This window comes from Rhinoraja longicauda, chromosome 42, assembly GCF_053455715.1.
Source record: "Rhinoraja longicauda isolate Sanriku21f chromosome 42, sRhiLon1.1, whole genome shotgun sequence".
Lineage (NCBI taxonomy): Eukaryota > Metazoa > Chordata > Chondrichthyes > Rajiformes > Arhynchobatidae > Rhinoraja > Rhinoraja longicauda.
Genome location: NC_135994.1, coordinates 5,506,737 through 5,578,825, shown reverse-complemented (window position 1 = coordinate 5,578,825; position 72,089 = coordinate 5,506,737). Strand labels below are relative to the sequence as shown.

Genomic DNA, 72,089 nt, shown 5'->3' with positions numbered 1-72,089 from the left:
TTCTGTAAGATCCCCTCTCATCCTTCTAAATTCCAGTGAATACAAGCCCAGCCGACCCATTCTTTCATCATATGAGAGAGAGAGGGAGATAGAGAGAGAGAGAGAGAGAGAGAGAGAGAGAGAGAGAGAGAGAGAGAGAGAGAGAGAGAGAGAGAGAGAGAGAGAGAGAGAGAGAGAGAGAGTGTGCTCTCTCTCTCTCTCTAAGTGTAAGTAAATCACCGTGCTGTCCTGATTTAATAATAATAATAATAATAATGTATTTTATTTATATAGCACTTTTCATATACTCAAAGACGCTTACAGAGATTTAGAGAACATAGGGAAATTAATAAATAGATAAATAAGTAAATAAATAAACGAACAGAGAAAGGAGACAGAAGGTGAGGTGACCTTCAGTGGTTGAAGGCAGTACTGAACAGGTGAGACTTCAGTGATGTTTTGAATGTGGTGAGTGTGGAGGAGTCTCTAACGTTTTGGGGTAGTGAGTTCCATAGGGTGGGAGCAGCGATGGAGAAAGCCCTGTCCCCCCAGGATCTGAGTTTGGTCCGGATGTGGGGGATAGGAGATTGGCAGCAGCAGAGCGGAGGGTGCAGGTGGGAGTGTGCTAATTAATCAATTAATCAATTAGCAATCACCACGGGCGCTGTGCTGAATACCCAATACTTCATTGTCTGTTGCTCTAAGTTCACACCATCAAACATCCACAAGTTATAAAAGGACTGGACAAGCTAGATGCAGAAAAATGTTTCCAATGTTGGGGAGTCCAGAACCAGGGGCCACACACAGTCTAAGAATAAAGGGGAGGCCGTTTAAACCGAGGCGAGAAAAATCTTTTCCACCCATAGAGTTGTGAATTTGTGGAGTTCTCTGCCACAGAGGGCAGTGGAGCCAATTCACTGGATGAATTTAAAAGAGAGTTGGATAGAGCTCTGGGGGCTAGTGGTATCAGGGGGATATGGGGAGAAGGCAGGCACGGGGTTACTGATTGTGGATGATCAGCCACGATCACAATGAATGGCGGTGCGTACAGGCTCGAGAGGGCCGAATGGCCTCCTCCTGCACCTATTTTCTATGTTGCTAAGTTATTATTAATTGGCGGCAACTGTGGTGTAATCTCTGGTTTCACAGAGTGCTGGAGTAACTCAGCGGGTCAGGCAGCATCTGTGGAGAACATGGATAGGTGACGTTTCACAGAGTGCTGGAGTAACTCAGCGGGTCAGGCAGCATCTGTGGAGAACATGGATAGGTGACGTTTCACAGAGTGCTGGAGTAACTCAGCGGGTCAGGCAGCAATCTACGAGAGAGGGAATGGGTGACGTTTCGGGTCGAGACCCTTCGGTATATCTATGAGTAGATCAGTGCTGTTTGCCTTCGATTTAGTACAACAATGCAGTGGTGAGCTGGCATTTAAAGCTCATTTCCTATTTTAAGTTATCTGATTTATTAATAGTTACTCTCCTTTAATTTCCCAACGGACTCTGGCCATTTACACGCGTGTACAGAGATACAGTGAAAAGCTTTTGTGTGGGAAGGAACTGCAGATGCTGGTTTAAACCGAAGGTAGACACAAAACGCTGGAGTAACTCAGCGGGACAGGCAGCATCTCTGGAGAGAAGGAACGGGCGACGTTTTGGGTCGAGACCCTTCCGTCGATTCGGACGTTTCGGGTCAGAAGAAGGGTCTCGACCCGAAACGTCACCTATTCCTTTTCTCCACAGATGCTGCCTGACCCGCTGAGTTACTCCAGCACTCTGTGAAACGTCACCTATCCATGTTCTCCACAGATGCTGCCTGACCCGCTGAGTTACTCCAGCACTCTGTGAACGTCACCTATCCATGTTCTCCACAGATGCTGCCTGACCCCGCTGAGTTACTCCAGCACTCTGTGAAACGTCACCTATCCATGTTCTCTCCACAGATGCTGCTGACCGCTGAGTTACTCCAGCACTCTGTGAAACGTCACCATCCATGTTCTCCACAGATGCTGCCTGACCCGCTGAGTTACTCCAGCACTCTGTGAAACGTCACCTATCCATGTTCCCCACAGATGCTGCCTGACCCGCTGAGTTACTCCAGCACTCTGTGAAACGTCACCTATCCATGTTCTCCACAGATGCTGCCTGACCCGCTGAGTTACTCCAACTTTTTGTGTCGATCTTCAGTGAAAAGCTTTTGTTGCGTGCTAACCAGTCAGCGGAAAAGACAATAAATGATTACAATCGAGCCATTTACAGTGTGTAGATAAGGGAATAAGGTTTAGTGCATGGTAAAGCCGGCCAAGTCTGATCAAGGCTAGTCCGAGGGTTAACAATGAGGTAGATAGTAGTTCAGCAACTGCTCTCTTGGTTGAGATAAGATGGTTCAGTTGCCTGATAACAGCCGGGAAGAAACTGTCCCTGAATCTGGAGGTTGTGCATTTTCACACTTCTGTACCTCTTGCCCGATGGGAGAGGGGAGAAGAGGGAGTGGCCGGGGTGTGACTTCTCCGTGATTATGCTGCTGGCCTTGCCGAGGCATCGTGAGGTATCTTCAGAAGAAGGGTCTCGACCCGAAACGTCACCCATTCCTTCTCTCCCGAGATGCTGCCTGACCCGCTGAGTTACTCCAGCATTTTGTGTCTGCCTTCGACTTAAATCAGCATCTGCAGTTTTTTTCCCTACACATTTAAGAGTGTGGAAGGATTTAGAATATGGGATCGCAGTTCTGCTTCTGTGGCAAGCATGCAAATAATCGCCTGGGTTGGGCACTATTATGCATTAAATACAGTACATTGAAAATGAATCAAGCTGATGATATTTTCATGTGTTTCTAAGATACATTCGTGTACATTAAATATAATAACGAGCAGCTTTTTTGGATAAAGGAGGTTCCTTGTTGGTCCGATGATCACGAAGAAGGTATTATAAATAGCCTGGCCAAGATGTGCCTGGGTTTAACTGACTACACATGGAAAATATCATCTTTACCTTGTTTAATGCCTAGTGGCCCAGAGTTTTCTCATGGAATAATGATGAGTTCAAGACTCTTGTACTGCCGCCAACGTATTAACTGGCCCTGGTGTAGGAAAGATATAATGTGATTTGTGAAGTCACTCAGAGATTTGCACCACTCTGCATTGAGCCCCTCCAGTGAGAGGCCGACAATCGCCCTTGAACTGTTGTTGATGTGAAAGACAGACATAAAGTGCTGGAGTAACTCAGCGGGTCAGGCAGCATCTGTGGAGAACATGGATAGGTGACGTTTCACAGCGTGCTGGAGTAACTCAGCGGGTCAGGCAGCATCTGTGGAGAACATGGATAGGTGACGTTTCACAGAGTGCTGGAGTAACTCAGCGGGTCAGGCAGCATCTGTGGAGAACATGGATAGGTGACGTTTCACAGAGTGCTGGAGTAACTCAGCGGGTCAGGCAGCATCTGTGGAGAACATGGATAGGTGACGTTTCACAGAGTGCTGGAGTAACTCAGCGGGTCAGGCAGCATCTGTGGAGAACATGGATAGGTGACGTTTCACAGAGTGCTGGAGTAACTCAGCGGGTCAGGCAGCATCTGTGGAGAACATGGATAGGTGACGTTTCACAGAGTGCTGGAGTAACTCAGCGGGTCAGGCAGCATCTGTGGAGAACATGGATAGGTGACGTTTCACAGAGTGCTGGAGTCGGGACCCTTCTTCAGACTGAAAGTAGGGGCTGGTGGTTGGGGGGGGGGGGGGGGGGTGGTGAAGAGTTGGAGGCAAGAAAAGACCAGGACAAAACAGGGCCGGCCACAAATGACCTCAGGTCTGGTGGTCCACTGTTGGCGAGAGAAGGTGTGATCTCAAGACATGTACTGACAGGATAGCACACAACAGAAAGGTTTTCACTGTACCTCGGTACACGTGACAATAAACTAAAGTAAATTAAACTTTTGTACTCAATTGACAATGAATTAACTGGTTTTAACTCGTCCACAATTTTTCCTATATATATTTAATTGATATGTTACCATACGATACAACTTTATTTATCCCGGAGGGAAATTGGTCTGCCACCAGTCAAAAGATAGACACAAAAAGCTGGAGTAACTCAGCGGGACAGGGAGCATATCTTGAGAGAAGGAATAGTTCACTGAACATCTTCGCTCAGTCCGCCTGGACCTACGTGATCTCCCGGTTGCCAAACACTTTAATTCTCCTTCCTATTCCACACTAACCTTTCTGTCCTGGGCCTCCTCCATTGTCAGAGTGAGGCTAAACACAAATTGGAGGAACAGCATCTTATATTTCGCTTGGGCAGCTCACAGCCCCAGCGGTATGAATATTGATTTCTCCTACTTCAAGTAACCCCAGCATTCCTTCTCTCTCTATCCCTCTCCCACCCAAGTCGCACCAGCTTCTCGTTCTCACCCAGCAAACGGCTAACAAAGGCCTGTTTCCTTTACCATCGTTACTTTTTTGCAGATCATTCATTTTTCTTTATCTCTCCACATCATCGTCGATATCTCTCGTTTCCCTTTCGCCCGACTAATTTGAAGGAAGGGTCTCGACCAGAAACGTCACCCATTACTTTGCTCCAGAGACAATAGACAATAGACAATAGGTGCAGGAGTAGGCCATTCGGCCCTTCGAGATGCTGCCTGTCCTGCTGAGTTACTCCAGCTTTTTGTGTCTATCTTCAGTTTAAACCAGCATCTGCAGTTCCTTCCGGCACCAGTCAAAAAATACAGTTACAAGACATTAAAAGTGTCGCGTGCATGAGAATGATAATGAAATTGAAATTTTAAAAAAAAATCAAATTTGGCTTGAATTTATCTTTATTTCCATCTCCGCCATTTTCTGTTCCTTCCCCAATCCTCCAATCTCATTGGATGAAGATGCAGACTGGTGGACCAAGCTCCCAGAATGCCTCTCTGCCCTTGATCTCCCATCAGCATCTCAATCTCCATGGAAACCGAGGGGAAAATATTATCCAGTGATGCCCACTGGAAAACTGGGACAGCATTGATCATCGCAACAAGCCTTCATTTATGTACATTTTAATGCAATTAGAGTTAAGAGTTTAGTTTGTAGATGGAAGCAGGCCCTTCGGCCCACCGGGTCCACGCCGACCGGCGATCCCCCGCTCACGCACTAGTTCTACGTGACCTCACTTTCCCATCCACTCCCTACACACGAGGGGGCAATTTTACAAGAATCGGGGGTGGGGGGGGGGGGGGGGGGGGGTGGGAGGGGGGGCAGACGATGGGAATGTGGGGAGAATGAAACGGGCAGTGCGGTGGCGCAGCGGTAGAGTTGCTGCCTTGCAGCACCTGAGACCCGGGTTCCATCCTGACCACGGGTGCTGTCTGTACGAAGTTTGTGGGTTTTCTCCGAGATAGACAATAGACGATAGGTGCAGGAGGAGGCCATTCGGCCCTTCGAACCAGCATCGCCATTCACCGTGATCATGGCTGATCATTCTCAATCAGTACCCCGTTCCTGCCCTCCCCCCATACTCCCTGACTCCGCTATCCTTAAGAGCTCTATCCAGCTCTCTCTTGAATGCATTCAGAGAATTGGCCTCCACTGCCCTCTGAGGCAGAGAATTCCACAGATTCACAACTCTCTGACTGAAAAGGTTTTTCCTCATCTCCGTTCTAAATGGCCTACCCCTTATTCTTCGGTTTCCTCCCACACTCCAAAGACGTGCACGGTTGCAGGTTAATTGGCTTCGTAAAAGTGCAAATTTCTCCTAGTGTGTGCAGGATAGTGTTAGTACGCGGGGATCGCTGGTCGGCGCGGACTCGGTGGGCCGAAGGGCCTGTTTCCGCGCTGTATCTCTAAACTAAATTAAACTAAATACAATGGGATTCATGTGGGATAACTGCAAGCGTGTTGGTGATAGTCAGTGCGGACTTGATGGGCCAAAGGGCCTGTGTTAGTGCTCTGAAAATGTTGAAGCGTTTGCTGGAGGTTTGCTGTATGAATGCTGTATCATCTAAAACCACATAAACAAAGGACTTATCCTGAAGTGTGCAGAAGGGTCTCGACCCGAAACGTCGCCCATTCCTTCTCTCCAGAGATGCTGCCTGTCCCGCTGCGCTACTCCAGCGTTTTGTGTCTCAGTTCTATCTATTCTCGTCATGTCACCAATGCATTGTACACTGGTTGGTTCTCAGAAGAGTCACAGAGAGAACATGGATAGGTGACGTTTCACAGAGTGCTGGAGTAACTCAGCGGGTCAGGCAGCATCTCTGGGGAACATGGAGAGGTGACGTTTCACAGAGTGCTGGAGTAACTCAGCGGGTCAGGCAGCATCTGTGGAGAACATGGATAGGTGACGTTTCACAGAGTGCTGGAGTAACTCAGCGGGTCAGGCAGCATCTCTGGAGAACATGGATGGGTGACGTTTCACAGAGTGGAAAAAAGGCCCTTCGTCCCAGCTTGCCCGCACCGGCCCACTCTGCCCATAAGTGTGGTACATCCACAAAGATGATCGCTATGGTAAGCAATTCAATTTAATACAAGAAGAGTAAATCTTGGAAACACTTGGCAGGTCAGGTAGCATCTGCAGAGAGAGTCATTACGGGAAAAACTGGAAGCCAAACAGGTTTTTATTATACTGCAGAGATGGAAAGGGCGGCACGGTGGCGCAGCGGTAGAGTTGCCGCCTCACAGCGCCCGAGACCCGGGTTCCATCCTGACCACGGGTGCTGTTTGCGCGGAGTTTGCACGTTCTCCCCGTGACCCGCGTGGGTTTTCTCCGGGCGCTCCGGTTTCCTCCCGCACTCCAAAGACGTGGGGGTTTGTACGTTAGTTGGCTTTGGTAAAAACTGTAAATTGCCCCCAGTGGGTGTAGGATAGAGTTAATGTGCGGGGATCGCTGGTCGGCGCGGACTCGGTGGGCCGAAGGGCCTGTTTCTGCGCTATATCTCTAAACTAAACAGTCTGAAGAAGGGTCTCGACCCGAAACGTCGCCCATTCTTGCTATTGAGGGCGTGCAGCGTAGGTTTACTAGGTTAATTCCCGGAATGGCGGGACTTTCATATGTTGAAAGACTGGAGCGACTAGGCTTGTATACACTGGAATTTAGAAGGATGAGAGGGGATCTTATCGAAACGTATAAGATTATTAAGGGGTTGGACACGTTAGAGGCATGAAACATGTTCCCAATGTTGGGGGAGTCCAGAACAAGGGGCCACAGTTTAAGAATAAGGGGTAGGCCATTTAGAACTGAGATGAGGAAAAACTTTTTCAGTCAGAGAGTTGTGAATCTGTGGAATTCTCTGCCTCAGAAGGCAGTGGAGGCGAATTCTCTGAATGCATTCAAGAGAGAGCTGGATAGAGCTCTTAAGGATAGCGGAGTCAGGGGGTATGGGGAGAAGGCAGGAACGGGGTACTGATTGAGAATGATCAGCCATGATCACATTGAATGGCGGTGCTGGCTCGAAGGGCCGAATGGCCTCCTCCTGCACCTATTGTCTATTGTCTATTCCTTCTCTCCAGAGATGCTGCCTGTACCGCTGAGTTACTCCACCATTTTGTGTCTATAAACAAAGTTAAATGATGCTAAACTAAACTAAATTTGAACTCTGTGATGGACTGGGCAACGTCTACAACTCTCTACGATTTCCTTTGGTGTTCATGGGGTATTCAAGGCAGAGAGCCATTTTAGCATAAGGTTGCCAGGGTTCGGTCTTATATCAGATGGGGCAGTGTGACCATCTGTGAATCGGCTGTACACTAGGAAGAAACAGGGGTGTCAATGGGGCGGCGCGGTGGCGCAGCGGTAGAGTTGCTGCCTTACAGTGCTTGAAGCGCCAGAGACCCGGGTTCGATCCCGACTACGGGTGCTGTCTGCACGGAGTTTGCACGTTCTCCCCGTGACCCGCGTGGGTTTTCTCCGGGTGCTCCGGTTTCCTCCCACGCTCCGAAGACGTGCAGGTTTGTAGGTTAATTGGCTTTGGTAGGTTGTAAATTGTCCCTGGTGTGTGAAGGATAGTGTTGGAAAATAACTGCAGATGCTGGTACAAATCAAAGGTATCACAAAATGCTGGAGTAACTCAGCGGGTCAGGCAGCATCTCTGGAGAGAAGGAATGGGTGACGTTTCGGGTCGAGACCCTTCTTCAGACTGATGTCAGGGGAGGGGGCGGGACAAAGAAAGGATATAGGTGGAGACAGGAAGACAGTGGGAGAACTGGAAGGGGGAGGGAAGAGAGGGACAGAGGAACTATCTAAAGTTGGAGAAGTCAATGTTCATACCATTGGGCTGCAAGCTGCCCAAGCGAAATATGAGGTGCTGTTCCTCCAATTTGCGCTGGGCCTCACTATGGCACTGGAGGAGGCCCGTGACAGAAAGGTCAGACTGGGAGTGGGAGGGGGAGTTGAAGTGCTCAGCCACCGGGAGATCAGGTTGGTTAAGGGTAATGTTAACATCTGGAAGTATGATGTTGTGGCGATCAGTGAAACATGGTTGCAGGAGGGTTGCGATTGGCAATTAAATATTCCAGGATTTCATTGTTTCAGATGTGATAGAATCGGAGGGGCAAGAGGTGGCGGTGTTGCATTGCTTGTCAGGGAGGATATCACAGCAGTGCTTTGGCAGGACAGACTAGAAGGCTCGATTAGGGAGGCTGTTTGGGTGGAACTCAGAAATGAGAAAGGTTTAGCAACACTTATAGGGGTGTATTATAGACCGCCAAATAGGGAACGAGAATTGGAAGAGCAAACATGTAAGGAGATAGCAGATATTAGTAGTAAGCACAGAGTAGTGATTGAGGGTGATTTCAATTTTCCGTATATAGACTGGGAATCACATTCTGTTAAAGGACTGGATGGTTTGGAGTTTGTAAAATGTGTGCAGGATAGTTTTTTGCAGCAATACGTAGAGGTACCTACCAGAGAAGGGGCAGTGTTGGACCTCCTGTTGGGAAATGAGACGGGTCAGGTGACGGAGGTATGTGTTGAGGAGCACTTTGGGTCTAGTGATCACAATGCCATTAGTTTCAATATAATTATGGAGAAGGTCAAATCTGGACCAAGGGTTGAGATTTTGGATTGGAGAAAGGTTAATTTTGAGGAGATGAGAAAGGATTTAAAAGGAGTGAAATGGAACTTTTTGTTTTATGAAAAGGATATAATAGAGAAATGGAGGATATTTAAAGGTGAAATTTTGAGAGTACAGAGTCTTTATGTCCCTGTTCGGTGGAAAGGAAAGAATAATAATTTGAAAGAGCCGTGGTTTTCCAGGCTCCAGAATACTCTTGTATTCACTGGAGTTTAGAAGGATGAAAGGGGATCTTATAGAAACATAAAAAATTAGAAAAGGACTGGACAAGCTAGATGCAGGAAAAATGTTTCCAATGTTTCCAGAATCAGGGGCCACAGTCTTAGAATAAAGGGGAGGCCATTTAAAACATAGGTGAGAAGGAACTTTTTCACCCAGAGAGTTGTGAATTTGTGGAATTCTCTGCCACAGAGGGCAGTGGAGGCCAAATCACTGGATGGATTTAAGAGAGAGTTAGATAGAGCTCCAGGGGCTAGTGGAATCAAGGGATATGGGGAGAAGGCAGGCACGAGTTATTGATTGTGGATGATCAGCCATGATCACAATGAATGGCGGTGCTGGCTCGAAGGGCCGAATGGCCTCCTCCTGCACCTATTTTCTATGTTCTATGTTCTATGAAATTGGACACTTGGTTCGGAAAAAGAGGGAGATATACAATAAATATAAGCGGCAGGGAGTAAATGAGGTTCTTGAGGAATATAAAGAATGTAAAAGGAATCTTAAGAAGGAAATTAGAAAAGCGAAAAAAAGATATGAGGCTGCTTTGGCAAGTAATGTAAAAGTAAACCCCAAGGGGTTCTACAGATATGTCAATAGCAAAAGGATAGTGAGGGATAAAATTGGTCCATTAGAGAGTCAGAGTGGACAGCTATGTGCTGAGCCGGAAGAAATGGGGGGTGATATTAAACAATTTCTTTTCTTCGGTATTCACCGAGGAGAAGGATATTGAATTATGTGAGGTAAGCGAAACAAGTAGAGTAATGATGGAAATTATGAGGATTAAAGAAGAGGAGGTACGGACACTTTTGAAAAATATAAAAGTGGATAAGTCTCCAGGTCCTGATAGGATATTCCCTAGGACATTGAGGGAAGTTAGTGCAGAAATAGCAGGGGCTATGAAGGAAATATTTCAAACATCATTAGAAACGGGGATGGTGCCGGAAGATTGGCGCATTGCGCATGTTGTGCCTTTGTTTAAAAAAGGTTCTAAAAGTAAACCTAGCAATTATAGACCTGTTAGTTTGACGTCTGTGGTGGGAAAATTAATGGAAAAGATACTTAGGGACAATATATATAATTATTTGGATAAACAAGGCCTGATTAGAAACAGTCAACATGGATTTGTGCCTGGAAGGTCATGTTTGACTAATCTTCTTGAATTTTTTGAAGAGGTTACCAGGGAAATTGACAAGGGCAAGGCTGTGGATGTTGTCTATATGGACTTCAGTAAGGCATTTGACAAGGTTCCACATGGAAGGGTTGATTAAGAAGGTTGGAGGCCAGTGTCTAGTGGAGTACCCCAAGGATCTGTGTTGGGTCCACTGTTGTTTGTCATTTACATTAATGATCTGGATGATGGTGTGGCAAATTGGATTAGTAAATATGCAGATGATACTAAGATAGGTGGTGTAGTTAGTAATGAAGTAGAGTTTCAAAGTCTACAGAGAGACTTGGGCCTTTTGGAAGGGTGGGCTGAAAGATGGCAGATGGAGTTTAATGCTGATAAGTGTGAGGTGCTGCATTTTGGTAGGACAAATCAAAATAGGACGTACAGGGTAAATGGTAGGGAATTGAGGAATGCAGTGGAACAGAGGGATCTGGGAATAACTGTGCATTGTTCCCTGAAGGTGGAATCTCATGTGGATAGGGTGGTGAAGAAGGCATTTGGTATGCTTGCCTTTATAAATCAAAGCATCGAGTATAGAAGTTGGGATGTAATGTTAAAATTGTACAGGGCATTGGTGAGGCCGAATCTGGAGTATGGTGTGCAGTTCTGGTCGCCAAATTATAGGAAGGATGTCGACAAAATGGAGAGGGTACAGAGGAAATTTACAAGAATGTTGCCTGGGTTTCAGCACTTAAGCTACAGAGAGAGGTTGAACAGGTTGGGTCTTTATTCTTTGGACGTAGAAGGTTGAGGGGGGACTTGATAGAGGTTTTTAAAACTTTAAGAAGGACGGACAGAGTTGACGTGGGTAGGCTTTTCCCCTTGAGAGTGGGGAAGATTCCAACAAGGGGACATAACTTTAGAATTGAGGGACAAAAGTTTAGGGGTAACATGAGGGGTAACTTCTTTACTCAGAGGGTGGTGGCTGTATGGAATGGGCTTCCGGTGGAAGTGGTGGAGGCAGGCTCGCTTTTATTATTTAAGAGTAAATTGGACAGGTATATGGATGAGAGGGGATTGGAGGGTTATGGTCTGAGAGCAGGTAGATGAGACTAGGTCAGAGAGAGTGGTCGGCGTGGACTGGTAGGGCCGAACGGGCCTGTTTCCGTGCTGTAGTTGTTATATGGTTATATGGTTATATGGTTAAATCGTTGGGTATTAATAGTGAGGTTGCAAGATGGATTCAACAATGGCTGAATGGGAGATACCAGAGGGTAATGGTTGACAATTGTATGTCAGGTTGGAGGCCAGTGTCTAGTGGAGTACCCCAAGGATCTGTGTTGGGTCCACTGTTGTTTGTCATTTACATTAATGATCTGGATGATGGTGTGCAAATTGGATTAGTAAATATGCAGATGATACTAAGATAGGTGGTGTAGTTAATAATGAAGTAGAGTTTCAAAGTCTACAGAGAGACTTGGGCCTTTTGGAAGGGTGGGCTGAAAGATGGCAGATGGAGTTTAATGCTGATAAGTGTGAGGTGCTGCATTTTGGTAGGACAAATCAAAATAGGACGTACAGGGTAAATGGTAGGGAATTGAGGAATGCAGTGGAACAGAGGGATCTGGGAATAACTGTGCATTGTTCCCTGAAGGTGGAATCTCATGTGGATAGGGTGGTGAAGAAGGCATTTGGTATGCTTGCCTTTATAAATCAGAGCATCGAATATAGAAGTTGGGATGTAATGTTAAAATTGTACAGGGCATTGGTGAGGCCGAATCTGGAGTATGGTGTGCAGTTCTGGTCGCCAAATTATAGGAAGGATGTCGACAAAATGGAGAGGGTACAGAGGAGATTTACTAGAATGTTGCCTGGGTTTCAGCACTTAAGCTACAGAGAGAGGTTGAACAGGTTGGGTCTTTATTCTTTGGAGCGTAGAAGGTTGAGGGGGGACTTGATAGAGGTTTTTAAAATTTTAAGAGGGACGGACAGAGTTGACGTGGGTAGGCTTTTCCCTTTGAGAGTGGGGAAGATTCCAATAAGGGGACATAGCTTCAGAATTGAGGGACAAAAGTTTAGGGGTAACATGAGGGGTAACTTCTTTACTCAGAGGGTGGTGGCTGTATGGAATGGGCTTCCGGTGGAAGTGGTGGAGGCTGGCTCGATTTTATTATTTAAGAGTAAATTGGATAGGTATATGGATGAGAGGGGATTGGAGGGTTATGGTCTGAGAGCAGGTAGATGAGACTAGGTCAGAGAGAGTGGTCGGCGTGGACTGGTAGGGCCGGACGGGCCTGTTTCCGTGCTGTAGTTGTTATATGGTTATATGGTTATATGGTTATATGGTTATATGGTTAGTGCGCGGGGATCGCTGGTCGGCGCGGACTCGGTGGGCCCGTTTCCGTGCTGTATCTCGAAACGACAAAAGACAACGCTGGAGCAGACAAAAGCTTTATTGGCACAACTCCAAGGTGACCCCACACTTAACACGTGTAGGAAAATAACTGCAGATGCTGGTACAAATCGAAGGTGTCACAAAATGCTGGAGTAACTCAGCGAGTCAGGCAGCATCTCAGGTGACGCCTTCTCGACCCGAAACGTCACCCATTCCTTCTCTCCTAGATACTGCCTGACCTGTTGAGTTGCTCCAGCATTTTGTGACACCACACTTAACATGTGCTCAGAACAGTTACGCATAAGGAGTGAAGTGCTCTCTGTGGAAGTGGACAGCTTTGCTTTTACATTGAGCGAGAAGAGACAATGGGAAATCACACCCGACCATTGAAAAATATTGGTTTAAAAATATATATTAATGATAGAAAAGTATATGCATTTGGCAACCACACTTTACATTGCAACACCTTAATAACATGGGCAGGTGGACTTGGACGGGGATGAGCTACAGAACCCCAAAGGGGAGCAGTTTGTGTTCTTTTTCCCCCAGGAGTTCCACTGTTTCCTTCCATCCAGATTATGGCCGCAATTACTCTCGACAAAATGCACCCGTTGCAGAGGCCAAACTGGGCCCCGAAGTGTGAGATTCACTGGGTACATGAGCTGATGGCGACCCAATAGCATAGAAACATAGAAACATAGAAAACAGGTGCAGGAGGAGGCCATTCGGCCCTTCGAGCCTGTACGCACCGCCATTCACTGTGATCATGGCTCATCGTCCACAATCAGTAACCCGTGCCTGCCTTCTCCCCATATCCCCTGATTCCACTAGCACCTAGAGCTCTACCTAACTCTCTCTTAAATCCACCCAGTGATTTGGCCTCCACTGCCCTCTGTGGCAGAGAATCCCACACATTCACAACTCTCTGGGTGAAAAAGTTCCTTCTCGCCTCAGTTTTAAATGGCCTCCCCTTTATTCTTAGACTGTGTGTGTGTGTGTGTGTGTGTGGCCCCTGGCTCTGGACTCGCCCAACATTGGGAACATGTTTCCTGCATCTAGCTTGTCCAGTCCTTTTAGAATTCTAAAGACCCCCTCTCACCCTTCGAAACCACAGTGAATACAAGCACGACGATAAGAAAAAGCACAAGGGCACAGGCATCTTCTGTTGCTGAGGCACTGTGAATATAGTGCCGGGGGTCTTGGAACCAATATAATACATACACATTTCCATCAGACACGTGGAGCACAACAGTCCTCACTGTCCGAGATCAAACCTTAATCCCACTCATAATGTTTTCTAAAGATCATAAAGTCAGATGATTATTCCCGGCCGCAACAGTGGCCCATATCCCTGTCATCCTTGCTCCCATATCACGTCCAACAGTCCCTACCGTGACCCATATGAGCCTTTCCTGCAATTCAGCAGTGACTTCACTGGGAGGGAGGATCTTTGGGGGGTGGGGGTTGTGAAAGACGCTGGAAAATGTACAAGGGGGTTGGTTTTGGTTTGGCCGTTCAACAGGAGGCGATGTTTGGTAGAAAACGCTCATCGCGCCTGGATATGTGGAACAGTCTTTCCCCTCCCCCCCCCCCCCCCCCCCCCCCCAACAGGATTGAGGATGTCCTGTTTCTGCGCCGTTTACGAGGATGTATGTGCGGAGGTTGGCATCAGTCACCATGCAGGTCAGACAGACCCAGGTCTCGAGAGCAAGGACAAGGAGGTTCAAGGTGACTGGAGAGCCCGTCCACACACTCGCCCACACTCTCTTATCCACATTCTCTTTCCCAGCCTCCCTCTCTCGGTAACCCGACCTCCTCCCTCCTTCCATCCCCTCTTCCCGCCGCACCTCCCTCCTAGGGGTTGCCAACTATCTCGCTCCCAAATACGGGACGAGGTGACGTCACCGCCCCGCGCCCCACGTGACCTCACCCAGCCAGCGGCCATGTGCTCCCGCTCCACCAATGGCGGTCGCCCTGGCCGGGAGGCGGTTGCTATGCAACCTCCGTTAGGCGGCACCCGGGCCTCTGGACCTACAGAGTCCGGGCCTACAGCGTCCGGGCCTACAGCGTCCGGGCCTACAACGTCCGGGCCTACAGCCTACGGGCCTACAGCGTCCGGGCCTACAGCGTCCGGGCCTACAGCGTCCGGGCCTACAACGTACGGGCCTACAGTGTCCGGGCCTACAGCGTACGGGCCTACAGCGGCCCCCCCCCAGGGCCGAATACGGGGCAAGGGCGGTCCCTCCTTCATTCAAACACTCCTTCATTCCCTGCTCCTCTCAGTCCTCAGTCCTCGTTCCCTTCGCTCAACATCTCACCCTTCACTGGCCCTCACCAATCTCCCCCCGAACCCAGCCCCCGGCTTCTGATCGCTCTCTTCATCCCTTCCTGACTGATTGGCGAATGTCCTTCCCCCCCTCGCCCCTCCCCTCCCCCCCACCAAGGAGCGGCCTCTACAGATGCGCCACACAGAGCATTTTATCGGGATGCATCCCTCCTTGCTTTGGGAACAGCTCCATCCAGGACGATGAGAAATTGCAGCGAATTGTGAATTATGGACGCGGCCCAGACCGTCACACAAACCAACCTCCCTTCCACTGACTCCATCTACACCTCACGCTGCCTCGGCAAGGCCAGCGGCCCAGACCATCACACAAACCAACCTCCCTTCCACTGACTCCATCTACACCTCACGCTGCCTCGGCAAGGCCAGCAGCCCAGACCATCACACAAACCAACCTCCCTTCCACTGACTCCATCTACACCTCACGCTGCCTCGGCAAGGCCAGCAGCCCAGACCATCACACAAACCGACCTCCCTTCCACTGACTCCATCTACACCTCACGCTGCCTCGGCAAGGCCAGCAGCCCAGACCATCACACAAACCAACCTCCCTTCCACCGACTCCATCTGCACCTCACGCTGCCTCGGCAAGGCCAGCAGCATCATCAAGGACCAGTCTCACCCCGGCCACTCCCTCTTCTCCCCTCTCCCATCGGGCAAGAGGTACAGAAGTGTGAAAACGCACACCTCCAGATTCAGGGACAGTTTCTTCCCGGCTGTTATCAGGGCAACTGAACCGTCCTACCACAACCAGAGAGCAGTGCTGGACTACTATCTACCTCATTGGAGACCCTCGGACTATCTTTAAATCAGACATTATCTTGCACTAAACGTTATTCCCTTATCATGTATCTGTACACTGTGGACGGCTCGATTGTAATCATGCGTTGTCTTTCCGCTGACCGGTTAGCACGCAACAAAAAGCTTTTCACTGTACCTCGGTACACGTGACAACAATAAACTCAACTGAACTGAGGTCCCTAAAAGTCTTGCCACCCGAAGCCTGCGGTCTAGGCCGAGGGTCTCCAGGAGACTCCACAGGGTCTCCAGCCAGTCGAAGCCACCAGGTCTCAGTGTCCTTCTGCTCCGCGTGTGAGCTGGGTGGGATAAGCAGTCGGCAAGAAGACCCCCTCTAAGGTACCCGACGGATTCTGTGGGCTGTGGAAAGACGCACCTTGGACCCCACTCCCCACAGCTCCGAACAATACTGCCTCACCTGCTCTCCTCCCCCCCCCCCCCCCCCCCCCCATCCCCACAATGTATCAGTGAGTTCAGCAGGTGCAATGGACTTTGCTCGACGCCACACGTGACTGCGAGACTGCGCCGTGAATTCAACTCGATCCACGTTCGATTACGGAGAGTTCGGAGTTTGTCGCAAGCCCGTGTTTCCCGGGGGTTTTGGCGCCCTCCGTCGCCAGGCCAGCACACTCGGGGACAACTCGTCTGGGATGTATTCGAGACTCGGCCTGTCGCCCTTGAGGCCGAGAGACACACAGAGCGCTGGGGGGTTACTCAGCGGGTCGGGCAGCATCTCGGGAGGAAAAAGGAACAGGCGCCGTTTCGGGTCAGAACCCCCCCCCCTTCAGACAAGCGTCCGCTGTTCCTTCCTGCACACTTCAGGCCGCCATGTTTAGGCAGTTCGGAGCCGCCATTTTGAAGGCCAGTCGGTCGCGGCGTTTTCGAATATCGTCCTTTGAAATTCCGCCCCGGGACAATATTTCGGCTTTGGTGACACTCGTGATGACCGGAGATTGTCTTCCCGCCTCTGGTACACAATTGCAAATGCAGAGCAGAAAGGGAGAGCATATTTACAATTCATTTTGGCAACTGGAATAAATGTAGCGTTGAACGCAGGCTTGAGAGAGAGAAAAGCTTGCCCCAATAACGATGCACATTCGGCCCGCGTCTCGATTGTAACAGGCGACGGGGGAGAATAACAGGACGGGTCGCGAACAAAAAATAAAAGTCACAGCGTAGGGGTTGTAGGCTGGAAACGAGGCGTGACAATGCTACAGTGCGTCTGACCAGCGGTGGTTTGCCGAACCTAAGAGCAGGCACGTGGTTAGACCGCTTTGCACGAAAGCTGCTTCACAGCAAAAAAGGGGACGTTCACTTCGACAACCGGTAAGCTGGTGGAAAAAATCAAAGCAGCGTTTTGGAAAAGCAGCAAACTCGAATAGCGACAGAGCACGCGTTGCCCAATCCCGTGCTGCCTCCACAGTTTTGAACTGGTTCCAGTGTTAGGTTCGGCCACCTGCTCGCCTCGCAAAGGCACGTCTTCGTCAGATCCGACGGCTGGGTCCAGTTCGAAAGTCCAACGGGGCTTCGGCGCTCGTCTCTAGAAGGGCAGCGTGTCCAAGAAGAGTTTGTCCACAATGGCGGGCGGGGCGACCAGATCCGCCAGCTTCAGGTAGAAAATGCGTTGCAGCCCCTGGGTGCACAGGGTACACAGTTCGGGTAACTTGCCCAGCAGCTTGGACAAGTAGTTTGGCCTCATCTGCTCGCCTGCGCTCGACGTGACGTGGTCTTTCAGGCAAGTTATGATCTTGGTCTGCAGGTCTTCCACTTGCTTGGGTTCCTTTAGGCCGTGCCGATCTGAAATGTCACAAGATCAGAACATGCGCCATCAATCCCCTTATCCGACATCCGTACACTTGTAATCATGTGTTGTCAGGGAGTCATAGAGTGATACAGTGTGGAAACAGGCCCTTCGGCCCAACTTGCCCACACCGGCCAACATGTCCCATCTACACTAGTCCCACCTGCCCGCGTTTGGCCCATATCCCTCCAAACCTGCCCTATCCATGTACCTGTCCAACTGTTTCTTAAACGTTGGGACAGTCCCAGCCTCAACTACCTCCTTTGGTACCATACACCCACCCAGGCTCGTTCCATACACCCACCACCCTCTGTGTGGAAAAGTTACCCCTCAGATTCCTATTAAATCTTTTCCCCTTCACCTTGAACCCATGTCCTCTGGTCCTCGATTCCCCTACTCTGGGCAAGAGACTCGGTGCATCTACCCGATCTATTCCTCTCATGATTTTCTACACCTCCATAAGATCACCCCTCATCCTCCTGCGCTCCAAGGAATAGAGTCCCAGCCTGCTCTACCTCTCCCTGTAGCTCAGGCCCTCTAGTCCTGGCAACATCCTCGTAAATCTTCTCTGAACCCTTTCCAGCTTGACAACATCTTTCCGCTGATGTTCCGTTGACTGGATAGCACGCAACAAAAGCTTTTAGACAATAGACAATAGACAATAGGTGCAGGTGGAGGCCATTCGGCCCTTCGAGCCAGCACCGCCATTCAATGTGATTATGGCTGATCATTCTCAATCAGTACCCCGTTCCTGCCTTCTCCCCATACCCCCTGACTCCGCTATCCTTAAGAGTTCTATCTAGCTCTCTCTTGAAAGCATTCAGAGAATTGGCCTCCACTGCCTTCTGAGGCAGAGAATTCCACAGATTCACAACTCTCTGACTGAAAAAGGTTTTTCCTCATCTCAGTTCTAAATGGCCTACCCCTTATTCTTAAACTGTGGCCCCTTGTTCTGGACTCCCCCAACATTGGGAACATGTTTCCTGCCTCTAACGTGTCCAACCCCTTAATAATATTATACGTTTCGATAAGATCTCCTCTCATCCTTCTAAATTCCAGTGTATACAAGCCTAGTCGCTCCAGTCTTTCAACATACGACAGTCCCGCCATTCCGGGAATTAACCTAGTAAACCTACGCTGCACGCCCTCAATAGCAAGAATATCCTTCCTCAAATTTGGAGACCAAAACTGCACACAGTACTCCAGGTGCGGTCTCACTCGGGCCCTGTACAACTGCAGAAGTACCTCTTTGCTCCTATGCTCAACTCCTCTTGTTATGACTCAGGTTCGATCCTGACTACGGGTGCTGCACTGTAAGGAGTTTGTACGTTCTCCCCGTGACCTGCGTGGGTTTTCTCCGAGATCTTCGGTTTCCTCCCACACTCCAAAGACGTACAGGTATGTCGGTTAATTGGCTGGGTAAATGTAAAAATTGTCCCTAGTGGGTGTAGGATAGTGTTAATGTACGGGGATCACTGGGCGGCACGGACTTGGTGGTCCGAAAAGGCCTGTTTCCGGCTGTATATATATGATATGATATGATATGAAAGCCAACATTCCATTGGCTTTCTTCACTGCCTGCTGTACCTGCATGCTTCCTTTCAGTGTACCTCGGTGCACGTGACAATAAACTAAACTGTAACTGTAGCTAGGATTAACAAACTCATCAAGGAGGCTGGCTCTGCCCTGGGGGCGGAGTTGGAGTTGGATTCACGGGAGGGGGTCTTGGAGGGGAGGAAGCTCCTCAAACTGTGGAGCATCCTGGACAATACAGCTCACCCCCTCCATGACACACCAGCCAACCTGAGGAGCACCTTCAGCAACAGACTGGTTTAGATTTTAGATTTAGAGATGCAGCGCGGAAACAGGCCCTTCGGCCCACCGAGTCCGCGCCGCCCAGCGATCCCCGCGCACTAACACTATCCTACACCCACTAGGGACAATTTTTACATCTGCCCAGCCAATTAACCTACATACCTGTACGTCTTTGGAGCGTGGGAGGAAACCGAAGATCTCGGAGAAAACCCACGCAGGTCACGGGGAGAACGTACAAACTCCGTACAGACGGCGCCCGTAGTTAGGATCGGACCTGAGTCTCCGGCGCTGCATTCGCTGTAAGGCGGCAACTCTACCGCTGCGCCACCAAGATGCGGCACAGAACGCCACAGGAGACCCTTCTTCCCTCTGGCTATCAAACTGTACTACTCCCCCCACCCTCCTTTCAAAAGGAATAGGTGACGTTTCGTGTCAAGACCCTTCTTCAGAAACGTCACCTATTCCTTTTCGCCTGAGTTACTCCAGCATTTTGTGTCGGTCTCCCGTTCTATGTTCCATGTTGGACCAGACGCAGAGTGGATGGGCAATGGGTTCATGGAAAAGTGGGGGCCGTGCTCACCTGTTATGACCACGAGAGTCGCAAGGCAGGAGAAGCTGGAAACGTCTATCTTCATACGTTGCAAGGTGCCCGAGAAGCTGACGATCGAGTCGATCCATTCGCCAAAGCCACGTACACACTGCTGCCGGTGAAGGACTATGCCGTTGCAGAAGATGAGCTTGCCCTCGTCAGGATTGGACCTACAACCAAATGACCCGTTGAGAGAGATGCCCTGGGTTCAAGGAAATCGCCCTTCCTCTCAGGCTCCGGTTGCATAGGAAGGCGGTCCATAGAAAATAGGTGCAGGAGGAGGCCATTCGGCCCTTCGAGCCTGTACGCACCGCCATTCATTGTGATCGTGACTGATCATCTACAATCAGTAACCCGTGCCTGCCTTCTCCCCATATCCCTTGATTCCGCTAGCCCCTAGAGCTCTATCTAACTCTCTCTTAAATTCATCCAGTGAATTGGCCTCCACTGCCCTCTGTGGCAGAGAATTCCACAGATTCACAACTCTCTGGGTGGAAAAGGTTCTTCCCACCTCAGTTTAAAATAGCCTCCCCTTTGTTCTTAGACTGTGTGTGGCCCCTGGTTCTGGGTGTGGAGGATGTGAATGAAGGGATGGGGCAGGACGACCAGGATGGGGGAGGGATGGAGAGAGAGGGGATGCAAGGGCTACTTGAAGTTGGAGAAGTCAACGTTCATACCGCTGGGGTGTGAGCTGCCCAGGCGGAATACGAGGTGCTGTTCCTCCAATTTGCGCTGGGCCTCACTCTGACAGTGGAGGAGGCCCAGGACAGAAAGGTCAGTGTGGGAATGGGGACGGGGAGTTAAAATGGTTGCCAGGGAAAGGCAAGACGTTGGTTAGCACTCAGAAGTAGGGGGAGTGTTATTGGAGGGAAGGTGGGCCTGCGACGCCATATCGAAGAAGGGTCTCGACACGAAACGTCAGCTGTTGTTCCCCTTCTCCAGAGATGCTACGCACACCTCCAGTTTCAGGGACAGTTTCTTCCCGGCTGTTATCAGGCAACTGAACCATCCTACCACAACCAGAGAGCAGTGCTGAACTACTATCTACCTCATTGGTGACCCTCGGCCTATCTTTGATCAGACTTTGCTGGCTTTACCTTGCACTAAACGTTATTCCCTTATCATGTATCTATCTGTACACTGTAAACTGCTGGATTGTAATCATGCGTTGCCTTGACTGGACAGCACGCAACAAACGTTTTTCACTGTACCTCGGTACACGTGACAATAAACTAGACTGCACTGAACTGAACTGACCCGCTGAGTTACCCGAGCATTTCGTGTCTACCCGCGCTGTACTCCATCTTAACGCATGACCTTCAGTAAGGAGGGGGCACGTTAGAGGCAGGAAACATGTTCCCAATGTTGGGGGGAGTCCAGAACCAGGGGCCACAGTTTAAGAATAAGGGGTAGGCCATTTCGAACGGAGATGAGGAAAATATTTTCCGTCAGAGAGTTGTGAATCTGTGGAATTCTCTGCCTCAGAAGGCAGTGGAGGCCAATTCTCTGAATGCATTCAAGAGAGAGCTAGATAGAGCTCTTAAGAATAGCGGAGTCAGGGGGTATGGGGAGAAGGCAGGAACGGGGTACTGATTGAGAATGATCAGCCATGATCACATTGAATGGCGGTGCTGGCTCGAAGGGCCGAATGGCCTCCTCCTGCAACTATCGTCTATTGTCTATTGTCTAAATGGAAGGCAATGGTCACAGAGTGATACAGCGTGGAAACGGGCCCTTCGGCCCAACTTGCCCACACAAGGCCCAACATGGCCCAGCTACACTGGTCCCACCTGCCCGCGTGTGGCCCACATCCCTTCAAACACCCGTCCCATCCACTGTTTCCCAAACGTTGGGATATTCCCTGCCTCAACGACCTCCTCCGGCAGCTGTTGGTGGTGGGTGTACGGACCCCCTGGAGTGGCCAGGTGCCTACCTGTAGGCCAGGAGTGACCAGGTGCCTACCTGTAGGCCAGGAGTGGCCAGGTGCCTACCTGTAGGCCAGGAGTGGCCAGATGCCTACTTGTAGGCCAGGTGTGGCCAGGTGCCTACCTGTAGGCCAGGAGTGGCCAGGTGCCTACCTGTAGGCCAGGTGTGGCCAGGTGCCTACCTGTAGGCCAGGAATGGCTAGATGCCTACCTGTAGGCCAGGTGTGGCCAGGTGCCTACCTGTAGGCCAGGTGTGGCCAGGTGCCTACCTGTAGGCCAGGAGTGGCCAGGTGCCTACCTGTAGGCCAGGTGTGGCCAGGTGCCTACCTGTAGGCCAGGTGTGGCCAGGTGCCTACCTGTAGGCCAGGTGTGGCCAGGTGCCTACCTGTAGGCCAGGAGTGGCCAGGTGCCTACCTGTAGGCCAGGAGTGGCCAGATGCCTACCTGTAGGCCAGGTGTGGCCAGGTGCCTACCTGTAGGCCAGAAGTGGCCAGGTGCCTACCTGTAGGCCAGGAGTGGCCAGATGCCTACCTGTAGGCCAGGAGCGGCCAGGTGCCTACCTGTAGGCCAGGAGTGGCCAGGTGCCAACCTGTAGGCCAGGAGTGGCCAGGTGCCTACCTGTAGGCCAGGAGTGGCTAGGTGTCTACCTGTAGGCCAGGAGTGGCCAGGTGCCTACCTGTAGGCCAGGAGTGGCCAGGTGCCTACCGGTAGGCCAGGAGTGGCCAGGTGCCAACCTGTAGGCCAGGTGTGGCCAGATGCCTACCTGTAGGCCATATGCCTACCTGTAGACCAGGAGTGGCCAGGTGCCTACCTGTAGGCCAGGAGTGGCCAGATGCCTACCTGTAGGCCAGGAGCAGCCAGATGCCTACCTGTAGGCCAGGAGCGGCCAGATGCCTACCTGTAGGCCAGATGCCTACCTGTAGGCCAGGAGCGGCCAGATGCCTACCTGTAGGCCAGCCTGAGGATGAAGAGCTCCAAGAAGGCCGACTCGAGCAGGAGGTCCTGATCTTCCTTGGGGAAAGCGCTGAACCCTGGGACCTTCTCCGCCCACTTGCGTATCATGTCCATCGACGCGGCCAACAGCTCGTAGAACTGCCGCACCTCGCCAGCCTCGTCCTCCTCCGACGGGTAGGCGCTGGATTCCTGAAACTGGACCAGAGGCAGGTGAAATCAAGAGGAGAACCACCGAACAGCCCTTGACATTTTTCTAAAAAAAATCAATAACAAAATCAAAGCAAAGCTCGGACCACCATAATTCATTCAATGCAGGTTGAGATCACTTTGCAAAGGTGTCTCATTAACAAGGCTTTGCAAACTGGTCGGAGTTTCACTTCATCCTGCAGTTCAAAATGCGAGGCTGCGTTGTGTTCGTACTTATTCCCGAACTGCGTGTGGGTGATCGCAAATCATGTCTGATGGCAAAATTGCACGCTTGCTGTTGTGACGTTGGCGCCATTGCAGTTTTTTTTGTTGCTTTCGCGCAGTGCTGCTGCGCAGTTGCTGCCCCTGCAGCGTGCACGCCAACTGGGCCTTGCCCAGGTGAATACTACGCCGCGCATTTGGCGCCGGTGGTCGCAGGGCATGCGGCAAGAGAGGTGCAGCCGCCCTCCGAGGTGTGAGGCAGGCAGGGTGGCATTGCCAGGCAGGGTGGCATTGCCCGCGGTAGGAAAGTGCGCGGAGCCAGTTTGCCGCCTTCCCCCCCCGCGCCCACCTTCACACTTGTCGGCGTTTCGGCAAAGAATATCAATGGTGAGAGCAATGGGATCGAAGAGGAAACTCTGTGTGTGACCGGTGTATGGGAGAAGGCAGGAGAATGGGGCCAAAGAAAGAAAGGTAGGTCAGCCATGACTGAATGGCAGAGGTGATGTGATGGGCCGAATGGCCTAATTCTGCGCCCATCCCTTACGAACCTACGAACTTATGACCTGCCTGGAAGCAGAAATTAGAAACTGTTCGTTAAAAAATGACCTTCTGGTGCCCTTGCCCAAATCCCCTTCTGGTCACCTCCGCCAACTTCAGTTCTCTGACAGTTGGCAGAGAGGCTTCTGTGCTGCCTGGCAGTGCCCACTGATGCCCCACATGCTTCAAGGTGCCCTGGACCTGACTGGTATCTCCAGCCTTACAGTTCTGCTGGAGCTGGTGGGCAGTAGCCTGACTGCAGTGGGCAGCAAATAAGCTAGAAGAGTTTCATTCGATTGCCAACTAGAAGTTACATATGTAGAACCAAGTTTTGCTTGCTTTCGTTGAGAGAGACAGCACGGAAACAGGCCCTTCGGCCCACGGAGCTCATGCCGACCATCCACCACCCTGTCACGCTAGTTCCATGCTATCCCACTTTCTCGTCCACTCCCTGCACACTAGGGGGCAATTTTGCAGATTGGCCTACAAACCCGCACGGGCGCGTCTTTGGGAGTGCGGGAGGAAACCGGAGCACCCGGAGAAAACCCATGAGGTCACGGGGAGAACGTGCAAACTCCACACGCACACGCACACGCACACATACACACACACACACACACACACACACACACACACACACACACACACACACACACACACACACACACACACACACACACACACACACACACCACCCGAGGTCGGGATGGAACCCGGGACCCTGGCGCCACCCTGGCGCCACCCACTGTTGGCATCGTTTATCGGGTTGGTATCTTGCCTCCTTCTCCCAAACACAAACATTTTTCTTTCCCCCCCCGTTTCAACCCGTCAGCTAAATGCATCCTTATATTTACCTTGGAATAATCTAGATTGGATATGACTGGGTTGGAATCAATGTGTGCCCTGACCAGAGCGGTGATGAGACTAACTGGAGCATTGGTAGATGTAGATTCTTGGGCGTTCTTTGGTTTGGATGGAAGGCGACCTCTACGACCTTTCAGGTTGTCCGTACGGACCACTGGGAAAAAAACACAGTTAGAAATTCTTTTAAGCCTCTTAGGCGAAGAAGTCCTCATCGATTGGAGTTCAGCTTAGTTTATTGTCGCGCGTACCGAGGTACAGCAAAAAGCTTCTTTCTTGCGTGCTAACCAGTCAGTGGACAGACAACACACGCGTACAATCGAGCCCTTTGCAGTGTGCAGACACGTGATAAGGGGAATAACGTTTAGTGCAAGGTAAAGCCAGCAAAGTCCGATCAAGGATAGTCCGAGGGTCATAGATAGATAGGTCAAGGGGTAGATAGTAGCTCAGCACTGCTCTCTGGTTGTGGTAGGACGGTTCAGTCGACTGATAACAGCTACTGGATGCACAGAGTGAGCGGTTTTGAGAGTCGCACGGTGTTTTTCCCACTTGCTGGGAATCTCGTGAGATTCCGTCGTCAGTTATACAGCAGTAATCTCCACAGGCCCAAGCTTGCAAGAGGCAAGCAATGAGGAACTTGGTTCATCACCACTCTACACTGACATTTAGCTTGGTTTATTTTAGATTTTAGATTTAGATTTAGAGATACAGCGCGGAAACAGGCCCTTCGGCCCACTGGGTCCGTGCCGCCCAGCGTTCCCCGCACACTAACACTATCCTACACACCTGTACGTCTTTGGAGTGTGGGAGGAAACCGAAGACCTCGGAGAAAACCCACGGGGAGAACGTACAAACTCCGTACAGGACGGCGCCCGTAGTCAGGATCGAACCTGAGTCTCCGGCGCTGCATTCGCTGTAAGGCAGCAACTCTACCGCTGCGCCACCGTGCCGCCGTTTTGGTGTGGTGTGAGGCAGAAGGCAGTGGAGACCAATTCTCTGAATGCATTCAAGAGAGAGCTAGATGGAGCTCTTAAGGATAGCGGAGTCAGGGGGTATGGGGAGAAGGCAGGAACGGGGTACTGATTGAGAATGATCAGCCATGATCACATTGCATGGCGGCGCTGGCTCGAAGGGCCGAATGGCCTCCTCCTGCACCTATTGTCTATTGTTTATTGTCACGTGTACCGAGGTACAGTGAAAAGCTTTTTTGTTGCGTGCTAACCAGTCAGTGGAAAGACTTGCACATGATCACACTCAAGGGTATAGATAAAGACTTTAGGCTTTAGAGTTTAGAGATACAGTGCGGAAACAGGCCCTTCAGCCCACCGGGTCCGTGCCGACCAGCGCTATCCTACACGCTGGGGACTATTTACAGCTTTTACCAAAGCCAAATTAACCTACAAACCCGTACGTCTTTGGAGTGTGGGAGGAGACCGGAGCACCCGGGGAAAACCCACGGGGTCACGGGGAGAACGTGCAAACTCCGTACAGACAGCATCCGTAGTCAGGATCGAACCCGGGTCTCTGGCGCTGTGAGGCAGCAACTCTACCGCTGAGCCACCGTGCCAGTGGGCAAAGGGATAAAGGGTACAAGTGCAAGATAATGTCCAGTAAAGTACGATTAAAGATAGTCTGAGGGTCTCCAATGAGGCAGATGGGAGGTCAGGTTGGTGAGAGGACGGTTCAGTTGCCTGATAACAGCCGGGAAGAAACTGTCCCTGAATCTGGAGGTGTGCGTTTTCACACTTCTGTACCTCTTGCCCGATGGGAGAGGGGAGAAGAGGGAGTGGCCGGGGTGAGACTGGTCCGTGATTATGCTGCTGGCCTTGCCGAGGCAGCGTGAGGTGTAGATGGAGTCGATGGAAGGGAGGTTGGTTTGTGTGATGGTCTGGGCTGCTGGCCTTGCCGAGGCAGCGTGAGGTGTAGATGGAGTCGGTGGGAGGGAGGTTGGTTTGTGTGATGGTCTGGGCTGCTGGCCTTGCCGAGGCAGCGTGAGGTGTAGATGGAGTCGGTGGAAGGGAGGTAGGTTTGTGTGATGGTCTGGGCTGCTGGCCTTGCCGAGGCAGCGTGAGGTGTAGATGGAGTCAGTAGAAGGGAGGTTGGTTTGTGTGACGGTCTGGGCCGATGGCCTTGCCGAGGCAGCGTGAGGTGTCGATGTAGGCGATGGAAGGGAGGTTGGTTTGAGTGACGGTCTGGGCTGCTGGCCACAGTTCTCTGCGATTTCTTGTGGTCTTGGATGGAGCTGTCTCGATTGACTTAACCCACACACAATGGCATCCCAGCACTGCAGCTCAGTATTGAACGCGGACACTGTCCAAGCCGAGGCAAGCCTATTGTCACGTGCACAAGCATGATGTGGTACAGGTGCAATGAAAATCTTGCTTGCAGCAGCATTACAGCAACGTACACTCAGACAGCACACACAAACATATATAAATTATACAGAGCCGAGGTATTGGTAATAGTTTATTATGTTCACATACAGTGAAAAACCTTGTCACATCATATTATACCTGAGTACAAGCTGGCCACATTCAAGTACAACAGGTGAAGCAAAGAGAAAAATACCAGACGGATGAGGTTCCATTGTCCAGACCCGGGTTCCATTGTCTCCACAGTGATGTGTTAGTAAACGGGGATCGCGGGTCGGCGCGGGCCTGGTGGGCCGAAGGGCCTGCTGTGCCACCAGCATTGGAGAAGGTAACGCATATCTCGTGCCCTATGTCAAGCCATGACGTGGCTTATTTCTGGTCTTGCCACCAATACCTGGCGACCTTTGCACTCAGCGGGCTGTTTCTAAGCATCATGTGTTATGCATTGTGGGGATTATACTGATGTCTGGGAATAATCTTTAGACTTTGGAGATACAGTGCGGAAACAGGCCCTTCTGCCCACCAAGCCCGCGCCGACCAGCGATCCCCGCACACACTAGCACAATCCAACACACTTGGGACAATTTACAATTTTGTACCGAAGCCAATTAACCCACAAACCGTCCCGAAATGTCGCCCGTTCCTTCTCTCCGGAGATGCTGCCTGTCCCGCTGAGTTACTCCAGCATTTTGGTCTCTATTCTCGGCTTAAACCAGCACCTGCAGTTCCTTCCTACACAAACTACATACCTGTACGCCTTTGGAGTGTGGGAGGAAACGCAGGCAGTCACGGGGAGAACGTACAAACAGCGCCCGTGGTCGGTTTCAATTCCCGGGCCTCTGGCGCTGTGAAGGCAGTGACTCTACCACTGCGCACATACTGATCCACGTGCAAGAAACATAATCTCACTGTACCTTGGCACGCGTGATAATAAATGAACTATTAAACCGTTAAACCATTCTGTGCCTTTATTTAAAAATTGATGATTAAAATTTTGCTCGCTGGCTGGGAACAAACTGTTGAAGTGGAAGCCAAAAATATATTTTGCCACATATGTTAGTACTACTCCAGAAGCTGGACATTAGATCAGCTAGGCCAATTAGCAAGTGTTGATTGCTATGTCCTCGTTTGCATGACTGTAACATTTATACAGGATGGGAATCAGGGCCAGGCATTTGTGATAATGTGGTCCCGTCTGTGAGCAAAGAGAAAGTGCTTGCAGTCGGTTTTGTAGTGAAGGACTGCAAAGCAGTCACGAGGAAACCAGTCTGAAGTTTTTAACTCCCACTGTGCAAGGGATAACTGTGTTCGATTATGAAATATACCTCACCTTTGATACATAGAAGAAACATAGAAAAATAGGTGCGGGAGTAGGCCGTTCGGCCCTTCGAGCCAGCACCGCCATTTTCTTTGGATTTTTTAGAAATACAGCGCAGAAACAGGCCCTTCGGCCCACCGGGTCCGCGCCGCCCAGCGATCCCCGCACACTAACACTATCCCACACCCACCAGGGACAATTTTTACATTTGCCCAGCCAATTAACCTACATACCTGTACGTCTTTGGAGTGTGGGAGGAAACCGAAGATCTCGGAGAAAACCCACGCAGGTCACGGGGAGAACGTACAAACTCCGTACAGGCGGCGCCCGTAGTCAGGATCGAACCTGAGTCTCCGGCGCTGCATTCGCTGTAAGGCAGCAACTCTACCGCTGCGCCACCGTGCCGCCCAATATGATCACGGCTGATCATCCACAATCAGTACCCCGTTCCTGCTTTCTCCCCATACCCCTTAATTCCGTTAGCCCCAAGAGCTAAATCTAACTCTCTCTTGAAAACATTCAGTGAATTGGCCTCCACTGCCTTCTGTGGCAGAGAATTCCACAGATTCACAACTCTCTGGGTGAAGAGTTTTTCCTCATCTCAGTCCTAAACGGCCGACCTCTTATTGTTAAACTGTGACCCCTGGTTCTGGACTCCCCCAACATCGGGAACAATTTCCTGCATCTAACCTGTCCAATCCTCTAAGAATTGTATATGCTTCTATAAGATCCCCTCTCATCCTTCTAAATTCTAGTGAATACAAGCCCAGTCGACCCATTCTTTCATCATATGTCAGTCCCGCCATCCCGGGAATTAACCTGGTGAACCTACGCTGCACTCCCTCAATAGCAATAATGTCCTTCCTCAGACTCCTCAAATGCAGTCTCACCAGGGCCCTGTACAACTGCAGTAGGACCTCCTTGCTCCTAAACTCAAATCCCCTCGCAATGAAGGCCAACATGCCATTAGCTTTCTTCACTGCCTGCTGTACCTGCACGCTTACTTTCAGTGGCTGATGTACAAGCACACCCAGGTCTCGATGCACCTCCCCTTCTCCTAACTTGACACCATTCAGCTAACAATCTGCCTTCCTGTTCCTGCCACCAAAGTGGATAACCTCACATTTATCCACATTATACTGCATCTGCCATGCATCTGCCCACTCATCCAACCTATCCAAGTCACCCTGCAGCCTTATAGCATCCTCATCGCAGCTCACATTGCCACCCAGCTTTGTGTCATCCACAAACTTGAAGATGTCACATTTAATTCCCTCGTCTAAATCGTTAATATATATTGTAAATAACTGGGGTCCCAGCACCGAGCCTTGTGGTACCCCACTAGTCACTGCCTGCCATACTGAAAAGGACCCGTTAATTCCTACTCTTTGCTTTCTGTCTGCCAACCAGTTCTCTATCCATGTCAATACCCTACCCCCAATACCATGTGCTTTAATTTTGCACACTAATCTCTTGTGTGGGACCTTGTCAAAGGCTTTTTGAAAGTCCAGCCACACCACGTACACTGGGTCTCCCGTATCCATTCTACTTGTTACATCCTCAAAAAATTCCAGAAGATTAGTCAAGCATGATTTCCCCTTCATAAATCCATGCTGACTTTGACCGATCCTGTCACTGCTTTCCAAATGCGCTGCTATAACATCTTTAATAATCGACTCCAGCATCTTCCCCTCTACCGATGTAAGGCTAACTGGTCCATAATTCCCCGTTTTCTCTCTCCCTCCTTTCTTAAAAAGTGGGGTTACATTGGCTACCCTCCAGTCCACAGGAACTGATCCAGTCGAGAGAACATTGGAAAATGATCCACAATTTCTAGGGTCAATTCCTTGAGTACTCTGGGATGCAGACCATCAGGCCCTGGGAAGTTATCTGCCTTCAGTCCCAACAGTTTACCTAATACCATTTTCTGACTAATGTGGATTCCCTTCAGTTCCTCCCTCCCACTAGATCCTCGGTCCCCTAGTATTTCCGGGAGATTGTTTGTGTCTTCCTCAGTGAAGACAGAACCAAAGTACTCGTTTAACTGTTCTGCCATTTCTTTGTTTCCCATTATAAATTCACCTGTCTCTGATTGTAAGGGACCTACATTTGTCTTCACTAATCTTTTCCTGTTTACATATCTAAAGAAGCTTTTAGGGTCAGTTTTTATATTCCCCGCAAGCTTTCTTTCATGCTCTTTTTCCCCCCCTCTAAATTAACTCCTTTGTCTTCCTCTGTTGAGTTCTAAATTTCTCCCAGTCCTCTGGTTTGCTGCTTCCTCCAGCCAATTTATATGCCTCTTCCTTGGATTGACTCCCTTTAGTTGAATCTCAGCTTCAAAGCGAGATTTGTCATTCGTCAACTTTTGCGCACTAGCCAAACGTACAAGTGCTCCACAGATTTTCCGAATACACTTTGCAGAAGCTGCTGTCCAGAATGTTTCCATTTCAGTTTAGTTTATTGTCACGTGTACCGAGGTACAGTGAAAAGCTTTTGTTGCGTGCTGACCAGTCAGCGGAAAGACAACACACGATTACAATCGAGCCGTCCACAGTGTACAGATACATGATAAGGGAGTAACGTTCGGTGCAAGGTAAAGCCAGCAAAGTCCGATCAAGGATAGTCCGAGGGTCACCAAAGAGGTGGATGGTAGTCCAGCACTGCTCTCTGGTTGTGGTAGGATGGTTCAGTTGCCTGATAACAGCCGGGAAGAAACTGTCCCTGAATCTGGAGGTGTGCGTTTTCACACTTCTGTACCTCTTGCCCCGATGGGAGAGGGGAGAAGAGGGAGTGGCCGGGGTGAGACTGGTCCTTGATTATGCTGCTGGCCTTGCCGAGGCAGCGTGACGTGTAGATGGAGTCGGTGGAAGGGAGGTTGGTTTGTGTGATGGTCTGGGCTGCGTCCACAACTCTCTGCAATTTCTTGCGGCCTTGGATGGAGCTGTTCCCAAAACACGCCGTGATGCATCGCGGTAAAATGCTTTCTCGGTGACTTCTGTGCCTTCTATGTTCCACCAGGCTCCAATTCCCAGCAGCGGCACCATGTTTTACGCATTGTTCCTGCACGATCCCTTATCGCATTGAGCAGTTTGTGCCAACGCTGCAAAATGTCCTTGTTGTTCTCTTTACCCAGCTGATTTATGACTCCAGCTTTGTCACACTCAGAGATTCTTAAAACCTAATTTAAAATCTCACATGTTCTGGGTGGGGTTTGAGTTTGCAGATCAATGATTCAAACCTATGGATTGTCAACTGAGAAAGTGGCTGCTGGTGTCAATATTTCGGGCTTATTAAACAGATCAACGTGACCAGCTTGACTGCGCTGACTTGCTAAAGCATGAGGATTGTCAGAGGTTTAGATTAGTTTAGTTTAGTTTGGAGATACAGCGCGGAAACAGGCCCTTCGGCCCATCGAGTCCGCGCCGACCAGCGATCCACGCACACTACGTTCTCCCCGTGACCTGCGTGGGTTTTGTCCGAGATCTTCGGTTTCCTCCCACACTCCAAAGACGTGCAGGTACGTAGGTTAATTGGCTGGGCAAATGTAAAAATTGTCCCTAGTGTGTGTAGGATAGTGTTAGTGTGCGGGGATCGCTGGTCGGCGCGGACCTGGTGGGCCGAAGGGCCTGTTTCCGCGCTGCATCTCTAAACCTAAAACAAAAATCTAACACTATCCCACACACACTGGGGACAATTTATAATTCTTACCGAAGCCAATTAACCTACAAACCTGCGCGTCTTTGGAGTGTGGGGGGAAACCGGAGCACCCGGAGAAAACCCACGCAGGTCACGGGGAGAACGTACAAACTCTGTTCGGGCAGCACCCGTAGTCAGGATGGAACACTGGATCTCTGGCGCCGTGAGGCGGCAACTCTACCGCTGCGCCACCGTGACCGCCCACGCTACAGCGGGTCTTTGAAACTGTGCGCCACCTCCTCGTCTCCCCGAGGGCTCTTGGCTTTCTCTCTGCGGTCATCTTCCTACACACTCTAACGCTGTGTGTAAACCAGATCACTGGTGTTGGCGGAAAGCCTGGTGCAATGAATGGGACTGATGGCCGACAACAGAACCTGTGCATTTGTATATAATCCAGAGTTGCTCAAACACTTACCTTCTTTCACCATGCCCACGACAAGGCATTTCTGAAAGCGGCAAAATTGGCATCGGTTACGCCGCCGTTTATCTACGGGACAGTCTTTGTTCGCAAGGCAAACGTACTTGGCATTTTTCTGAACGGTGCGCTACGGAAACAAGTGGAAACACACCCGTGAGGGCGAGCCCGTTGCCAAACGAATGCAACAGATGCACGCGTGCGCGCATAAATCCACCGACAAACCTCTCCGCACACATCCCCCCCCCCCCCCCCCCCCGCCACCCCTCTCGTACCGGTCCAGAGATTTGGGCCCCACATCTGAGGAAGGACGTGCTGGCACTGGAGAAGGTCCAGATGAGGTTTACAAAGACGGTCCCAGGAAAGGGTGGGTTAACGTACGACTAGTGTTTGGAATTCATTGCCGCGAGATCTGGGTGTCCTAGTGCACCAGTCACTGAAAGGAAGCATGCAGGTACAGCAGGCAGTGAAGAAAGCCAATGGAATGTTGGCCTTCATAACAAGAGGAGTTGAGTATAGGAGCAAAGAGGTCCTTCTGCAGTTGTACAGGGCCCTAGTGAGACTGCACCTGGAGTACTGTGTGCAGTTTTGGTCTCCAAATCTGAGGAAGGATATTCTTGCTATTGAGGGCGTGCAGCGTAGGTTTACCAGGTTAATTCCCGGAATGGCGGGACTGTCGTATGTTGAAAGGCTGGAGCGACTCGGCTTGTATACACTGGAATTTAGAAGGATGAGAGGGAATCTTATCGAAACGTATAAGATTATTAAGGGGTTGGACACGTTGGAGGCAGGAAACATGTTCCCAATGTTGGGGGAGTCCAGAACCAGGGGCCACAGTTTACGAATAAGGGGTAGGCCATTTAGAACGGAGATGAGGAAAAACTTTTTCAGTCAGAGAGTTGTGAATCTGTGGAATTCTCTGCCTCAGAAGGCAGTGGAGGCCAATTCTCTGAATGCATTCAAGAGAGAGCTGGATAGAGCTCTTAAGGATAGCGGAGTCAGGGGGTATGGGGAGAAGGCAGGAACGGGGTACTGATTGAGAGTGATCAGCCATGATCACATTGAATGGTGGTGCCGGCTCGAAGGGCTGAATGGCCTCCTCCTGCACCTATTGTCTATTGTTTATTGTCTATTGTCTATTGTCTATTGTCTATTGCCGCGGAAGGCCGTGGTGCCCGAGTCCAATTGACAGAGCGTGGTTTCAGGCCCATCGGCCCACCGGGTCCGCGTTGGCCAGCGATCGCTACCCCACACACACCAGGGCCAATTTACAATTCTTACCAAAGCCAATGAAACTACAAACCTGCATGTCTTTGCAGTGCGGGAGCAATCCAGAGCACTGCTCCACTAGTGTACGGATTGCCTCCGGGCGCTCCGGTTTCCTCCCACGCTCCAAAGACGTACAGGTTTGTCGGTGAATTGGCTTAGGTGAAAATTGTAAATTGTCTCTCGTGTGTGTGTGTGCGTGTGTGGGATAGTGCTAGTGTGCGTGGCAATCACTGCTCGGCCTGGACTCGGTGGGCCGAAGGGCCTGTTTCCGCGCTGTGTCTCTAAAGTAAACCTGCACTAAATCTAAACTACTATTTGACTTTTCCACCCTGGGCAAAAGATCATCGCTGGAGTAAATGCTGGAGTAACTCAGTGGCTGCTGAGCCACTGGGAGACCACTTCAACTCCCCCTCCCACTCCCACACTGACCTTTCTGTCCTGGGCCTCCTCCACTGTCAGAGTGAGGCCCAACGCAAACTGCAGGAACAGCATCTCATATTTCGCTTGGGAGCTCACACCCCCGCGGTACGAACATTGACTTCTCTAACTTCAGATAGTTCCTCTGCCCCTCCCCATCCCCAGTTCTCCCACTAGTCTTCCTGTCTCCGACTACATCCTATCTCTGTCCCGCCCCCTCCCCTGACATCAGTCTGAAGCAAAGCTACTAGAGGAGCAAGATAGACCACTCGACCCTAACAACCAAACATACTAGAGGAGCAAGATAGACCACACGACCCTAAAAACCGTAGTACGTCACGGCGGCCATTTTAGTAGGCAGAAACTTGCAGAAACATTTTAAAAGAAAAATAACAAAAATCTGTGAGTTGATAGATGAGATATATTCTGCATTTTAATGGTATCATCACACATACTGTTCCCCCAGAACACTGATTACACTGCGAGAGGCAGAGTGAACGGCGGGTTTTGCTTATTAAAATGGCGGCCGTTACGCTCCTTTGCGTGCTACACTTCAGTATAGGCGATTTCAACGGAGTGGTTCATCTTGCTCCTCTAGTATCTTTGGTCTGGCGAAGGGTCTCAACTAAACTAAACTTTCCTGCGGGAAAATAACTGCAGATGCCGGTACAAATCGAAGGTATCACAAAATGCTGGAGTAACTCAGCGGGTCAGGCACACCATCTGAAGAAGGGTCTCGACCCGAAACGTCACCCATTCCTTCACTCCAAGATGCTGCCTGACCCGCTGAGTTACTCCAGCATTTTGTGATGAACTTTCCTGCAAGCATTTTACCGTCAAATTTTTATCCGAGCCCCTTTAAAAAACCACAATGTAATCTGCCTCCACCACTATGTCTGGCAGTGCCTGGGGGATGAGTTTTGATCCAGTGATCAATGGAACGATGGCCATTATGTTAAAGCATTTATCCATTTTGAACTTAATAAATAGACAATAGACAATAGACAATAGGTGCAGGAGGAGGCCATTCGGCCCTTCGAGCCAGCACCGCCATTCAATGTGATCATGGCTGATCATTCTCAATCAGTACCCCGTTCCTGCCTTCTCCCCATACCCCCTGACTCCGCTATCCTTAAGAGCTCTATCCAGCTCTCTCTTGAATGCATTCAGAGAATTGGCCTCCACTGCCTTCTGAGGCAGAGAAATCCACAGATTCACAACTCTCTGACTGAAAAGGTTTTTCCTCATCTCAGTTCTAAATGGCCTACCCCTTATTCTTAAACTGTGGCCCCTTGTTCTGGACTCCCCCAACATCGGGAACATGTTTCCTGCCTCTAACGTGTCCAACCCCTTAATAATCTTATACGTTTCGATAAGATCTCCTCTCATCCTTCTAAATTCCAGTGTATACAAGCCTAGTCACTCCAGTCTTTCAACATATGATAGTCCCGCCATTCCGGGAATTAACCTAGTAAACCTACGCTGCTACGCTAAACAATCCTTGCACAAGGATAATGTGCCTGCCTGTCTAGTTGCCCAGCAAACGGCCCATTCGTACAAAGTCAGAACACTTGCTAGACAACTGCCTTGTGTCTCTGTGCCAACTCCTCCTTGCCCCGCTCAAGATACAATGTCACAGCTGTGCTGAATAGCTGTGTGGTCAATGTTACCTGATATTAAAAAAACGGATTTATTTAGTTCAGAGATACAGCGCGGAAACAGGCCCTTCGGCCCACCGTGTCCGCACCGACCTGCGATCCCCGCACACTGACACTATCCTACATATACTACACACTGGGGGCAATTTGCACACACACCAAGCCAATTAACCTACAAACCCGCACGTCTTTGGAGTGCGGGAGGACACCGAAGATCTCGGAGAAAACCCACGCAGGCCACGGGGAGAACGTACAAAACTCCGTACAGACGGCCCCCGTAGTCGGGATCGAACCGGGGTCTCTACCGCTGCGCCACCGTGCTTGTCCAGTTTATGTTTGAAAACATACCAGGAAAATCCAGCGTTTACACGGCATTGATATATGATCAATGAGCCAGTGGTTCACTGCTGGTCATATCTTTCACAGAAGGGCCACTCCAACAGCTTGCCACACACCTAGCTTAGTGTCGTTTACTTCGTTTATTGTCACGTGTACCGAGGTACAGTGAAAAGCTTTTCGTTGCACGTGCTAACCAGTCAGCGGAAAGACAACGCATGATTACAATCGAGCCGTCCACAGTGTACAGATACATGATAAAGGGAATAACGTTTAGTGCGAGGTAAAGCCAGCAAAGTCCGATCAAGGATAGTCTGGGGGTCACCAATGAGGTAGATAGTAGTTCAGCACTGCTCTCTGGTTGTGGTAGGATGGTTCAGTTGCCTGATAACAGCCGGGAAGAAACACTGTTTTCTCATTAAACGGCAGCATATAATTTAAATGCCATTCTCCCTCCAAGTGCTGGTATCTTGTGAAAATACGTTACAATGCTGATAAACAGGCGAACGAAAATACAAGATGATTGGAAATAGCTCGGTTAGTTTAAAAGTGAGTTGCCCGTCATCTAGGAGGTTCGGCATGTCCCCAACAACTCTCACCAACTTCTACAGATGCGCCGTAGAAAGAATTTTATCTTCCACTTCATCTGGGGGTCGGCGATGGACCGGGTGCGACGGGGCACAATGCACAAGTCGGCAGACAACGGGGGTAAAAGCGTGCCCAACGTCGCCCTCATCCTGATGGCCACCTTCGTGTGCGGCTGCATCAGGCGGAGCGTAGAGCCAAGGCACGTGGGCACCAAATGCCACTACCTGCTGAGGTTCTACCTGTCCCCGGTGTTGCGAAGGATGGGCCTGGCGCAGATGCCACGCAATGTACCAGTCAGCTGGACATTGCCGAACCATCTGTCGTTTGTGGACAGGTTCTTCCGGACCAACACCTTTGACCACAAGTCCATCGGGCAGTGGTCAGCACGGAACGTCCTGCAGGCACTGCAGGGGAATGACTCCATGGATCCTGTGGCGTGGTTCCCAGAGCAGACTGCCCAGCTTGTCTGGCAAAATGCCTCATCGCCAGTACTCACCAACAAGCACCAAGACCTGGCTTGGCTGGCGGTGAGGGGAGCCCTCCCAGTCAGATCCTTCCTGCACCGCCGGAACCTCACTACCGGCGCACGCTGCCTCCGGGACGGCTGCTACGGAGAGGAGACGGTGGCCCACCTCTTCACAGAGTGTGGATTTGCAAAGAGAGTCTGGAGAGGTCTGCGGGGGTCTCTGTCACGATTCATTCCGAGCAGCTCCGTCACAGAGGACTCTGTGATCTACGGGCTGTTCCCAGGGACGCATTCAGAGACCGACATCGAGTGCTGCTGGAAGGTCATCAACTCGGTGAAAGACGCTCTTTGGTCTGCCCGATCCTTGTTGGCCTCCCAGCGGAGCGAGCTGTCCGTCAAGGAATGTTGCTGACTGGGCCCGCTGCAGACTGCAGGAGTACGTGCTGAGGGACACACTGAAGCTCGGTGCAGCCAACACCAAGGCCCTGTGGGGGAGGACCACAGTCGAGGGTCCTTCCGCTGCTGGACATGGGGGGGGCAGGGTGTGGTGGAGAGAGACGCCCCTCCAAATAAGGGATACTGGGTTAATGTCTGTAAATGTAAGTAAATGTATGTAAATTTGGAAGTAAATGCCTGTATTGAATGTGTAACCTCCGGAAATGTCAGATGGGCTTGTTTAAAAAAGATGTTTTGTAAATGATATTTATTACTTGAATAAAGTATTTTTTGATATAAAAAAAGATATATATTTTATTTTATCAGGATGCATCACAGCCTGGTCTGGGAACAGATCCATCCAAGACTGCAAGAAATCGCAGAGAGTTATGGACACAGCCCAGACCATCACACCAACCAACCTCCCTTCCACCGACTCCATCTACACCTCACGCTGCCTCGGCAAGGCCAGCAGCCCAGACCATCACACCAACCAACCTCCCTTCCACCGACTCCATCTACACCTCACGCTGCCTCGGCAAGGCCAGCAGCCCAGACCATCACACAAACCAACCTCCCTTCCACTGACTCCATCTACACCTCACGCTGCCTCGGCAAGGCCAGCAGCCCAGACCATCACACAAACCAACCTCCCTTCCACCGACTCCATCTACACCTCACGCTGCCTCGGCAAGGCCAGCAGCATAATCAAGGACCAGTCTCACCCCGGCCACTCCCTCTTCTCCCCTCTCCCATCGGGCAAGAGGTACAGAAGTGTGAAAACGCACAGCTCCAGATTCAGGGACAGTTTCTTCCCGGCTGTTATCAGGCAACTGAACCGTCCTACCACAACCAGAGAGCAGTGCTGGACTACTATCCACCTCATTGGAGACCCTCGGACTATCAGGGGTTACGGGGAGAAGGCAGGAGAATGGGGCTGAGGGGGAGAGATAGATCAGCCGTGATTGAATGTTGGAGTGGACTTGATGGTCCGAAGCACCTAATTCTGCTCCGAGAATTGATGAACTCATGAAAATATAAGATGACTGGAAAGAGCTCGGTTAGTTCGAAACCAGGTTGGCCCATCTTGTAAAACACTTTCTGTGCGCTTGCCAATAACTGAATGGTGTCGTGTTGAGCTGGGTAACGGAGGCTGACGAGGGCCAGGCGTGGAGAGGGACGGGGGGGGGTCCGCAGAGAGGACGACTGCAATGGACCTTTGCGGCCGTAAAATGGCGCCAAAATGGCGCCTCTCGTATCTAGAGGCAGCGGGCTGTCCCTGACCATACAGTCTGCTCTGGCCGGGGTGATTGTGCTAATGTACGGGGGTAGTCTGGCTCAGCTGTAGGCAACAAGTGCATTCACTGCACCTCGTGCACGTGACAATGAAAAAACCATTGACCCATTGATTATGGACCTCTTGGCCTGTGCTCTCTTTGACAGTTAATCCAATCCTGTTTTGTCAGTGGGACCTCCATAAATGACCAGGGATAAATAAACAGAGAGTCATACAGTCGTGGAGTGATTCAGCGTGGAAACAGGCCCTTCGGCCCAACTAACCCATATCCCTCCAAACCTGCCCTATCCATGTACCTGTCTAACTGTTTCTTAAACGTTGGGATAGTCCCAGCCTCAACTACCTCCTCTGGCAGCTCGTTCCTTACACCCACCACCCTCTGTGTGAAGAAAATTACCCCTCAGATTCCTATTAAATATTTTCCCCCTCACCTTGAACCTATGTCCTCTGGTCCTCGATTCACCTACTCTGGGCAAGGCTGCATTCTCACCCTTCATCTCAAGCCTGTTAGAAACATAGAAAATAGGTGCAGGAGTAGGCCATTCGGCCCTTTGAGCCAGCACCGCCATTCAATGTGATCATGGCTGATCATCCACAATCAGTACCACGTTCCTGCTTTCTCCCCATAACCCTTGATTCCGTTAGCCCTAAGAGCCAAATCTAACTCTCTCTTGAAAACATCCAGTGAATTGGCCTCCACTGCCTTCTGTGGCAGAGAATTCCACAGATTCAAACCTCTCTGGGTGAAGAAGTTTTTCCTCGTCTCAGTCCTAAATGGCCGACCCCTTATTCTTAAACTGTGTGGTTTAACCCTGGTTCTGGACTCCCCCCAACATGGGGAACATTTTTCCTGCATCCAGCCTGTCCAATCCCTTAAGAGTTTTACATGTTGGAAAGCTCCAGATTCATCTGTGATGGTCTCCAACTTTAAATCCCTGTGCATGTCCTTGACTGACATGTCCTCCAAGTTCCAGACATCCAGCATAGTGTGACAGCTTCGCCAATCGACATGCCTGTGGTCTCTGTTTAGCTGTGGTCTTTTGTTAATCACGCCAAGTGGTTCTTCCACGCCCGGGGTGAGATTCAGTGAAAGCTCAGAAGTGTCTTTCACACAGCACAAGGACTTGCTGAGCTGGTGGCAGTGAAAGAGCCCCAGCTAATAGTGGGTAGAGTGGGCTCGAAGGGCCGAATGGCCTAACCCTGCACCTGTGTTCTATGTTTCCATGTTACAGCACAGTGGCATCGTCTATACCTGGGGACACAGACTGCTGGAGTAGTCCAGAACCAGGAGTCCAGAACCAGGGGCCACACACAGTTTGAGAATAAAGGGGAGGCCATTTAAAACTGAGGTGAGAAAAATAAACAGTTTCACCCAGAGAGTTGTGAATCTGTGGGATTCTCTGCCACAGTGGGCAGTGGAGGCCAATTCACTAGATGAATTTAAAAGAGAGTTAGATAGAGCTCTGGGGGCTAGTGGAATCAAGGGATATGGGGAGAAGGCAGGCACGGGTTACTGATTGTGGATGATCAGCCATGATCACAGTGAATGGCGGTGCTGGCTCGAAGGGCCAAATGGCCTCCTCCTGCACCTATTTTCTATGTTTCTATGTTTAGTAACTCAGCGGGGTCAGGCAGCATCTGTGGAGAACATGGATAGGTGACGTTTCACAGAGTGCTGGAGTAACTCAGCGGGTCAGGCAGCATCTGTGGAGAACATGGATAGGTGACGTTTCACAGAGTGCTGGAGTAACTCAGCGGGTCAGGCAGCATCTGTGGAGAACATGGATAGGTGACGTTTCACAGAGTGCTGGAGTAACTCAGCGGGTCAGGCAGCATCTGTGGGGAACATGGATAGGTGACGTTTCACAGAGTGCTGGAGTAACTCAGCGGGTCAGGCAGCATCTCTGGAGAACATGGATAGGTGACGTTTCACAGAGTGCTGGAGTAACTCAGCGGGTCAGGCAGCATCTGTGGAGAACATGGATAGGTGACGTTTCACAGAGTGCTGGAGTAACTCAGCGGGTCAGGCAGCATCTGTGGAGAACATGGATAGGTGACGTTTTACAGAGTGCTGGAGTAACTCAGCGGGTCAAGCAGCATCTGTGGGGAACATGGGTAGGTGACGATTCAGGTCGGGATCTTTTTTCAGGCTGACTGTAGTCGGGAGAGCGGGGGAAACACTGGAAGCAAAGAAAATAAAGAGGACAAATTGGGGCCGGTGACAGATGACCTCAGGCAACGTGGATAGACGACTTTTCACAGCAGGACCCTTTGGGTCTGGACTAAGTTAGGTATAGACTTATATTGTGTCATTTAAAGGAGATTGTAGGATGATCTAATTGAGCTGCTTAAAGGGACTAAAGACTTTGCCAGGGTAGCTGGAAGAAGACATTTTCTCTGGTGGTGGTCAAGGTCCAATCCCAACTACGGGCGCCGTCTGTACGGAGTTTGCACGTTCTCCCCGTGACCACGTGGGCTTTCTCCGGGTGCTCCGGTTTCCTCCCACACTCCAAAGACGCACAGGTTTGTAGGCCAATGGGGTTGGTATAAGTGTAAATTGTCCCCAGTGTGTGTGTAGGATAGTGTTAGTGTGCGGGGATCGCTGGTCGGCGCGGACCCGGTGGGCCGAAGGGCCTGTTTCCGCGCTGTATCTCTAAATCTAAACTTGCAGACTCTAAAATTTATGTGTGAGCAACTGATTGTGTAGGTGGGGGAATTCGGAAGATATTGGCTTTCAGTCAAAGCACGGGTTAGTCACGAGTGAGTCACGAGAAAGATATAAAAAAGGTCTCTCTTAGAAATCCAATCACCTTGGTATTCCCCCATATCCCGAGTTGTGTTGGCAGTTTCAACCACAAGCTGAGAAAGGGGATCTTCAGATGCCAAATATCAGTTTGGTTCAGTTTTAGAGGTACAGCGCAAAAAACAGGCCCTTCGGCCCACCGGGTCCGCGCCGCCCAGCGATCCCCGCACACTAACACTATCCTACACACACACTGGGGACAATTTACATTTATACCAAGCCAATTCATCTACAAATCTGTACAACATTGGAGGGTGGGAGGAAACCGAAGATCTTGGAGAAAACCCACGCGGGCCACGGGGAGAACGTACAAACTCCGTGCAGACAGCACACCGTAGTCGGGATCGAACCGGGATCTCTGGCGCCGAGAGGCAACAACTCTACCGCTGTGCCACCAGTTGCATAGATATTAAACACAAAGTTACCATTAACCGTTCAAACGTTATGTTTCAGCTTTGATATCATATCATATCATATCATATATATACAGCCGGAAACAGGCCTTTTCGGCCCACCAAGTCCGTGCCGCCCAGCGATCCCCGTACATTAACACTATCCTACACCCACTAGGGACAATTTTTACATTTACCCAGCCAATTAACTTACATACCTGTACGTCTTTGGAGTACAGAAGGATAGTTCAGAAGGGACAGCTTAACATCGTTTGTGTGGGAAAGAACTGCAGATGGTGGTTGAAATCGAAGGTAGACACAAAATGCTGGAGTAACTCAGCGGGACAGGCAGCATCTCGGGAGAGAAGGAATGGGTGACATTTCGGGTCGAGACCCTTCTTCAGACTGTTCCTTCTCCCCGTGATCGCGTGGGTTTTCTCCGGGCGCTCCGGTTTCCTCCCACACTCCGAAGACGTGCTGGTTTGGAGGTTAATTGGCTTCGGTAAAGAATGTAAATTGTCCCTGGTGTGTGTAGGATAGTGCTAGTGTGCGGGGATCGCTGGTCGGCACGGACTCGGTGGGCCGAAGGGCCTGTTTCTGTGCTGTGTTTCCAAACTAAACTAAGCTAAGGGCACGGGGAGAACGTATAAACTCCGTCTAGACAGCACCCATAGTCAGGATTGAACCCAGGTCTCTGGTGCTGTGAGGCTGCAACTCCACCGCTGAGCCACCGTTATGATTCAGAACTGACATGGCTGAAAGAAGGGTCCCGACTTTAAACGTCACCTATCCATGTTCTCCAGAGATGCTGCCTGACCCGCTGAGTTACTCCTGCACTCTGTGAAACGTCACCTATCCATGTTCTCCACAGATGCTGCCTGACCCGCTGAGTTACTCCAGCACTCTGTGAAACGTCACCTATCCATGTTCTCCACAGATGCTGCCTGACCCACTGAGTTACTCCAGTACTCTGTGAAACGTTACCTATCCATGTTCTCCACAGATGCTGCCTGACCCGCTGAGTTACTCCAGCACTCTGTGAAACGTCACATAGAAACATAGAAAATAGGTGCAGGAGTAGGCCATTCGGCCATCATGACTGATCATCCAACTCAGTATCCCGTACCTGCCTTCTCTCCATACCCCCTGATCCCTTTAGCCACAAGGGCCACATCTAACTCCCTCTTGAATATAGCCAATGAACTGGCCTCAACTACCTTCTGTGGCAGAGAATTCCACAGATTCACCACTCTCTGTGTGAAAAAAAACTTTCTCATCTCGGTCCTAAAAGACTTCCCCCTTATCCTTAAACTGTGACCCCTTGTTCTGGACTTCCCCAACATCGGGAACAATCTTCCTGCATCTAGCCTGTCCAACCCCTTAAGAATTTTGTAAGTTTCTATAAGATCCCCACCTTACTCCAGCACTCTGTGAAACGTCAACTATCCGTGTTCTCCACAGATGCTGCCTGACCCGCTGAGTTACTCCAGCACTCTGTGAAACGTCACCTATCCACGTTCCCCAGAGATGCTGCCTGACCCGCTGAGTTACTCCAGCACTCTGTGAAACGTCACCTATCCATGTTCTCCACAGATGCTGCCTGACCCGCTGAGTTACTCCAGCACTCTGTGAAACGTCACCTATCCATGTTCCCCAGAGATGCTGCCTGACCCGCTGAGTTACTCCAGCACTCTGTGAAACGTCACCTATCCACGTTCCCCAGAGATGCTGCCTGACCCGCTGAGTTACTCCAGCACTCTGTGAAACGTCACCTATCCACGTTCCCCAGAGATGCTGCCTGACCCGCTGAGTTACTCCAGCACTCTGTCTTCTGGCTGAAATATAACAACGCTCTGCATTGAAAATGGTAAAACATCTCAAGATGCTGGCGGTGCTGGCTCGAATGGCCTACTCCTGCACCTATTGTCTATTGTCTGAGATGCTTCACGAGTGTATGGTGTTTTACTGTCATCAGTGCCAGCTAGAACAATGAAATTCTTACGTGCAGCAGCATAACAGAATATGTAAACATAGTGCACTGTAAAGAATATAATGAACAAGAAAATAGTTAAACCAGACAAAATAAAACTGACAGCATATGGACATATTGGACTATCTTTGATCGGACTTTGCTGGATATCATCTTGCACTAAATGTTACTCACATTATCGCCTTTATCGTGTGTTTGTACACTGTGGATGGTTCAACTGTAATCATGTATATAATAAGTATATAATGTCATATCTCCGAGATCTTCGCTTTGTCCCCCACACTCCAAAGACGTGCAGGTTTGCAGATTAATTGGCTTGGTGCAAATGCGAAATTGCCCCTGGTGTGCGCAGGGTCGTGTTAATTTGTGGGGATCGTCGGCCTGTATTTCTAAACTAAACTAACTGGTGTGAGGTAAACACAAAATGCTGGAGTAACTCAGCGGGTCAGGCAGCGTCTCTGGAGAGAGAAATGGGTGACGTTTCGGGTCTCGAAGTCAATTCGACGTTTCGGGTTTCGGGTTAATTGGCTTGGTGTAAATGTGAAATGTCCCGAGTGTGTGCAGGACTAGTGTTAGTGTGCGGGGATCGCTGGTCAGTGCGGACTCGGTGGGCCGAAGGGCCTGTTTCCGCGCTGTATCTCTACAGACAATAGACAATAGGTGCAGGAGGAGGCCATTCGGCCCTTCGAGCCTGTACGCACCGCCATTCTAAAACTAAACAATGATCAGTCTGAAGAAGGGTCTCGACCCGAAACGTCACCCATTCCTTCTCTCTTCTCCCCTCTCTCTCTTCCCTCTCTCTCTCTCTCTCTCTTCTGACCCGCTGAGTTACTCCAGCATTTTGCGTCAATCTTCGGTGTAAGTTCCTTTCTACACACTGTAATCGGACTTGCAGGCCAATAGTACATTGCTTCCATTCACAGTTACATTTGGGAGGATATTTTTTTCACAACGTGCTTGACAATGCTAAATAATGAATACTCTGGGGGGAAAAAAAATACTGGTGCTGCAAACATCAGCCCTGGGATGGACTTTTGTTCAGCATCTTATCTGTTTTAACCCAGTTTTAACCCAGACTCGCAACCACAGCCACATCTGTACCAATTTTTTCGACATCCTATCTTTGTCCCGCCCCCTCCCTTGACATCAGTCTGAAGAAGGGTCTCGACCCGAAACGTCACCCATTCCTTCTCTCCCGAGATGCTGCCTGACCCGCTGAGTTACTCCAGCATTTTGTGTCCACCAGCATCTTATCTCACTGGTTCGTTCTCGTTCTCTCTCTCGTTCTCTCTCTCTCTTCTCCCCTCTCTCTCTCTCTCCTCCCCTCTCTCTCTCCTCCCCTCTCTCCTCTCCCCTCTCCTCTCCTCTCCCCTCTCTCTCTCTCTCCTCTCCTCTCCCCTCTCTCTCTCTTCTCCCCCTCTCTCTCCTCTCTCTCTCTCTCTCCTCTCCTCTCCCCTCTCTCTCCTCTCCCCTCTCCTCTCCTCTCCCCACCCTCTCTCTCTCTTCCTCTCTCTCTTCTCCCCTCTCTCTCTCTTCTCCCCCTCTCTCTCCTCTCCCCCTCTCCTCTCCTCTCTCCTCTCTCTCTCTCTTCTTCCCCTCTCTCTCTCTCTCCTCTCCCCTCTCCCTCTCCCCTCTCCTCTCCCCTCTCTCTCTCTCTTCTCCCCTCTCTCTCTCTTCTCTCTCTCTCCTCTCCCCCTCTCTCTTCTCCCCCTCTCTCTCCTCTCCCCTCTCTCTCTCTTCCCCCTCTCTCTCTTCTCCCCTCTCTCTCTCTTCTCTCTCTCTCTTCTCCCCCTCTCTCTCCTCTCCCCTCTCCTCTCCTCTCTCCTCTCTCTCTCTCTTCTCCCCTCTCTCTCTCTCCTCTCCCCTCTCCCTCTCCCCTCTCCTCTCTCCTCTCTCTCTCTTCTCCCTCTCTCTCTCTTCTCCCCTCTCTCTCTCTTCTTCCCCTTCTCTGTTCTCCTCCTCTCTCTCTCCTCTCCCCTCCCTCTCTCTCTCTTCTCCCTCTCTCTTCTCTTCTCCCTCTCTCTCTCTCTTCTCCCCCCTCTCTCTCCTCCCCCTCTCTCTCCTCCCCCCTCTCTCTCCTCTCCCTCCCTCTCCTCTCCCCCCTCTCTCTCCTCCCCCTCTCTCTCCTCCCCCTCTCTCTCCTCTCCCTCCCTCTCCTCTCCCCTCTCCCCTCTCTCTCTCTCTCTCTCTTGTCAACGCACAGTGCATTTATAAAAGCCACTTGACTCTTAGACTTCTACACTCAGTGACCCAGGGAAACATTTTCCCCAGAGAATCAGTCCAAAAATGAACAGGCAAATAACAGCATTAGCCTTGGGGCTGAATTCAGATTATTTTATGCTCAGCGGATATGCAAGAACCATTGAAAAAAGTAATTAAGCCTTCGTGCAGATTTTTTTGAGACTCAAATATAGTCCGTTTTCCATTATCTCCCATTGAAGGGTCAAATCCCCACTCCCAAACAATGAAGCATTTGAAAGAAGCATTAACTTCTGGGAATTACTTTCCGCAGTTCTTTCTTGAGCGCCTCAAGTGTGGCGGCACGCGGTGGCGCAGCGGGTAGAGCTGCTGCCTCCCAGCGCAACGGCCCGGGTTCCACCCTGACCACGGGCGCTGAGTTTGCCCCGCACGTTCTCCCCGTGACCCACGTGGGATTTCCTCCGGGCGCTTCCGGTTTCCTCCCGCACTCCAAAGACGTGCAGTTTGCAGGTGAACGGGCTCCGGTAAAAACGGTGAATTGTCCCTGGCGTGTGTGGGAAAGTGCTCGCGTACGGGGTGATCGCTGGTCGGCACGGGCTCGGTGGGCCAAAGGGCCTGCTTTCTCCCGCAGGAAACATGTTGGGGAGTCCAGAACAAGGGGCCACAAGTTTAAGAATAAGGGGGTAGGCTATTGAGGGCGTGCAGCGTAGGTTTACTAGGTTCATTCCCGGAATGGCGGGACTGTCATATGTTGAAGACTGGAGGCGACTAGGCTTGTATACACTGGAATTTAGAAGGATGAGAGGGGATCTTATGGAAACGTATAAGATTATTAAGGGGTTGGACACGTTAGAGGCAGGAAACATGTTCCCAATGTTGGGGGAGTCCAGAACCAGGGGCCACACACAGTTTAAGAATAAGGGGTTGGTCATTTAGAACAGAGATGAGGAAAAACCTTTTCAGTCAGAGAGTTGTGAATCTGTGGAATTCTCTGCCTCAGAAGGCAGTGGAGGCCAATTCTCTGAATGCATTCAAGAGAGAGCTGGATAGAGCTCTTAATGATAGCGGAGTCAGGGGGTATGGGGAGAGGGCAGGAACGGGGTACTGATTGAGAATGATCAGCCATTGAATGGCGGTGCTGGCTCGAAGGGCCGAATGGCCTCCTCCTGCACCTATTGTCTATTGGGTCTCTAAAGTTTAAAGTCTCGTGCACAGGGGGCTAGGGTGAGTTTTAGATACACTGTAGAAAACTAACTGCAGATGCTGGTACAAATCGAAGGTATTTATTCACAAAATGCTGGAGTAACTCAGCGGGTCAGGCAGCATCTCGGGAGAGAAGGAATGGGTGACGTTTCGGGTCGAGACCCTTCTTCAGACTGATGTCAGGGGGGTGGGACAAAGGAAGGATATAGGTGGAGACAGGAAGATAGAGGGAGATCTGGGAAGGAGGAGGGGAAGAGAGGGACAGAGGAACTATCTAAAGTTGGAGAAGTCAATGTTCATACCGCTGGGCTGCAAGCTGCCCAGGCGAAATATGAGGCGCTGTTCCTCCAATTTGCGGTGGGCCTCACTATGGCACTGGAGGAGGCCCATGACAGAAAGGTCAGACTGGGAGTGGGAGGGGGAGTTGAAGTGCTCAGCCACCGGGAGATCAGGTTGGTTAAGGCGGACCGAGCGCAGGTGTTGAGCGAAGCGATCGCCGAGCCTGCGTTTGGTTTCGCCGATGTAGAGAAGTTGACATCTGGAGCAGCGGATGCAATAGATGAGGTTGGAGGAGGTGCAGGTGAACCTCTGTCTCACCTGGAAAGACTGTTTGGGTCCTTGGATGGAGTTGAGGGGGGAGGTAAAGGGACAGGTGTTGCATCTCGTGCGGTTGCAGGGGAAAGTGCCCGGGGATGGGGTGGTTTGGGTAGGAAGGGACGAGTGGACCAGGGAGTTACGGAGGGAACGGTCTCTGCGGAACGCAGAGAGGGGAGGGGGTGGGAAGATGTGGCCAGTGGTGGGGTCCCGTTGTAGGTGACGGAAATGTGGGCGGACGATTTGTTGGATCCGCTGGCTGGTGGGGTGGAAGGTGAGAACGAGGGGGATTCTGTCCTTGTTACGAATGGGGGGAGGGGGAGCAAGAACGGAGCTGCGGGATGTAGAAGAGACCCTAGACGAGGTTGGAGGAGGTTTTAGAACACTTCTAAAATTATAAACTGCACTTCAGAATGTCTTTCTGTCTTGATGGCCTCCCATGTCCATCGATATGCAAACTTTTATTATGAACTTATGTATTTCAATCCCACTCTGGAGATTGAGATAATTGTGCCCAACTCCTCCTCGTGCAGTAGCAGAGGGAGCTCTGCAATGGGCAGGTGTGCCATCTCGTGACTTTGGCTTTAACCCAGGGCCCTGTCCACACTCCGAGATAGACCATGTGAAAGACCATCCGCACCCGCCCACGGGGCACTCCGGGCAATTGGCAGAGGGCCAATCAACCTACAAACCCGCACCTCTTCGGGATGTGGGAGTAAGCCCGGAGCACCCGGAGGAAACCCACGCGGGTCACGGGGGGAGAACGTGCAGGAACGGGGTACAGATTGAGAATGATCAGCCATGACTTGATAGAGGTTTTTTAAATTTTGAGAGGGACGGACAGAGTTGACGTGGGTAGGCTTTTCCCTTTGAGAGTGGGGAAGATTCCAACAAGGGGACATAGCTTCAGAATTGAGGGACAAAAGTTTAGGGGTAACATGAGGGGTAACTTCTTTACTCAGAGGGTGGTGGCTGTGTGGAATGGGCTTCCGGTGGAAGTGGTGGAGGCAGGCTCGATTTTATTATTTAAGAGTAAATTGGATAGGTATATGGATAAGAGGGGATTAGAGGGTTATGGTCTGAGTGCAGGTAGATGAGACTAGGTCAGAGAGAATGGTCGGCGTGGACTGGTAGGGCCGAACGGGCCTGTTTCCGTGCTGTAGTTGTTATATGGTTATATGGTTATATGATCACATTGAATGGCGGTGCTGGCTCGAAGGTCCGAATGGCCTCCTCCTGCACCTATTGTCTATAAAACTCCACACACACAGGCAGCGCCCGAGGTCAGGATGAAAGCTGGCGCGGCCAGGCAGCAGCTCGACCACCTGCGCCACCGTGCCAACCTTTGCGAAGAACAACGGGATTTGCTCTCCCCATTGTTGCTCCAAGATGCAGGACCTTCCGCCCAACTTGCCCACAGGTACCAGTCTGAAGAAGGGTCTCGATACGAAACGTCACCTATCCACGATCCCCACAGATGCTGCCTGACCCGCTGAGTTACTCCAGCACTCTGTGAAACGTCACCTATCCATGTTCTCCACAGATGCTGCCTGACCCGCTGAGTTACTCCAGCACTCTGTGAAACGTCACCTATCCATGTTCTCCACAGATGCTGCCTGACCCGCTGAGTTACTCCAGCACTCTGTGAAACGTCACCTATCCATGTTCTCCACAGATGCTGCCCGACCCGCTGAGTTACTCCAGCACTCTGTGAAACGTCACCTATCCATGTTCTCCAGAGATGCTGCCTGACCCGCTGAGTTACTCCAGCATTTTGCCTCTACCTTCGATTTAAACCAGCATCTGCAGTTTTTTTTCCCTACACATTGTACCAACATGCCCATCTACACTAGCTCCATCTTCCTGCATTTGGTCCATCTCCCTCTAAACCTTTCCCAGCCGTGCACCTGTCCAAGTGTCTTTTGAATGTTGTGATAGTCCCTGCCTCAACTACCTCCTCTGGCAGCTCGTTCCATACACCCACCACTAGAATGAATAGAGGTCCCAGTGATCATGCTTGGCAAAGTAATTGACTTGTTGTGGAGCATGCTGGGATGACCAGAGGCTTTGAACGACATACAAAGATAAGTTCGGTCACGTTCGAAACACAGAGTGCTGGAGCAACTCAGCAAGTCAGGTCTCGACCCAAAACGTCACCGATCCAATCCCTCCACAGATGCTGCCTGACACATCCGAGTTCTTCATGCATTCCAGAATCTGCATTTTCGTTCAAGTTTTGTCACGAGCAGGAAAGTGAGCAAAAGTCCATCCCACTTTACGCCCATTTGCGCGGTGGCGCAGCGGTAGAGTTGCCGCCTGACAGCGCTTGCAGCGCCGGAGACCCGGGTTCCATCCCGACCACGGATTTGCACGTTCTCCCCGTGACCTGCGTGGGTTCTCTCCGAGATCTCCACTTTCCTCCCGCACTCCAAAGACGTGCAGGTTTGCAGATTAATTGGTTCGGTACAAGTGTAAATTGTCCCCAGTGGGTGTGGGATAGTGTTAGTGCGCGGGGATCGCTGGTCGGCGCGATCCCGGTGGGCCGAAGGGCCTGCTTCTGCGCTGCATCGCTAAAACTAAAACTTAACTCTCCCCCCCCAACAACTGTTGGACAACATAACAACAACAACAACCCTCAGTTGGGGAACTATCGAGACGTGCAAGTATTTAAAGCAAGCAACCCAAATGATGATGGTCAGACAGTGTCCGTTTTTCTGTCTGTCAACTGTACAACCTTGGCAGACACAGAGTTACAAAGCAGCCCCTTCAGCCCAACTTGCCCACGTCTACTAACATGCCCCATCTAGCCCCACCTGCCTGCATTTGGCCCATATCCCTCTAAACCTGACCTATTCATGTACCTGTCTAATTACAGAGACAGATGCACACAGAGACGAGGGGAGACGGGGAGAGACGAGGAGAGACGGGGAGAGACGGGGAGAGACGGGGAGAGACGTGGAGAGATGGGGAGAGACGGGGAGAGACGGGGAGAGACGTGGAGAGATGGGGAGAGACGGGGAGAGACGTGGAGAGACGGGGAGAGACGGGGAGAGACGTGGAGAGATGGGGAGAGGCGGGGAGAGACGAGGGGAGACGAGGGGAGAGACGGGGAGAGACGGGGGGAGACGTGGAGAGACGGGGAGAGACGGGGAGAGACGGGGAGAGACGAGGAGAGACGTGGAGAGACGTGGAGAGACGGGGAGACAGGGGGAGACAGAGAGAGAGAGAGAGACACACACACACACACACACATACAAACACACACACACACACACAGCCGCACACACACACACACACAGAAACGCACACACACACACGCACACACAGAAACGCGCACACACACACACACACACACACACACACACACACACAAAGGCGCACACACACACAGCCGCACACACACACACACACACACACACACACACACAGAGGCGCACACACACACAGCCGCACACACACACACACACATACAAACACACACACACACACACACAGAAACGCACACACACACACACATACAAACACACACACACACACACACACACACACACACAGAAACGCACACACACACACACATACAAACACACACGCACACACACACACACACACGCACACACACACACACATACACACATACAAACACACACACACACACGCACACACACACACATACAAACACACACACACACACACACAGCCGCACACACACACACACACAGAAACGCACACACACACACGCACACACAGAAATGCGCACACACACACACACACACACACACACAGAAACGCACACACACACACACATACAAACACACACGCACACACACACACACACACACACATACATACACACATACAAACACACACACACACACGCACACACACAGAAACACACACACACACACACACACACACACAGCCGCACACACAAGACCCACACACTAATCAGTTTGCCCATCATGTCCATGTCAGCTTTCTGCACCAATATCCTGTCAAGACCAGCCTCTTGTATCTCCGTGTTTGAGCAGGTGGTCCTTTTTCAAATGGATATCCAATTTCCTCTTGAAAGTTCAATGTTATCAATTATCCTGGCAATTAACCTGCCACGGGTTTGACTGGCATTGCAGAGTGCAGACTGCTCCGAGTTCTCACAAGTTGGCCACACTTCCTTTGCCCTTTGCGTTGATAGCCGAGGTGCTTTGTAAATGGATTCAGTGGGCTCTGGTGTAATGCTGTAACACTTGTGTTTCCGGCCCTGCACGCACTTGTTACATTGCTCTCTGGCGACGCCACCAGTTTTAACCTTCAGGCAAAATTCAGGTCCTGCACGGTGTTCTCACAGAGGACTTTAGAGATACAGTGCGGAAACAGGCCCTTCGGCCCACCGAGTCCGCGCCGACCAGCGATCCCCGCACACTAACACTGTCCCACACACTGGGGGGGACAATTGACAATCTTCTTAAAAACCGAAGCCAATTAGCCTACAAACCCGCACGTCTTTGGAGCGTGGGAGGAAACCGGAGCGCCCGGGGAAAACCCACACGGGTCACGGGGAGAACGTACAAACTCCGTACAGACAGAGCCCCGTGGTCAGTGTAAGAAAATAACTGCAGATGCTGGTACAAATCGAAGGTATTTATTCACAAAATGCTGGAGTAACTCAGCAGGTCAGGCAGCATCTCAGGAGAGAGGGAATTCCTTCTCTCCTGAGATGCTGCCCGACCTGCTGAGTTACTCTGCTGAGTTACTCCAGCATTTTGTGAATAAGCAGCCGTGGTCAGGATCGGACCTGGGTCTCTGGCGCTGTGAGGCAGCAACTCTACCGCCGCGCCACACTCCGGACAGTGAGACGTTTCCATGCGCTGCTGCAACAACTCAACTCTCAGAACCATGGGGAATTGGATGGACACCTAGAAAATAGGTGCAGGAGGAGGCCATTTGGCCCATCGAGCCAGCACCGCCATTCATCGCGATCGTGGCTGAGGGTAGATAATGCTAAAGATCAAAGCTGAGATGGGCAGCTTGAGAAAACCGTGTGAAAGGAAAGTCACGGTGCGGGGAGCAGCGAGAACAAGCAGGGAGGCGATTGCAACAGTGTAGGGACCCTGGTCGTGAAAACTGATCAACCAAATCTTCATTCTCCAAGCTCTTCTCTACAACACTGGGGATGGACAATTTCCCAATGGACCCCTGTCATGCGTTGACTGCATGACACATTAGGAAAGTTTAGAAGGATGAGAGGGGATCTTATAGAGACGTACAAAATTATGAAAGGACTGGACAAGCTAGATTCAGGACAAATGTTCCCAAGTTGTGTAGGAAAATAACTGCAGATGCTGGTTCGAATTGAAGGTATCACAAAATGCCGGAGTAACTCAGCGGGTCAGGCAGCATCTCGGGAGAGAAGGAATGGGTGACGTTTCGGGTCGAGACCCTAAGTCTGAAGAAGGGTCTCGACCCAAAACGTCACCCATTCCTTCTCTCCCGAGATGCTGCCTGACCCGCTGAGTTACTCCAGCATTTTGTGATACCCAAAAATGTTCCCAATGTCGGGGGAGTCCAGAACCAGGGGCCACACACAGTCTAAGAATAAAGGGGAGGCCATTTAAAACTGAGGTGAGAAAAAACCTTTTCGCCCAGAGAGTTGTGAATTTGTGGAATTCTCTGCCACAGAGGGCAGTGGAGGCCAAATCACTGGATGGATTTAAAAGAGAGTGAGATAGTGCTCTAGGGGCTAGCGGAGTCAGGGGGTGTGGGGAAAAGGCAGGCACGGGTTACTGATTGTGGACGATCAGCCATGATCACAATGAATGGCGGTGCTGGCTCGAAGGGCCAAATGGCCTCCTCCTGCACCTATTTTCCATGTTTCTATGTAAGTAAAGATCTGTTCTACGCAATGTTCCAAGTGATAGCCAGCATTCTGCTTGAGCTGTTGTCGGCACCAAAGATACGAGACGAGCAAGATAGACCACTCGACCCTAACAACCGTAGTACGTCACGGCGGCCATTTTAGTCGGCAGAAACTTGCAGAAACATTTTAAAAGAAAAATAACAAAAATCTGTGAGTTGATAGAAGAGATATGTTCTGCATTTTAATGGTATCATCACACATACTGTTCCCCCAAAACACTGATTACACTGCGAGAGGCAGAGCGAACGGTGGGTTTTGCCTACTAAAATGGCGGCCGTTACGCTCCTTTGCATACTACACTTCAGTATAGGCGATTTCAACGGAGTGGTCCAACTTGCTCCTCTAGTATCTTTGGTTGCCTACTAAAATGGCGGCCGTTACGCTCCTTTGCGTACTGCACTTCAGTGCAGGCGATTTCAACGGAGTGGCCCATCTTGCTCCTCTAGTACCTTTGGTCGGCACGCACGCACTCACAGTGCTGGTGGAACTCAACAGGTCAGGCAGCATCTGTGGAGGTAACGGACAGCCGCCATTTTGGGTCTGGACCCTCATTTTAGTAGGGGGGGGGCAGGGGGGTGGGCGGGGCAAGTGATAGGTGGATACGGGTGAAGGGGGTTTGAATGCCAGATGGGTGGACAGAGACTGGAGATGGACAGGGGACAAAAGGGTGTAAGACAAGTTGTAAAGGGGGGTGAAATGTGAAGCTAGAGGAAGGGTTACAGCTGGAAGGGGATGAGTCATGTTGGCAGAACATTCAGTTCTGAAAGCGTTGACACGAGAGAAGGAGTTAGGGCGGGATTCATTGAAATTGGAGAATTGGAGAAGATGCAACACCTGTCCCCTGTACCTCCTCCCTCGACTCCGTCCAGGGACCCCAGCAGTCCTTCCAGGTGAGGCAGAGGTTCACCTGCACCTCCTCCAACCTCATCCACTGTACCTGCTGCTCTCAGTGTGGGCTCCTGTACATCGGCGAGACCAAGCGCGGACTGGGCGATCGTTTCGCTCAACACCTCCGCTCAGTCCGCCTGGGCCCGCGCGATCTCCCGGTTGCCAAACACTTCAACCCCCCCCCTCCCACTCCCACACTGACCCTTTCTGTCCTGGGCCTCCTCCACTGTCAGAGTGAGGCCCAGCGCAAATTGGAGGAACAGCACCTCATATTTCACTTGGGCAGCTCACGCCCCAGCGGTACGAACATTGACTTCTCCAACTTCAAGTAACCCTTGCATTCCCTCTCTCTCCGCCCCTCCCCCACCCTAGTCGTCGTACTAGTTTCACTGTCGTCCTGCTTAGTTTCACTGTTTGCATCCACTCGTTACCACCCTCCCCACAGCCAACAATGGACCATTGTGGGCTCCGCCTTTCCTTTTCTTGGTCATGCTCTGATTTCTTCTGTCCCTTTTCATGCCTCTCGTTTCCCTCTCCGGATTCCACCTGAAACGTCACCTATCCATGTTCTCCACAGATGCTGCCTGACCCGCTGAGTTACTCCAGCACTCTGTGAAACGTCACCTATCCATGTTCTCCACAGATGCTGCCTGACCCGCTGAGTTACTCTAGCACCCTGTGAAACGTCACCTATCCATGTTCTCCAGAGATGCTGCCTGACCCGCTGAGTTACTCCAGCACTCTGTGAAACGTCACCTATCCATGTTCTCCACAGATGCTGCCTGACCCGCTGAGTTACTCCAGCACTCTGTGAAACGTCACCTATCCATGTTCTCCTGTTCTCCAGAGACGGGTGAGGGATCGGGGGCGGGGGGGGGGGGGAGGGATGTAAACACAAGTAATAAAATTCAAAAAAGGTGCAAAACAACCTCGGAAATTCCCGATGACCCACTGTGCATTATCACGCAGCATTAAAATCAACCCCAGTTATCGTTACGGTGGAAATAATTAGTCAAATACCTTGAAGAAGCCTTTGCATCCTTCACATGTTCGCACGCCATAATGTTGGCATGAAGCATTATCCCCGCACACAGCACACTGACCTTCACTAGAAGGGGCATTCCGGGCAGGTGGAGAGGGGATGGGGTTATCTATTAGAATGGGACTGTCCAGGATCCGGGGTCCATGGTCCATCGGCAAGGGAGGGTAAGTCATGGAGGCATGGCTGGCGATATCATAGGACATGGTGTCGGCCAGCTGGTGGGAGCGGGCATCCAGCCTCACGTGGCAGTGTGGGCCGGGGGACTCCGAGGGCAGCTGCTTGAAGGTGAAGAAGGAAAGCTGGGAGAGGTTCCTGGGCTGATCCAGCAAGTGATCCGGCTCGCCGTACCCGAGCGGATGGTGCGGGAAAGCATCATCCCAAATGGACACCTGCTGCATCTGGAAACCAGGGGTCGAAGACACTGGGGTGGAGCAGGACCCATTGTAGTACTGAGATGGTCCACACGGGGGCGCCACCTCCTCCAGGTGCATGTTGATCGAGCCCGGGTAACAGCCAAACATTTGGACGTCCTCCATCTTGAATGGGGACTGCTGGTTGGAGACCATCAGTTGGTAGAGGTAGGCGTCGAAGTCGCCACTGTTGCTGTCGATGAAGGTGTTGAAGCTGGGCAGAGAGGTGGTGGCGGCGGCGATCTCGGTGGCCGAGAGGTCCATGCCAAACTTGACGAACTCCGAGGTCAAAAAGTCAGACGGGTGGTCCTCGTACGGTCCTCCGCATGGCGGCAAAGTGGCGTACTGCGCCTGAAGGCAAGGCATCTCTGAAAGCAGAACATTTCAGTCAACGCAGTCAGGTCACCAAACTGTTCTCATCTCCCTGCACCAACATGACTTCAGAAATACCGACCAGGCCGCCAGGCCGACATAGAATGACAAAGAAATCCCACGCGGTCAGGGGGTTATGGGGGGGGGGGGGGGGGGGGGGGGGAGGCAGGAGAATGGGGTTGAGAAGGAGAGAGAGACCAGCCATAATTGAATGGCGTAGTAGTCAAGTGAGATGGTCCAGTGTTTTCACACATCAACACTACCCTCAATTTGATAACGTGTTTGTCTAACTGTGGGGGGTTTGTACGTTCTCCCAGTGACACGTGATAGGAGCAGAATTAGGCCATTCGGCCCATCAGGTCTGCTCCGCCATTCAATCATGGCTGATCTATCTCTCCCTCCTAACCCCATTCTCCTGCCTTCTCCCCACAACCCCTGACCGCGTGGGATTTCTCCGGGTGCTCAGATTCTCCGGCGGTCACAGTAGCACAGCGGTAGAGTTGCCGCCTTACAGCGAATGCAGCGCCGGAGACCCGGGTTCGATCCTGACTACGGGCCCTGTCTGTACGGAGTTTGTACGTTCTCCCCGTGACCTGCGTGGGCTTTCTCCGAGATCTTCGGTTTCCTCCCACACTCCAAAGACGTGCAGGTTTGTAGGTTAATTGGCTGGGTAAATGTAAAAAAATGTCCCTAGTGTGTGTAGGATAGTGTTAGTGTGCGGGGATTGCTGGGTGGCACGGACCCGGTAGGCCGAAAGGCCTGTTTCCGCGTTGTATCTCTAAACACACTCCAAAGATGTGCAGGTTTGTAGGTTAATGCGCTTGCTATAATTGTTAATTGTGCCCAGTGTGTGTAGGATAGTGTGAGAGTGCGGGGATCGCTGGGCGGCGCGGACTCGATGGGCCGAAGGGCCTGTTTCCGCGCTGTATCTCTAATCTAAACTAGGCTGCTAGCCAAGCAGTTGTGTTGGTGGAATGACAGCGGGCACTCCAAGTCACACACAAGTGCCATTCGTCAGCGCAGAGATATAGAAGTAGAAAAATATCAAAGCCCATAACATCTCCTTCTCAAAAATTGATAGATGCTGCCATCCGAAGATTTTATTCATATTTTCTTAAGGGCAAAAATTGGAAAAATATGCTCAACTTTCGAGGTGACGTGCGGGGTGCTACAGCGTGGAAACAGGCCCTTCGGCCCAACTTGCCCATACCGGCCAACTTGCCTGCGTTCGGCACATCTACATACTAAAACTGTCGTTTGTTTGTTTGTTTGTTTGTTTGTTTGTTCCTGAACTGCAACCAAATCGGTACGCGAAAGCGTGACAATTTTAGGCCCACCTTCTTCACCGTCGGCCCTTTGGTGCTAATGGAAGAAGTTTCATTGAAATCGGTGTCATATTTTTAAAGTTATTTACATTTTAAAGTTTAAATCTATCTCCTAGGGAGGGAGTAGGGGGGGGAGGGAGGGGGGGTAAGGGGAGTTGAGGGGGATGGAGTGGGGGGGAGGGGAAGGGGAGAGGGGGGAGGGGGGGGAGGAGAGGGTGCTGCACCAATGCAGGAGAGGTTTGGGCCCAACGCGTCCACTTGGTCTAGTATCCCTCTAAATCTTATGTAGGAAAAAAAACTGCAGAGGCTGGTTTAAATCGAAGGTAGACACAAAATGCTGGAGTAACTCAGCGGGACAGGCAGCATCTCTGGAGAGAAGGAATGGGTGACGTTTCGGGTCGAGACCCTTCTTCAGACTGATCATAGTTTAGTTTAGTTTTAGAGATACAGCGCGGAAACAGGCCCTTCGGCCCACCGAGTCTGCACTGACCAGCGATCCCCGCACATAAACACTAGTCCCGCACACACTCGGGACAATTTACATTTACACCAAGCCAATTAACCGACAAACCTGTACGTCTTTGGAGTGTGGGAGGAATCCGGAGCGCCCGGAGAAAACCCACGCAGGTCACGGGGAGAACTTATTTTGGGGCGAAGATGAAATCGGGCCGTGCGGGGCTGGGGAACGATAAGGTTGGAGGCTTTAGAGGGCAGAGAGCCGGAAGTGATGACATCAGTAATGGTGTTTGAGATTAAGGGCCTGGTGCTCATCTGTGGGGTCTGAAGGGTCTCGACCCGAAACGTCACCCATTCCTTCTCTCCCGAGATGCTGCCCGACCCGCTGAGTTACTCCAGCATTTTGTGTCTCCCTCTAAATCTTTCCTATCCATGTACCTGTCCAAATATTTTTTCTTAAACATTGCGATCGCGCCTGCCTCAGCTAACTCCTCCGGCAGCTCGTTCCATACTCCTGCCATCCTTTGTGTAGAAGGGTCTCGACCTGAAACGTCACCCATTCCTTCTCTCCCGAGATGCTGCCTGACCTGCTGAGTTACTCCAGCATTTTGTGAATAAAAACCTTCGATTTGTACCAGCATCTGCAGTTATCTTCTTATACTTTGTGCAAGAAATGGGTTCCCATTAAATCTTTCCCCCTTCACTTTAAACCTATGTCCACGGCCTTCAAGTTCAGTCATGAAGATGTCTGAAATGTACACCAGTAAAAAGATCGCAACGTATAAATAGAAAGGAGCTATTTATTCCCTCAAGCCTGTTTCCATTCAACGCTGATCAATATCAACTTAATTTACAAACATCGTTTCCCCAAGCCATAATCCTACATGTAATACATTTCACATGCTCTCAGTTTTAAGATATTTGTCACCCTTTGTCACTTATTTGGGAGTGAGGAAGTTGGCAACCCTACTAATACGGGACAAGTTGGCAACCCTACTAATACGGGTACAGGACAAACCAAAATACGTGATGTCCTGGCTAATATGGGACAGTTGGCAACCTTGAGCCTTAAAAGGTATCACAAAAAACTGGGGTAACTCAGCGGGTCAGGCAGCATCTCTGGAGAGAAGGAATGGGTGGCGTTTCGGGTCGAGACCCTTCTTCAGACCGTGAGTCAGGAGGGGGAGGGAAACTAGAGGCGTGAAATACGTGCAGGACAGATCAGAGCCGGCACCGATGGCTAAGGAAAGGTGGAGCCCACAATGGTCCATTGTTGGCTGTGGAAGAGGTGATAACGAGGGGATTTATGGATACGAACAGAGGAACTGGCGGGACGTCTGGGGTGGGGGAGGGGTGGAGAGAGGGGGAATGCAAGGGTTACTTGAAGTTAGAGAAGTCAATGTTCATACCGCTGGGGTGTGAGCTGCCCAAGCGAAATATAAGGTGCTGTTCCTCCAATTTGCACTGGGCCTCACTCTAACAGTGGAGGAGGCCCAGGACAGAAAGGTCAGTGTGGGAGTGGGAGGGGGAGATTGGGACACAACAGCAGTAGTTATGACCATCAACCCACATAATCGTCTGGAACAAGCATGCAAATCCCTTAAATCAAGCCGGTTTGTGGTGTCTTATTAAAAGGGATTTTGAATCATAGATGGGAATCATAGGTTTTGAATCACAAGGACAATTCTACTAACATTCGCTGTTGTAGCTCACTGTTCAATACTCAATCATTGCTGGTGTCATCCGAGCCAGGACTTATGTAATGCTGGTCTGCAATTCTACTTAAGCCAAAACATCAATTGACCCTGCAAGAAACTCACAGGCCTGCAGAAAAGAAGTGCGGATAGAGACACAGAGTGCTGGAGTAACTCAGCGGGTCAGGCAGCATCTGTGGAGAACATGGATAGGTGACGTTTCACAGAGTGCTGGAGTAACTCAGCGGGTCAGGCCGCATCTGTGGAGAACATGGATAGGTGACGTTTCACAGAGTGCTGGAGTAACTCAGCGGGTCAGGCAGCATCTGTGGGGAACATGGATAGGTGACGTTTCACAGAGTGCTGGAGTAACTCAGCGGGTCAGGCCGCATCTGTGGGGAACATGGATAGGTGACGTTTCACAGAGTGCTGGAGTAACTCAGCGGGTCAGGCCACATCTGTGGAGAACATGGATAGGTGACGTTTCACAGAGTGCTGGAGTAACTCAGCGGGTCAGGCAGCATCTGTGGAGAACATGGATGGGTGATGTTTCGACTTCGACAGTCTGCCTGAGGTCATTTGTTGCCGGCCTGGTCTTTTCGCCTCCAGCTCTTCCCGGTTTCCTCCCACATCCCAAAGACGTGCGAGTTTGTAGGTCAATCTGTAAGTTGCCCCCTAGTGTGCAGGGAGTGGAAGAGAAAGTGGGATAACATGGAACTAGCGTGAATGGGCAATCGATGGTCCACTGTATCCGTTGTTCAAGATGTGGACTCTTATACATCGCGAGACCACACGCAGACTTCAGTCAGTCCGCCTGGACCTACCTGATCTCCCGGTTGCCAAACACTTTAATTCCCGCTCCCATTCCCACACTGACCTTTCTGTCCTGGGCCTCCTCCATTGTCAGAGTGAGGCTAAACGCAAATTGGAGGAACAGCATCTCATATTTCGCTTGGGCAGCTCACAGCACAGCGGTATGAATATTGACTTCTCTCACCTCAGGTAGCCCCGACATTCCCTCTCTCTCTATCCCTCCCCCACCCAAGTCGCACCAGCTTCTCGTTCTCACCCAACACACAGCTCACAACGGCCCGTTTCCTTTATCATCGTGACTTTTTTGCGCATCTTTCGTTCATTGTTCTATATCTCTCCACATCACCGCCTACATCTCTTGTCTCCCTCATCCCTAACGAGGGTCTCGACCCGAGACGTCACCCATTCCTTCTCTCCGGAGATGCTGCCTGTCCCGCTGAGTTACTCCAGCACTTTGTGTCTACCTTCGGTTTAAACCAGCGTCTGCAGTTCCTTCCCCATTTCTGTTGCAAGATTGCCAGCAACGTGCGAAAAAGACAACTCAGTTAACAGTTCCCAGATGGCATAGATGTTCCTTGTTGCCTGATAAACACAACTGGGGAGAAAGTTGCAACTGTGGCACAAACATTTCTTGCAGTCATGTTAATAAAAGGCGGGGGGGGGGGGGGGGGGGCTTGTGGAGGCGGCATCGGGCACTGTAGTGCCACCCAAATATGCCAGCCTGCCTGGCACCCACACCTTCCTAATGTGGGCACTACCACTCTCTAACGAGGTATCTCTCACAAGGCAGTGGGGAGGAGGGGGGAGGGAGGTAGTTTAGTTTAGAGATACAGCGTGGAAACAGGCCCTTCGGCCCACCGGGTCCGCGCCGACCAGCGATCTCCGCACACTAACACTATCCTACACCCACTAGGGACAATTTTACATTTACCAAGCCAATGAACCTACAAACCTGCACGTCTGGCATGTGGGAGGAAACCAGAGCACCCGGAGAAAACCCACGCAGGTCACGGGGAGAACGTACAAACTCCGTACAGACGGCGCCCGTAGTCAGGATCGAACCCGGGTCTCCGGCGCTGCAAGCGCTGTAACGGCAGCAACTCTACCGCTGCGCCACCGTGCCGCTCCAGAAGGAGGAGAGGGGGTAAACGCATGTACAGCAGCAATCTGACCCTCCACATATCGTATATGGCAGTGGCCGCTGCAACAAAACGTGGTCATTGACAGGGCCCTAAGGAGTGCTGTACAATACAGAGACCAGTGTGCACAAGTACCACTTTCTCTTAAAGTGGCAACGCAGGGGAGACGAGCTGACGAAGGAGGGTTGGGACTGGAGTCCGACGTTGGTGAGACCGTATCGGGTATATCGTCTGGTCGCTCGACTGCAGGAAGAATGTAGCTAAGCCGGAGAGGTGCAGAAAAGATTCACAAGGCTGTTGCTCGGTCTGGAAGGCTTGAGTTCTAAGGAGAGAGTGTGGATTCAGCCAGGAGCGAAGGAAGCCGAGGGGCAACCTTATCGAGGTTTATAAACTCACGAGGAACACTGATAAAGTGGTAGGTCACAGTCTACTTCCCGGGGGAGGGGAGTCTAAAACCAGAGAGCATGTTTAGCGTGAGAGAGGAAAGATTTAGAAACATAGAGAATAGGTGCAGGAGGAGGCCATTCGGCCCTTCGAGCCAGCACCGCCATTCATCGTGATCATGGCTGATCATCCACAATCAGTAACCCGTGCCTGCTTTCTCCACATATCCCTTGATTCCGCTAGCCCCTAGAGCTCTATCTAACTCTCTCTTAAAGCCCCCTGTACAATGACAATATAGATATATTGTATTGTATTGTATTGTAATTCATCCAGTGATTTGGCCTCCACTGCCCTCTGTGGCAGAGAATTCCACAAATTCACAACTCTCTGGGTGAAAAAGTTCCTTCTCACCTCAGTTTTAAATGGCCTCCCCTTTATTCTTGGACTGTGTGTGGCCCCTGGTTCTGGACTCCCCCAACATTGGGAACATTTTTCCTGCATCTCGCTTGTCCAGTCCTTTTAATAGGAATTTAATAGGAACCTAATTTAATTGGGAACCCGAGGGGCAACATTTAGATTTGGGTGAATGCACAGAGTTTTTTACCTAGAGTAGGGGGGATCAAGAACCAGGCGAGATAGGTTTAAGGTGAGAGGGGAAAGATTTAATAGGAACCCGAGGGGCAAACTTTTCACACAGAGGGTGGTGGGTGTGTGGAACGAGCTGCCAGAGGAGGTGGTACAAGTGGGTGCATTGACAACATTTGATAGACGGTGGGAAGGGAGGCTGGGGAGGAACTGAAGAATATCCAAAGTTAGCCGAATGGTCTCAGAAGCTGCCACGACTTCCATGAGGGTTTCCCCCAGGCACTTTCAGGGCCAAAAGCGTTTGGCCCAAACATTGCCACGCATGTAAGCTGGCAATGCCATCGACTCACTGATTCAGAACTCATGCCACCTTAACTCATTCCTGCCGTAACACAAGACGCTGGGCATCCAAGATATTAATAACAGCCAGCACACTAAATGTACTGCCGTTTTGCCACAAACGCATAGTTTAGTCTCGTTTATCATTGTCACGTGTACCGAGGTACAGCGAAAAGCTTTTGTCATGTCCTATCCAGTCCTCGGAAAGACAATACATGATTACAATTGAGCCGTCCAAAGTGTACAGACACAGGAAAAAAGGGTATAACATTTAGGCAACTGGATTAGACAATAGACAATAGACAATAGGTGCAGGAGGAGGCCATTCGGCCCTTCGAGCCAGCACTGCCATTCAATGTGATCACGGCTGATCATCCACAATCAGTACCCCATTCCTGCCCACTCCCCATACCCCCTTGACTCCGCTATCTTTAAGAGCTCCATCTAGCTCTCGCTTGAAAGCATCCAGAGAATTAGCCTCCACTGCCTTCTGAGGCAGAGAATTCCACAGATTCACAACTCTCTGAGTGAAAACGTTTTTCCTCATCTCAGTTCTAAATGGCCGACCCCTTATTCCTAAACTGTGGCCCCTTGTTCTGGACTCCCCCAAACATTGGGAACATGTTTCCTGCTGGAGAAAGCGGGCCCTTCGGCCCAACGAGTCCGTGCCGACCAGCGATTTACAACTCTCTGACTAGATAGAGCTCTTAAGGATAGCGGAGTCAGGGGGTATGGGGAGAAGGCAGGAACGGGGTACTGATTGTGGATGATCAACCATGATCACATTGAATGGCGGTGCTGGCTCGAAGGGCCGAATGGCCTCCTCCTGCACCTATTGTCTATTGGAAAAGTTTTTCCTTATCTCAGTACTAAACGGCCTACCCCTTATTCTTAAACTGTTGTTATCAGGCAACTGAACTATCCTATCAATAACTAGAGAGCGGTCCTGAGCTACCATCTACCTCATTAGAGACCCTCAAACTATCTTTAATCGGAGTTGATCCTTGCACTAAACATTATTCCCCTCATCCTGTATCTGTACACTGTGGACGGCTCAATTGTAATCGTGTGTTGTCTTTCCGCTGAGTGGATAGCACGCAACAACAAAGCTTTTCACTGTACCTCGGTACACGTGACAATAAACGGAATGAAGCACAAGACAAAGTCCGATTAAAGAGAGTGTCAGAGATCTGCAATGAGGTAGGTGGGAGGTTAAGACTGCATTCTAGCTGGTGGGAGAACAGCTCAGTTGCCTGATACTGCACTAATACACTTCCCAATAAGATGTTTTTAGAAACATAGAAAATAGATGCAGGAGGAGGCCATTTGGCCCTTCGAGCCAGCACCACCATTCATTGTGATCATGGCTGATCATCCACAATCAGTAACCCGTGCCTGCCTTCTCCCCATATCCCTTGATTCCACTAGCCCCTAGAGCTCTATCTAACTCTCTCTTAAATTCACCCAGCGATTTGGCCTCCACTGCCCTCTGAGGCAGAGAATCCCACAAATTCACAACTCTCTGGGTGAAAAAGTGCCTTCTCACCACAGTTTTAAATGGCCTCCCCTTTATTCTAAGACTGTGTGTGTGGCCCCTGGTTCTGGACTCCCCCAACATTGGGAACATTTTTCCTTCACCTGGCTTGTCCAGTCCTTTTTATAATTTTATACGTCTCTATAAGATCCCCTCTCATCCTTCTAAACTCCAGTGAATACAAGCCCAGTCTTTTCAATCTTTCCTCATGTGACAGTCAAGCCATCCCGGGGATCAATCTCGTGAATTTTAAATCACGCGCTGCTTTTTTAACTGGGTTTTTAACAGTCAATGAAACATTTAAAAACGTATCACTGCTCTTTCAGGCACACGGTCAAAGTGGCAATGAGGAACATATTATTAGCTATAAAGGCACCTGTTAATCTGCTTTGGATTTACACTTGTCACCAGCGCTTCTTCGTGTTGTCAAAAGACATTCAGCAAAAAGGCATACCCTGGATTTCACGACGAATACATATTTCCTTCTCTTAAATATTCAGCATACATTTGTAATTCGAAATATTTTATATATCAAAATTAGGCACACACATGCTGGGTCTTTAACAATCAGCTGTATTCAAAATTCCATTCCACCACATCAGAGGTCCCAACTCCAAACAAAATGTTTATGCCAAACTCGTGTTATTTGAACTGTCGTATAATTTTATTAGTGATTTACGGCGTATTGTTTTTAAAAGATATTTAATATGGAAATAGCGTCCGAGGTCGTTTACTTGCTCGAGTCGATAAGTAAATGGGCGATTTGTTGCGATTCTTAGCCGTGCAGCTCAGTAAACTCCCGATCTAAATTCTCAGTTTGGATTGAGTTTGGTGGTCTCGACTGGACTACAAGCAGGGAATGCTGGAATTAATTGCCAGCAACATTCCTGACGGAGAGTCCCTTCAATCCCTGCTGGGAAGTAAGAACTGGGCAGATTTTGGTTCAGGAATTTGACTTACGGTATGGCACTATCTCTGGCTGAATTAGACCATAAGACCAGAATTAGGCCATTCAGCCCATCGAGTCTACCCCAACATTCTATCACGGCTGATCGATCTTTCCCTCTCAACCCCAATCTGCTGCCTTCTCCCCGTGCCCTTCCTAATCGAGAACCTAGCAATCTCTGCCTTAAACATGCCCAACGTCGTGGCCTCCACAGCCGTCGGTGGCAATGAATTCCACAGATTCACCGCCCTCTGCCTCAAGAACAGAAGAGTCTCGACCCAAAACGCCACCCATTCCTTCTCCCCAGAGATGCCGCCTGTCCCACTGAGTGACTGACTCCAGCATTTTGTGTCTATCTAAAGAAATCTCTCCTCGTCTCCATTTTGGTCAATGCTCACTGCTCCAGACACACAAACGGCCACTTGGGCAAGAATCTGGATATTGGGCAGCGCCAGAGGACCTGGAACTGCTTTCAGGAGAACGCTGCTGGAAGAAAGTGCTACTCATCTTTTGCAAGAGACCAGGTCTAAAAATAAGACCACTACTGGATTGCTGGCACACCACACTGTCTTGGTAGCAATCTCTCAGCTGCCTCAGACACCATCTTACCGGAGAACTCTTTTCTATTCCCTTCCCAAGGTCATGTGCACTGTTTTTGAAATGGTTTGCAATTTTTTAAAAAACGCCTTCCCATTCTAACAATGCATTGCCCGTGACTATTGCACGCAGAGTTCCACCGTTGTGCAACTCAATTGAATGGCAGAGAGCAGAAATTAGTTTGCCAGGGACCCGTGGCAAACTAATTCTCCCCAATATTTACAGACAATTCATCCTCGGGCAACGGCAGGTCTTATTCCAGAGCAACTCTGCTAACTCCATTTAACACTGACATCGCTCTGCGAATCCGTGCCACCGACCCTTCCCTCTTCTCCCCCCCTGCATGCTGATACGGAGGGCTTTCCCAAAACGTTATGCCCGCTTCGAAAACGACCAAACGGAATTTAGTGCAGACAACATCACCAAAGCAGTCAAACTTTCGCGCTGTGCAACACGAACATCGCTTAAGACCGTAAAGATCGTAAGTAGGACTCAATGTGGAAATAATGCCGCAACTTTCCATTCCCATTTTAACATTTACAAACAAAAACACAGGGAGAGAAAAAAAAAAAAACACGTGCAAAGATAACACTACTTTTTTAACCCCGTGCGAAAGAAAAAACATTGGGTGTAAAAAAAAGTCCTGCAGATGCAATTATTAATTATCTTTAAAAATAAAACGATAAGACAATAAGCAATACATACCTGATGGCAATATATATTTGCCTGTTTTTTTTTGGGGGGGGGGGGAGGTTTAATAAAACGAATCCAGATCAAAATGAGGTATAGATTATTTTGTTTTAAATCCCAGAGGGTGATTGCAGCTGCACAGCGATGGAGCGGTGGTGAAGGTGGTGGTGGTGGTGGTGACGGTGGTGGTGGTGAAGGTGGTGTTGTGCCATCTGCCGAGCTGTGGTGTATCAGAGGCACTTTATGTCTGACTGACTTCCTGCTTCTGGGAATCTCTCTTGTCAATTTCACTGTAATGAACAAGCTATGGCGTCAGAGGAGGGGGTGAAATTGACAGGGGGGCGTGGCTCCCATTGGCCGCCGCCCCCAGCCTGGGGGCAGCCCCTGCCCCGTGACGTCCGCGGGGCTCCAATGACGCACGGGGAGTTGCCCCCAGGACAGCCCCAGGTGACAGAGGGCGTCCCCCACCTGTGGACAGGTAGAACCAGACGCGGCAACCACATAGCTCTCTCTGCAAGACAGCGGCAATAGCGTGCCTGCACCGCGCCTGCAGCCGGGGAGAGCTATGCAAGCTATTTGGGGCATGGCGTTGACAACACACAGAGTCACCGAGTTGCTTCCCGCCCACGACGACCAAGCTGGAGTCATGTGTACAGCGTGCAAACTGGCCCTTCGGCCCAACTTGCCCGCACTGGCCCAACATAGAATCACAGAGGGGAAAATGGCCCTTCGGCCCAACTTGCCCGCACTAGCCCAACATAGAATCACAGAGTCACAAAGTGTGGAAACAGGCCCCTCGGCCCAACTTGCCCACACCGACCAGCATAGAATCATAGAGTGATACAGCGTGGAAACTGGCCCTTCGGCCCAACTTGACCACACCGACCAACACACCCTCAGCACAACATGCCCACACCAAGCAGCATAGAGACATAGAGTCACACAGTGTGGAAACAGGCCCCTCAGCCCAATTTGACCACACCAACCAGCACAACTCTGTCCTTCGGCCCAACTTATCCAGACTGGCCCAACATAGAATCATAGAGTAATACAGTGTGAAAACAGGCCCTTCAGCCCAACTTGCCCACACCGACCAGCACACCCTCAGCACAACATGCCCACACCAAGCAGCAGAGGGACATAGAGTCACACAGTGTGGAAACAGGCCCTTCAGCCCAACTTGCCCACACCGGCCAACATGGTCATAGTCACACAGTGTGGAAACAGGCCCTTCGGCCCAACTTGCCCACATCGACCAACATGGTCATAGAGTGATACAGCGTGGAAACTGGCCCTTCAGCCCAACTTGCCCACACCGGCCAGCATAGTCATAGAGTGATACAGTGTGGAAACAGGCCCTTCGGCCCAACTTGCCCACACTGGCCCAACATAGCATCATAGAGGGACACAGTGTGGAAACTGGCCCCTCGGCTCAACTTGCCCACACTGACCAAGCTGGAGTCATGTACAGCGTGCAAACTGGCCCTTCGGCCCAACTTGCCCGCACTGGCCCAATATGGAATCACAGAGGGACACAGCGTGGAAACTGGCCCTTCGGCCCAACTTGCCCACACCGACCAGCATAGAGTCATAGAGTGATACAGCGTGGAAACAGGCCCTTCGGCCCAACTTGCCCACACCGGCCAGCATAGAGTCATAGAGTGATACAGCGTGGAAACAGGCCCTTCGGCCCAACTTGCCCACGCCAACCAACATGTCCCATCAACACTAGTCCCGCCTGCCTGCACGCCCTGTCTATTCCTCTGTCTATGTATCTATATTGTTTCTTAAGCTTTGTGATAGTCCCTGCCTCAACTTCCTCCTCCGGCAGCCCGTTCCATGTACCCACCACTCTTTGTGTGAAAAAGTTACCCCTCGGGTCAGAGTCCGGGGAGATCTCTTTTCAGGTCAAGGCTCTCCTCCCCTCAGTCTCTCAGTCTGAAGAAGGGTCTCGACCCGAAACGTCACCCTTTCCTTTTTCTCCAGAGATGCCGCCTGACCCGCTGAGTTACCCCAGCGTTCTGTGTCGATCATCAGCCTTCATGTCACGTTCCCTAGGTTTGCCCTCGCCTGCAAGAGATTTGTCGTATCTTCGTTTCCCCTATCTGGTCACTTTACCGCTTAAAAATACAAAGCTCGGATCGAGCTACCCTTCAGCATTTTACAACTCTTGGTGAACTGGGTCGCACCGGGGACAAAAGTGTACTTTCCTGCTCAGCATGTATAGTCAAGGCCTGGTTGAAGCCACTTGCTTTATCGCTTGGCTGTGATACAGCTGAACTCCATCCCCCTGCTCCAATAACAGAGTCAGTACACATGTACCATGCAGTCACCTTGAGAAGTGTACGAGATCTGGAACTTAAAATAAAACAACACTTGATCTGGGGACTTAGAATCTACCCCTGTTTGTTGCTGATGTGGCCTGATGTCACCGCCTTTTAAATAGCCTGGCATCCATGAGGGGGATGATTCTCTATCCTTGCAACAGGTTCACCCTGACTGCCACAGGAGCATCCAGTTAATGTAAGCGGCACTCCACAGTCATTCAGTTACACGGCGTCGAAGGGCAGAGATGTGAAAACGTTTCGCAACTGCCGTTGGAGAGGGTCCAGGGGAGATTTGCAGTTGCAGTTTAGTTCATTGTCACGCCTACCGAGGTACAGTGAAAGGCTTTCGTAGCGTGCTAACCAGCCAGCGGAAAGACAACGCGTGATTACAATCGAGCCGTTCACAGTGTACAGATGCATGATAAGGGAATAACGTTTGGCGCAAGATAAAGCCGACCGAGGATAGTCCGAGTAATGTAAGAAAATAACTGCAGATGCTGGTACAAATCGAAGGTATTTATTCACAAAATGAGTAACTCAGCGGGCCAGGCACAATCTCAGGAGAGAAGGAATGGGTGACGTTTCGGGTCAAGACCCATCTGCGCCCGGGATGAGGTGTTCCACACTAGGGCATCAGAGATGTCCTCATTCTTCAGGAAACGGGGCTTCCCCTCCTCCATTATAGATGAGGCTCTCACTAGGGTCTCTTCTACATCCCGCAGCTCCGTTCTTGCTCCCCCTCCCCCCACTCGCAACAAGGACAGAATCCCCCCTCGTTCTCACCTTCCACCCCACCAGCCAGCGGATCCAACAAATCGTCCGCCAACATTTCCGTCACCTCCAACGGGACCCCATCACTGGCCACATTTTCCCATCCCCTCCCCTTTCTGCATTCCGCAGAGACCATTCCCTACGTAACTCCCTGGTCCACTCGTCCCTTCCTACCCAAACCACCCCATCCCCGGGCACTTTCCCCTGCAACCGCAGGAGATGCAACACCTGTCCCTTTACCTCCCCCCTCAACTCCATCCAAGGACCCAAACAGTCTTTCCAGGTGAGACAGAGGTTCACCTGCACCTCCTCCAACCTCATCTATTGCATCCGCTGCTCTAGATGTCAACTTATTTACATCGGCGAAACCAAACGCAGGCTCGGCGATCGTTTCACTCAACACCTTCGCTCAGTCCGCATTAACCAACCTGATCTCCCGGTGGTTGAGCACTTCAACTCCCCCTCCCACTCCCAGCCTGACCTTTCTGTCATGGGCCTCCTCCAGTGCCATAGTGAGGCCCACCGCAAATTGGAGGAACAGCACCTCATATTTCGCTTGGGCAGCTTGCAGCCCAGCGGTATGAACATTGACTTCTCCAACTTTAGATAGTTCCTCTGTCCCTCTCTTCCCCTCCCCCTTCCCAGTTCTTCCTCTATCTTCCTGTCTCCACCTATATCCTTCCTTTGTCCCACCCCCGAAATCAGTCTGAAGAAGGGCCTCGACCCGAAACGTCACCCATTCCTTCTCTCCTGAGATGCTGCCTGACCTGCTGAGTTACTCCAGCATTTTGTGAATAAATACCTTCGAGGAGAGACCGAGGGTCACCATTGAGGTAGATCGTAGTTCAGCACTGCTCTATGGTTGTGGTAGGATGACCCAGTTGCCTGATAACAACTGGGAAGAAACTGTCCCTGAATCTGAGCTTTACAAGAATGATCCCAGGAGTGAATGGGTTAACATCTGATGAGCGTTGGACCGCACTGGGCCTGCACTCGCTGGAGTTTAGAAGGATGAGGGGGGGAGACCTCATTGAAACGTACCGAACCGTGAAAGGCCTGGATAGAGTGGATGTGGAGAGGATGTTTCCACAAGTGGGAGAGTCTAGGACCAGAGGGCACAGCCTCAGAACTAAAGGACGAACCTTTAGAAATGAGATGAGAAGAAATTTCTTGAGTCAGAGGGTGGTGAATCTGTGGGATCCATAGCCACAGACGGCGGTGGAGGCAATAGACAATAGACAATAGGTGCAGGAGGAGGCCATTCGGCCCTTCGAGCCAGCACCGCCATTCAATGTGATCACAGGACAAGTCAGTGGATATTTGTAAGGCGGAGTTTGACAGATCCTTGATTAGTGCGGGTGTCAGGGGTTATGGGGAGAAGGCAGGAGAATGGGGTTGAGAGGGAGAGATAGATCAGCCACGATTGAATAGCGGAGTAGACTCGATGGGCCAAATGGGTCGAGACTGGGAGTCTGAAGAGAGAGACACTAGAGATATGGAAGGGCAAGGTGTGAAAAGGACAGATCAAAGCAGACGGCGATCAAGGAAATGTAGACTGGTTCATTGTCGGCTGTGGGGAAGGTGACAACGAGGCACGCAGTCGGTAAAATTAATCAGGAGGACAGTGGAACTAGTCGGAGAACTG

At 50.7% G+C, this 72,089-nt stretch overlaps 1 protein-coding gene across 1 annotated transcript; it reads right to left on the bottom strand.

Annotated features, from left to right (window-relative positions):
• Positions 1-17,423: 17,423 nt before the first annotated feature.
• On the bottom strand, positions 17,424-56,838 carry LOC144611922 (nuclear receptor subfamily 4 group A member 1-like). The gene is made up of 6 exons (XM_078431254.1): positions 56,041-56,838; positions 32,575-32,704; positions 24,767-24,930; positions 22,960-23,162; positions 20,081-20,259; positions 17,424-17,681 (listed from the first exon to the last, which is right to left on the bottom strand). Exons 1-6 carry the CDS (start codon positions 56,836-56,838, stop codon positions 17,425-17,427), a joined length of 1,731 nt encoding a protein of 576 aa, XP_078287380.1. The 3' UTR covers position 17,424.
• Between the last annotated feature and the right edge of the window lie 15,251 nt (positions 56,839-72,089).

Excerpts from the sequence above, each read along its gene's own strand:
- LOC144611922 (XM_078431254.1), bottom strand. The coding sequence starts at position 56,838 with ATGCCTTGCCTTCAGGCGCAGTACGCCACTTTGCCGCCATGCGGAGGA. Across the intron at positions 23,163-24,766 it reads CCAATCTAGATTATTCCAAG|TTTCAGGAATCCAGCGCCTA; the intron begins GTAAATATAAGG and ends CCTCTGGTCCAG. Across the intron at positions 20,260-22,959 it reads ATCCTCAGGCTGGCCTACAG|GTCCAATCCTGACGAGGGCA; the intron begins GTAGGCATCTGG and ends ATTTGGTTGTAG.